The sequence below is a fragment of the Dendropsophus ebraccatus genome, chromosome 1 (assembly GCF_027789765.1).
Source record: "Dendropsophus ebraccatus isolate aDenEbr1 chromosome 1, aDenEbr1.pat, whole genome shotgun sequence".
Taxonomy (NCBI): Eukaryota; Metazoa; Chordata; class Amphibia; order Anura; family Hylidae; genus Dendropsophus; species Dendropsophus ebraccatus.
In genome coordinates this window covers 166,628,809-166,697,111 of record NC_091454.1, presented here as the reverse complement: position 1 = coordinate 166,697,111, position 68,303 = coordinate 166,628,809, and the positions used below count along the sequence as shown (strand labels likewise).

The 68,303-nt window shown below is 42.4% G+C and overlaps 3 protein-coding genes across 4 annotated transcripts; all 3 read right to left on the bottom strand.

Moving 5' to 3' along the window:
• Window positions 1-10,304: 10,304 nt before the first annotated feature.
• LOC138779731 (putative olfactory receptor 2B8) lies at window positions 10,305-32,478 on the bottom strand. 2 transcript variants are annotated; one of them, XM_069956622.1, is made up of 2 exons: window positions 32,444-32,478; window positions 10,305-11,243 (listed from the first exon to the last, which is right to left on the bottom strand). In XM_069956622.1, the coding sequence occupies exon 2, from the start codon at window positions 11,229-11,231 to the stop codon at window positions 10,305-10,307; it is 927 nt and encodes a 308-aa protein (XP_069812723.1). In that variant the 5' UTR covers window positions 11,232-11,243; window positions 32,444-32,478. The 2 variants fall into 2 exon arrangements, with proteins under 2 accessions (XP_069812723.1, XP_069812724.1); XM_069956623.1 differs by lacking the exon at window positions 32,444-32,478 and adding an exon at window positions 16,055-16,092.
• LOC138783625 (putative olfactory receptor 2B8) lies at window positions 29,838-30,785 on the bottom strand. The gene has a single exon (XM_069958556.1). It carries the CDS (start codon window positions 30,783-30,785, stop codon window positions 29,838-29,840), a length of 948 nt encoding a protein of 315 aa, XP_069814657.1.
• Window positions 32,479-53,879: 21,401 nt separating the features above from the next.
• LOC138779714 (protein kinase C delta type-like) lies at window positions 53,880-66,827 on the bottom strand. The gene is made up of 7 exons (XM_069956621.1): window positions 66,464-66,827; window positions 61,343-61,617; window positions 57,361-57,452; window positions 56,531-56,593; window positions 55,628-55,907; window positions 54,931-55,056; window positions 53,880-54,294 (listed from the first exon to the last, which is right to left on the bottom strand). The coding sequence occupies exons 1-7, from the start codon at window positions 66,777-66,779 to the stop codon at window positions 54,142-54,144; spliced, it is 1,305 nt and encodes a 434-aa protein (XP_069812722.1). The 5' UTR covers window positions 66,780-66,827; the 3' UTR covers window positions 53,880-54,141.
• Between the last annotated feature and the right edge of the window lie 1,476 nt (window positions 66,828-68,303).

Sequence of the window (68,303 nt, the reverse complement as noted above, 5' to 3'; positions counted from 1 at the left end):
TAGAACCCTACTGTTAAGCAGTCCCCATATATTATAGCCCCCCTCCCTGTGCAGCAGCCCCATGTAGTATAACCCGCCTTTTCCTGTGCAGCAGCCCCATGTAATATAGCCCCACTCCTTTCCTGTACAGTAGACCCATGTAGTGTAGCCCCCTGTGTAACCCCCATAGTATAAACCCCTCAAAGTAGTCTCCACATAGGTTAGGCCGCTTTGTAGCACCCCATATAGTATAGCCCCCTGTGTAGCCACCACATAGTATAGGTACCTGTGTAGCCCCCATATAGTGTAGCTCCCACATAGTATAGCCTCCCTTTTGTAGCCCCCCAGAGTAGAGACCCCCTAGGTAGCCCCCACATAGTATAGGATCCCCCGTGTCTCCCCCACATCGTATAGGCCCCCTGTGTAGCCCCCACATAGTATAGGCCCCATGTGTAGCCCGCCTTAGTATAGACCCCATGTGTAGCTCCCATAGTATAGGCCCCTTTGTAGCCCCCCATAGTATAGACCTGCTGTGTTGCCCCCACTGTATAGACCCCCTGTGTAGCTCCCCCCACAGTATAGACCCCCTGTGTAACCCCCCACAGTATAGACCCCCTGTTTACCCCCCCACAGTATAGACCCCCTGTGTAACCCCCCCACAGTATAGACCCCCAGTGTAGCCTCCCACAGTATAGACCCCCTCTGCAGCCAGCCCCCCTATAGTATAGACCCCCTGTGCAGCCAGCCCCCCCTATAGTATAGACCCCCTGTGCAGCCCCCCCATAGTATAGACCCCCTGTGTGGCCCCCCATAGTGTAGACCCCTTGTGTGGCCCCCCATAGTATAGACCCCCTGTGCAGCCAGCTCCCCCATAGTATAGACCCCCTGTGCAGCCAGCTCCCCCATAGTATAGACCCCCTGTGCAGCCAGCCCCCCCCTTATAGTATAGACCCCCTGTGCAGCCACCCCTCCATAGTATAGACCCCCTGTGCAGCCAGCCCCCCCCCCATAGTATAGACCCCCTGTGTAGGCCCCACATTGCAGCATTTATGTAAAAAATGGAAAAAAAAATACACTCACCTCACCTGGATCCTGGATCTCCCTCTGGCCTGGCAGCTTCTCTTGTAAGTTCAGTGAGCTTCCGGGACGCAGGCCCTGGCCGGAAGCTCACTGATGCAGCACCGCGGCGACCGGACTTCTCCTCTCTACTGCTCGGCGGCTGACATGTGACGTGATGGCGTCACATGTCAGCTGCCGAGCGGGAGCGAGGAGAAGTCAGGGCACCACGGTGCTGCATCAGTGAGCTTCCGGCTAGGGCCTGCGTCTCGGAAGCTCACTGAACTTACAAGAGGTCTGGCTGCTGCGGCCCTTTAACGGCCCCCTGGCCCAGCCCGCCCCTGCCGCGGCCCCCCTGGATTGGCAATCGGGCAGCCCAGAGGGCATTTGCCCGGTCTGCCAGATTACCAATCCGGGCCTGGTGCTTGTGCAACAACAGAACCAACTCTACAAATATAAAGTGCAGTCAAGTGATATAGCAATAGACTGGAATGTCTGATCAAATCAGGCAGATTGGTGGTAGTGGATTGCCAGACCCTACACGCTACGGAATCTGTTGGCGTTGTACAAATAAATATTATTATTACGCATTCTGTCTATGACCAGAGACTTCTTCAGAGATAACTTAGCAATTTTACTGTATGGCATTTGTCACAAGCCACAGTTTGACATGTACTGTACACTATCTCACAAAAGTGAGTACACCCCTCCCATTTTTTGTTATTCATTTTATGTTGAATTTTACAATGTAAAGTAGTGTACAGCTTGTATAACAGATAAATTTGACATGCCCTTAAAATAACCCAACACCCAGCCATTCATGTCTAAACCCCTGGAAACAAAAGTGAAAACAACCGTAAGTGAAAATTGCCAAATTGTGTTCTAAGTGTCAATATTTTGTGTGGCCACCATTATTTTCCAGAACCTTTACCATAAAGGTATGGCGTGGGGGCCTGTCACCAGACGACCCATGACATACCCATACTTCATTAATTGCCTACGGCACTAAGAAGTGAGCTCCGGAGCCAAGCTATAGCTCCACCCCTCCTCTCTGAATCTAGCTCCGTCCACTCTACCCATAGACAGGAAAATGTCTGTCTCAGTGGTCATGTACATGTTAGGAGTTGTAGTCCTGGAATATATGAACACCACAGATTGTCATCCTACAGATAGGTGAAGTTTCAGCTGGGCGGGGCTTAAAGGAGCGAGGATTCTGTTACAGGTTTACATGTCATGATAAGTGACTGACATGATAAGTGACTGACATGAGGTGAAGTAGCGTCTCTCCTCTCTTTATTACACTGCCCTAACCTTTAGATCTTTACAGTACAATAATAACTATAGTGTTTCTTTATTTATATAGCTCCAACTTATTCTTCAGCACTGTACAGGGATTGTCACTCATATTGGTTCCTGTCCACAATGGGGCTTACAATGCTTTAGAGGGTGTGATAAAATCCATGCAGACATTGGGGGACATACAGTACATGCAGCTGTTATCCTTGATGGTATTTCAGTAGCGGGTTATAATAGGTCCGTTTCAGACTTTTTGTTGTGAAATTTCTCCTGGCTAAAGTTCTGCCATGATTTGCAAAAAAACCATTGCCTTTCTACAGCAATTTTGCACAGTTCAGGGCATCATGACATTATCTATCCTGTACAATTAACACCATGCTAGTGGCGCCTTACTTAAAGTGTGTGTGTGTGTGTGTGTGGGGGGGGGGGGGGGGGGGGGGGCAAGCTTGGTGAACAGCCCGGGGCCTACGGTAAAGTTAATCCGTCCCTGTGGTATTTGACCCCAGGAGTCCAACACTACAGAGCAACATGGCTAACCTCTGTGCCCCCCACAGCATAGCAATCAGCTCCAGGTCTCCTCCATGTCATGCTGCTCTTACTGCTGCAGCTTCTACTGGGCTCAGATGTTGGCTCCTCCTACAGGGATGGGGCTAAATCAATGCATGCCCCACCCACCTGTTCACTCTCTGTTCCTTCACTGGAGGAAACGTGACATCACAGGAAGTAAACATGACACAGGCAGTGGTCATATAACTGAGCCGGAGAACACAATAAGTGCTCTAAATAAAAAAAGTGAATGTATACTGTATATATAACATACAACACCCACAGAAGTTTATTATAAAAAATCCCTTACAACCCCTTTAAACTCTCTTGAGTTTCACCGGTTGAGGTTCACAGTTACTGGAATTCTCTTCCACTTCATTACAACATCACAAAGCCAGTAGAGCAGGGGTGGGGAACCTCCGGCCCGCGGGCCGCATCCGGCCCCTGAGACTTCCGGATGCGGCCCGCGGCCCGCAGCTCCCCTGTGATGCGCGCCGCTCTGGAGGAGGAAGAAGCCGGCGCACACAGCATCCTCCTGTGTCTGTGACAGCTGCCGGATACAGGAGGATGCTGTCTGTGCCGGCTTCTTCCCCAGCAGAGCGGCGCGTGTCTTCCGTTTCCTGCGGGCCGCGCGCGATGACGTCATTTCAGCGTGCGCCGCCTGCAGGAGAAGACCGGCACAGAGGACCTGGGACAGAGGAGGACATGGGCAGCGTGGGAGCGGAGGAAAGGTGAGAGGGATGTTTATTTTTTTTTTATTTGGGGGTTAACTAGGCCACCAGGGACAAGACTGATGGGGGTGATAACTAGGCTGCCAGGGACAAGATTGATGGGGGTGATAACTAGGCTGCCAGGGACAAGACTGATGGGGGTGATAACTAGGCTGCCAGGGACAAGACTGATGGGGGTGATAACTAGGCTACCAGGGACATGCCTGATGGGGGTGATAACTAGGCTACCAGGGACATGCCTGATGGGGGTGATAACTAGGCTACCAGAGACATGCCTGATGGGGGTGATAACTAGGCTACCAGGGACATGCCTGATGGGAGTTAACTAGGCTACCAGAGGCATCACTGGGGAGGTTAACTAGGCTACCAGGGACATGACTTGGGGGTTAACTAGACTACAAGGGGCATCACTGGGGGTTAACTACAATAGCAGGGGCACTAGGGGAACAATACTTTGCCTTGCCCCATGTGCTGCAAACCCACGCTACTAATTGCCGCGCACAGTATGCGGCCCTCGAATGATTTTATTAATGCCCGACCGGCCCTCGACATGGAAAAGGTTCCCCACCCCTGCAGTAGAGCATGGGGGTTGTTATCATTTTGGTTTACCTCCCTGCAAGCCCAGTTTCTGAAGGAAGGGGGATCATTCTCTGCTTTAGTATGTCCCACTACATTTTGGCATGCATGGGTCTCTCAATGAACTGAAGCCTGGGCCATCTCTATGTAGAGCAACATTTCTCTTTTTCAGATCCTCAGAGAGTTCATTGCCATGAGATTCTGCTTATTCTGCTATGTGCAGAGCACCGATAACAATATATAATGCTATGCTATTGCATAGCAATGATCAGAGTATGCAATCTATTGATGCATACAGTATAGAATATTGGTTGTAATGTCTTCAGCGGCTTGTTATGTAAAATGGATGTATACTGTTGCATAATGTTTTACCTTTACTGTTCCTTGTATTCATGCTGTAATGAATCTGTATTAGAGATGAGCGAACCTCGAGCATGCTCGAGTCCATCCGAACCCGAGCATTCGGCATAGCGGGGGCTGCTGAACTTGGATAAAGCCCTAAGGCTATGTGGAAAACATATCCATGTATTAATGTTTTCCAGACAGCTTAAGAGCTTTATCCAACTTCAGCAGTCCCCGCTATGCCGAATGCTCGGGTTCGGATGGACTCGAGCATGCTCGAGGTAACGAGGTTCTCTCATCTCTAATCTGTATGCAAGTGTTAAATGCTCCATCTAGTGGCCATTTGCCTACACTGTACTTTGTATGTAGGTTTGTTTGGTCCATCTCAGCTCCCTTATCTGTAGTCTATGACCCTGATGACATCATCATCTCCATCATTTCAGCCATTACCCTCAGAACAACTGCAGAGCCAGCTGTGTCCTTAGCCATCCTCTTCATCCAGGCTTACAGTAGCATCACTGTTACAATTATACAGTCATCCAGTGATGTATATCGGCATCTTGTTGTATATTGATGTGTTTTTTTTACATTTCCTAATGTTATTTTTCCATCTGTAGTTACTACATACAGACCATGCTTGTCACATGGCTAGTATAGCATGACATGTTTATACCTGTATTGCTTTTACAATAATGTGTTAGGCTATGTTCACACAACGTATGAGACCGGCTGGTACGTGACCCGGCCGGGTCAAAGAACAGCCAGTCTCTGAAAAGATCATCGGATGATCTTTAGGGCCGCAGAGTTCTGATGTGGGCACATCCATGCGCGCCCGCCTCAGAACTCTCCACTGCACCGATCGCTCAATAGTGTGCACTGACAGGGTTTTCTGCGGCCGCTATTCAATGAATAGCAGCTGCAGAAAACTGACATGTCAGTTGTTAGCGGCGCCACTAGGGATCCCTGCCGGAGTGTATACCATGTGTATACACTCCGCCCGGGATTCCATAGGCGGCAACAGCACGTATATTTTCTTGTTAATCAAGATGGCCGTAGTTATACGAAAATATACGTTGTGTGAACATAGCCTTATAATGTACTGCCACATGTGTTTACCCCTTAGTAAGTGCATTATCTTTCTATTTCTTCGTTTCACCCTATCCTTGCAATTAGGGCTCGTTCCCACTGAGGAAAGGTAGCGGAATTCCGCAACGGAATTGTCCGCCGCGGAATGCCGTTAGCCTCCCGCTCATAATGGGAGTCTATGGGAGGCGCGCGCTCCTGCCCTGTCCGCGCTGAAGAATGAACATGTTCATTCTTCAGCGCGGACAGGGCAGGAGCGCGCGCCTCCCATAGACTCCCATTATGAGCGGGAGGCTAACGGCATTCCGCGGCGGACAATTCCGTCGCGGAATTCCGCTACCTTTCCTCAGTGGGAACGAGCCCTTAAAGTAGAACCTGGAAATCACACCTCTGCCAATGAATTGCTGGGAGGGTTTAGCTACTTGTCAACTTATGGCCCCCTCACACATAAGGAGGACAGAACAATGGTATAATGTCACTTTTACTGTATAATGCATAACGTAGACACGGGAACCCCCCCCCCCCCCAAAAGTTACAGAATTACATTTTGTGCAATTTCACCAATCGACCCCCCCCCCCCCCACACACACACAAAAAATAAATAATATTTTGGGGTTCCATCATATATGTTAAGGTAGATGGAAAGGACCCATTACAAAGTACATTTGTTCCTGAAAAAAAACAAAGCCTTTACATGGCCCTGTAGATAGAAAACTGAAAGCACTATAGCTCTTTCAAGTAGGAAAGGTGAGGAGGAAAAAACAAAAATGGCAAAATGAAAATTGGTGCGGTCATTTAGGACTGGGTCATGAAAAGGTTAAACATATTTTTATTTTTCACATTTTATAAACAAACAACATAGTGGAACATATTTACATCATCCACCTAAAGAGCCAGAATAGGTGTCACAACAAGACTCGATAGGCCTATTTACATAAATCTGTTTATTTACATAATATATACAGGATAGACTGATTCCTTGCAAGAAACACATTGAAACCTGTCAAACTAACCCACTATGCTCCCGGCCCTCTCAAGAACAATATTCCAGATTCAACAGCTACCATGGCCTAAGGTACAGCCTGGTCTCGCTCATTAGTCCCATACTTTCAATTTCCCTAAAGGCCCTATTCCACGGGCCCGATCAACAGTGTAAATGAGCGCCGATCTGCTAGCTGATGCTGCGCCGGAGTGGAGGAGAAGCCCTGCTAGGTAATGTACAGTATGCTGCTTCTCAAATCATCGGTCACCCGCCGCACACCGCTATTCCATGAAGCGATGCGCGGTGGGTGACCGATGATTTTAGGTTTGTGCCTAAATAAACAATGAACCGATGATACGATCATCGGCTGATTGTTTTCTCTATTCCACCGAGCGATAATCAATTTGGCCGATTATCGCTCCGTGGAATAGGCCCCTAAGGTGCCCGCCACATCCTGTTTCAAATACCACTCTCTGTCTTTGAAAGGTATAATGAACAAATAAAAGTTTTGCACTTTTAAAATAAGCCTTATGTGGATTTTTCTTTAGAATGCGCCACCTCCAACTATTCTAGTCATATATCTTTTAACTTGGATCACCACGTCCTCAAAAAGGGGCATTTGAGGTATCAGCCATCTCGCTAGAAGGTACCTTTTTGCCACATATTAAGGGGGAGATTTATCAAACATGGTGTAAAGTGAAACTGGCTCAGTTGCCCCTAGCAACCAATTAGATTCCGCCTTTCATTTTTCAAAGAGTCTGTGAGGAATGAAAAGTGGAATCTGATTGGTTGCTAGGGGCAACTGAGCCAGTTTCCCTTTACATCATGTTTGATAAACTTCCCCCTAAGAGTTGGTCTGATGGTAGTATGTGAAATAGAGATATTTCACAAATTACTGAAATAGAGATATGCAGTTTACTAGTGATAAGATCCCTCATCTTGACCCAGAAGTGTCTCGATATTGGGCATGATACCAAGCCATGAAACAATCACTCCCCTTTCGATTACAGTTTGGACATGCTTTAATACTATCAGTATGAATGTGGGCCTTGGGAAGAGTAAACCAATAGGTGGCATGGTGTATTATTTTAAACTTGGTTTCTCTTTAATTATTGTTGTGTTGAGTTATTTTGAGGGCATACGAAAATCAAGGGAAAAATACAACTGTACACAACTGCATACACAAAAGCAGTAAATATACCTTTCATATAAATATATACCAGCAGTGAATATATTGCACATATTAAGATATACCAGCTGTGAATATACTTCATGCATAGATATATACCAGCAGTAAATATACTGCACAAATTAATATATACCAGCAGTAAATATACTGTACACAGGGCTATATTAACAGCTGCTGCTGCCCTAGGCACTAAACCTGAAGACCCTCCATATTGGGGAGTGTGGTTTCGGCCACATGCATTTCTCTACATGTAGAAACATTGTATGAATCGTGTTTTTCATGGTTTTTAACTGCTTAAAACAAACTGTGACTGGGCAACACAGCCATACCAGACCTGATCAATATCACCTTCGGCCCCCCCCCCCCCCCTCCTCGAAAAGACACCAGGTTTACCGGTCTGAACGGGTGGTGGGAGACAAAAAAAAAATAATTGTTTCCTTCCCCCTGCTCCTTGGTGCTGCCCCCTGAAAGGTTCTGCCCTAGGCACCGGACCACGGGTGCCTAGACCACTGGTAAATACAGCCCTGACTGTACATATACATATAAACAGGCAGGGAATATACTATACAAATAGATATATACAATTTATACTAGCAGTTAATATAATGCACACCTACATATGTTCCAGCAGTGAATATACTGCATACATATATATAAACCAGCAGTGACTATACTATACACATAGTTATAGTTCAGCCATGAATATATCATACACATAGTTATATTTCAGCCATGAATATACCATAAACATAAAAATATACCAGCAGTTACCAGTGTCCTTCTCCGCCCATGTTTTATAGTTGATCACCTCACCTCTCCTGGTGATGAACTATAAAGCATGGTACCCACATCATCACCTAATCCCTCACCATTCTTTATATTTCACCTCTCCTGATACTTGAGTAACTACAGTAACCAAATCTACAGAGTACCTCTGGTGGTGGCATAGACCCCCTACTAGGGTAACCTATCCATTAAGATAGTTTGCCAAATTTTATTAAACCGATTTGGATACGTATTTAAAGAAATCTACAAATTAAGATACAATTAAGTTTAATATAATAAAAATAATAATAATAATAATAACAACAACAAATTAATCATAGAAAGTAATATGTTCACACTTGTGTTGCTTGACGGCCACCTTCTCCGCTGGCGGCGCCAGCGGGGTGTGGGGGGCCATGGGGTTTGGTCTTGTGACAGTGGAGTTGCAGGGCCTTTCTGTAGCCCCCCTTCCCTGTTGGCGCTTGCCTTGTGGGCTTTGCAGTCGCTGACCAGCACAGTGTTGTTTTAGAATAGGGACGTGTGTCCTTGAAGACCTGCACGTGGTACATGAGGCAATATGGTTTGATTAAATTAGATACCAACATTCTGCCGTTGGTTTTTAAATATAGCCGAAAGACATTAGTGTTAACCATAGGTATGAGGTGCAGCAGCTCCTCTTTCTCTAGGTCTGTAAGTACATACAATACCATCACCAAGAGCTTAACCATCATCTGTCCAAACATCAGCCGTGAAAGCATGTACAGCATAATGTAGAGCACTGATGGGAACCAACACCATGTGAGCATCCTCTATACGATATATAATTATTCTTTATTCCTCCTATCTGCCTTAGATTTTTCACCCATTAAACAATGGCTTATACACCCTAGTGTTAATACAAAGAATAGTTCCAGATTGCGGGAAAGTATCATATTATTTTTTTCCATATAGGTCTCTAATGCTGCGTTTAGCTGCTTAAGCCTATCTCGCACATAGGTTAAATTGGTGAACGACTGTTTACACAGAACGATCTGCGAATTTTTTGCGGACGACGATGTAAGAACATGTAGGATCAAATTGAACGATTTCTCGCTCGTCGTTTGATCGTTCGCTGCGTTTACACGTACGATAACGATCGAATTTGATTGTTATTGTGCAAATTCGAACAATAATCGTTCCGTGTAAACGCAGCATAATTCTAGTCAATTATCCCGCATATTATATATCTAAATGTAACAGAAAAAACTCAAAATTACCATAAGCTACTAAAAACATAATTGAGCATACTTTTCTTTACTTGAAAAATGTATCTTTATTGATAAAGCCATAATTAAACAAAAAATATACACTCTAGTGTTGTATAAGCTTGGTATACAGAGATTATTGGTCTATCGCATCTTCTGCCATAGAGTGGCCAGCTCTAAGGCTTCAGGTGAGATAGGCAAAGAATCAACATAATAACTAGGCTCCAATGAAAACCAACTCTGGACAATGACCAATCTACAAACAAGATGATACTAGGTTTAAGTGACACAATGAACAACCTTTAAACAAGATGATACCAAATCATCAGTCAATACCAAAACAGATATCAATGAATACCAAAACATTTGTCAAATAGCTAGGTAAGGAAGGCAATACAAATCTATAAAAATACAGCTCCCCTAATAGCACTTCCCATAACTCTCCCTCTGCAGAGACTTGGATGAAAGAAATTAGGAAATTCATAGGTATCAATGCCCATAGCCTTCCTTAGACACTATATTTTTTTTTTTATATCTGCAAATGCTCCTGTCACATCCTTGTTCCTCAGGGTATATATCAAAGGATTAAGCATTGGAGTTATAACACTGTAGAACAAGGTGGCCATTTTATCTTGGTTGGCTACATGGGTTGATCCTGGCCTCATGTACATGAATATGATGGTGCCATAAAACAGGGATACAACTATAATATGTGAAGCACAGGTGGAGAAGGCCTTCCTCCTCCCCACAGATGTGCTGATCCTCAGTATGCTGGAAATGATGTAACCATATGTAAAGAGGATAAGAAAAAATGGACCCATCACCACCAACATAGCAAAGAAGAAAATAATCGTCTTATTAAGAGATATATCTGCACAGGCCAGCTCCAGCACTGACGGGACCTCACAGAAAAAGTGATTTATTACATTGGGACCACAATAAGGCAATTTTAGTGCAAAGGTTGAGTGTACAAGTGAGTTTATTAGACCTCCAATCCATGAACCAGACGCCAACTTAATACACAAGACAGGATGCATAATAGTAGTGTAGTGTAATGGAGAACATATAGCCACATAGCGGTCATAGGCCATTGACAACAAAAGGTAGCACTCCGTCCCTCCTAGGGCGAGATGAATGAACATCTGAGCGACACAACCAGTAAAAGATATGCTTTTTTTCACTGACAAAAAGTGTATGAGCATTACAGGAACTATTACTGATGAATAACAGATATCCAAAAATGACAAGTTACTCAAGAAGAAATACATAGGGGTGTGAAGCCGGGAGCTTATCCTACTGATCACAATGATGACTGTGTTACCTTTAAGTGATATAATGTAACATGGTAAAAATATCACAAATAATAATATCTGAATATCTGGGCGGCTGGTAACTCCAAGCAGAATGAATTCATGAACTCTGGTGTAGTTCCATGTGTCCATGTAGACTGGATTCTGTGGATAAAAGAATATGTTAAAAAAGTCATGATAATTGGGTTATTTGTAAAAATCCCTGTGCCCACGCTAGGTAATACAAGAAATGACATATGTTGAAGCTACCCTATACTAGGCATTCTCTTACAAATTAAATAGCAATTTATCTTAGGGTAGGCAGTCTAAGGCTATGTTCACGTAGTAAAAAAAATGGTAAAATATGGCCATAATTTCAATATAATAATGCACTCCGAGACTATGTTCACACAACGTCAAAAATAGAGAAAAGGAGGCCAATTTTGATATTTAAAAAAACGTCCGTCAGATTTAACTGACTGCAATGGATCTGCTTTGAAGTCAATGGAAAGACGGACATCCAATGCACACAGTGTATTGAATAATGGACGTTTTTACTGCGGATGTCAAAATAATGAGCATTATGTTTTTTTATTACTTGTTCACACACAATTTTTCTTTTGTCACCATTCTTTCTCCGCTTTTACTATTAAATTCAATGGACTTTTCAATAAGGACACACCCAAAGGCCAATTAGTAACCCCAAATTAGAATAATGTATAAACACCAGTCATTGCACTAAGGGGAGGCCAGGCTGCTAAATTACATATGTTATTTTATACTCAAAATAACGGATGTCATTTTAAACAGAGCTGAAAAAACATTGAGTGAACATGGCCCAATCTCGTTATTTAAAACATACTTTTGCTAAAAATGGTTGTTGCTTTTTTCACCTGTTCACACATTGTTTTATATTCACTGAAAATTACGACTGTATTTAGCCTAAAAATGCACTAAAAAGCTATGTTCACACAACGTCAAAAATATTAAAAAGGCGGACGATTTTCATATTTAAAATAACGTCCGTTTTTGCCAAGATTTAACTGACTGCAATGCAATGCATTGAAGTCAATGGGAAGACAGACGTACAATGCACACAGTGTATTGAATAACAGACATTTTTGTTGTGGGCGTCAAAATAATGAACATGATCATTATTTTCGGACGTCTTTTGCAAACAGCGGACGTTTTTTTATTTGTAGTTCACACACAGTCTTCCTTTTGTCACCGTTCTGTCTCCGTTTTTACTATTAAATTCAATGGACTTTTCAATTAAGCCACAGCCAAAGTCCAATTAGTAATTCCAAACTAGTATAATGTACAAACACCTGTCAGTGCACCTGTCAGAGGGGAGGTCAGGCTGCTAAATAACGTCCGTTATTGTAGACTCAAAATGCCGTACGTCGTTTTAAACGGAGATGAAAAGACGTTGTGTGAACATAGCTAAAATCTGCTTTATCTTTCTGACTGATTTAAGTTTGTGCCTACTAGATATAAAGCTGAGGTTTTTTTGTACAAATCCAACAGAAAATCCACACAAGGCCCAAATCAGCTCTGTGAGTGACCAGTGGAACAGCACAAGTGTTTTTTCCTTTATTGCAGTGGAATAGGTTCACATCATAGTAGAAGCAAGCAATTCAGTTTGTGCTTCATCATAGTGCATGTAAATTTAAAGAAAAGCCCCCCCTCCCCCCCCCATTCAAATTCCATAGAGAATGACTGGAGCCGTCATTCTCCGGTTCAATCGTTTTTATCATTTTTCAAAAACACATTTTAGTAAAACATGAATAAAGCACTATAGTGCCATATTGACACAATCATATAACATAGTACACATATAGATCCAAAGTCAAAGATCCAGTAACCTAATAAAGATATAACACAAAGAAAACAACAAAAATAAAGGATAAGAATAATTACATTATACATCTAATGTCATTAACCTATATATTAATAATAGTGTCAACTAGCCAGGAATGCTATTATTTACCATTATCATGAGATAAGAAAAAGGTAATTTTTACGCCAAAGGGCACAAAGGACCTTATATGGATTATAGTAGATAATTGTTAGCTAATCTCTACACACCTTCCTTGAGGGCACTTGTTAGTGTGTTAAAAGGGAACACAGAGGGGGGAACTAGACCATGGTTTCCATATATTGGAAAATCGGTCGAAGGATTGCTTATTTATGGCTATCATCCTCTCATATACAAAAGTTGTATTGATGGCCAATATCACTTCTTGTTTTGACGGGAGTGTGTTAGATTTCCAGTATCTAGTTAATATTATTTTAAATAAGATGAATAACTTACAGGCTAAGATTTGCATAGTAGGATGTACATCCCTGATACCTATAAACAATAATATTAATAATCCTCTATGGGTGTCAGACTTATCTGATGAGCGCGCGCGGCTTTAGACGGGGATATTTCGGCAGTGGGATGGGCTCCGGGACTAGGACTTTGTGGAAGCGGTAAGTATATGGGTCTGCAGCGGGGGGTCGGCCAGGCTCTGCCCCAGCACAGGGGCTGATAGGTTCCCTTTAAATATCAATCTGTGGGAGACATTTATTAATACTGCCATACTTTTCTGGTCATATCATTAGACTAGTAATTGAGTTAATATGGTGGCTTTGGTGGTCTCCGTACAGGAGCCATCCCTTTGTTATGTTCTTCCCTGCAGGGATATCTGGCTAGTCCCATGTTTTGAGACTCTTAACTGAAGCTCCGCTGACCTTTTTTTGCATATTTATTAATGGTGCCATACTCATATGCCAATTTTAAATAAAGCACTGACCCCATTTACCCAGATGGATTTACTAAGAGGTAAAGCTGTTCAGGTCCTGCACCTGCTGCAGGGTTGCAAAGAAATCTACACCTGCTTCGGGGCAGGTGTAGGTTTCTGCATAGTTAAGCCTGTTTGCAGGTGTAAACGATGATCATTTTGGTGTGGGAAATGGCCATGACTCCTTCTCACTTTGCTGTGTCCCCCCTGCGTACCCATCAGGCGTGGAAAAGGTAAGAATCTGCACCTTTTTCTGTGGCGTACACCATGGGAGCAACAGTAATAAATATCTCCCAAACTGTCTAAATTTTTTTCCTCCAAAGTCTTAAAAAGCGAACATGCCGGCGCCAACATGCCTCTCCCCACTTGGAGGACACCAAAGCTAGCATGGCTGAGCCCAGAGAGCCTCCAGGCCGCCACTGATCACCCTCCAGCAATGACAGTCATTGCATGCTAATCTGGCAGCTGCCGGCACTGAGATCTACCTGCCGGCGCTCCTGATTCTCCCCCCCCCCCCCCCCCCAAAGTCTTATAAAGTGAAGATGCTAGTACCAGGTTTAAATAGCTGCCGCTCCTACCTCTTCCCCACTTGGCGGGCACCACCGCTAGCCTGCAGGAGCCCAGGGGATCCTTCTCCAGGCTACCGACACTGTTCTTCCTGAGGTCCAGGCACCCCTCTTCAGGCTGCCGACAGTCGCCTGCCTTCCGCAGGCCGCTCTCCACTGATCCGGCAGCACTAAATTCAAAAAGCTACCACTCCTGCTCTCTCCCTGCAGAGGGGACACTGGTCGGCTCGCAAGGGAGCCTGAGTGTTTTCTGTCATCCAAAGAAAGCTGTAAGCAGGTGTAGATTTGGTATGCCAGCCTCATAATAAATTCCCCCCTTAGGGTTCAGTGGTCAAATGCCATTAATGTAAACTTTTAGCCCATGTGAAATGTACAGTATATAAGCCTCCCCAGCACAAAATAACCAGGTTCATCCCTATATACTTCTAGAAAATGTTTATTCAGTGTAGGTCCTTAGCATTCTGCAGCCTTAACTGAATCAAACAGTGATGTCAGATATGCTTTTTAATGTATTTTTTTTTAAATCAGATATATGCAGTAATACAGGAACAAAAAGTGAAAACTTTATTGTGCTCACAAGCAGATACAACATTTCGACTCACAATGAGTCTGTGTCAAGTATATATATACTTGACAAAGACTCATTGTGAGTCGAAACGTATCTGCTTGTGAGCACAATAAAGTTTTGAAGACTCTTTAGAAGATTGGATGCTGTTGGATTGGTTTTTTGTTCCTGTTCATACACCCACCTACTGAGATAGTTGGCTTCAGTGTGCATCTGCATCCAAAGGGACTGTCTAGTGCTGCTGGACCTCCACCGATTACTATATGCAGTAATGCATCCAGATGCAGATGCACACCCCTAAGGTTATAAGGTGACAGGGGAGCTCTTGTAGTAGTCACACAACTAATTATATTCCAGTGTTTTGATAAAGTATATGGAGCACATATAGGGAGGTAGCAGCTGATACACATTAGTGTTAGGGCAGCCTTTTAGTTAGTACTAGACATTTTAGTCTCAATGGACCTTTCTCAGAGGGGAGTCTAAGTTGCAAGAAGCATGCATTAAGCCTGGACTTCATGTATATCAATAAAACCCTTTTCTTGAGTCCAATAGAATATACAATAGTTAGTATACATACATACATACATACATACATAAATATATAGCATACATTAGACTGGGCAATGTCAAATCATTGCACTAAATATGGCATGTATTATCAGTAAGATGTTCATATACTCTGCTATATTATATATTCAGTATATTATAGTATATTAGCTACATTTCATAATACACAGATAAAATTATTAATTCAAAATTACTTGAGCAATAGTTAAGCAAACATGGGAAATCCAGCAGCAGTGTCTCTATCCAATGTTGATTCAAAACTTTACTTTTATTAGATCCACATTAATTATGGTGCGTTCACACCTACAGGATCTGCAGCTGATTTTCTGCAGCAGATTTCATTTAAATAACTGAGCACAGCATCAAATCTGCTGCAGATCCTGTAGGTGTGAACGCACCCTAAAAGCATAACATAAAAAAAACCTCTCTGATCTATGCGTTTCAAGCTCTAAGGCTATATACATAATGAACATCATTTAAATAAATACTTACCTGTGGTAACTGGACACAAGGAGATTACCCACTGACAGTTACCTGTGATGATGTGGAAAAAAAATTTCAGTCAAATTTGACCTCTTTATCTCAGTATTTTAACTGCACACCATGTTTGAATTAGGCCTACAGATTCAGGTCCTTACAGGTCGTGGGCAGGTTTGTCTGTAGGGAGCTCAGCTTCTGTAATGAGCACATTATAAGCTGTAGCTAAACTATTTATATGTTACATAAGGGATTGTGTCCCACAGGGCAGAAGAAAAGGTTTAACTTTTTAATTAAAGTCTCAGAATTGTTATTGTGTGTAAATTGGTTGATATACAGTATTTTACATTTTACTTAATAGAGACCTGTGAGTACTGTATATCAAGTACATTTAGGAAACAGAGTTTAAATTTAACTCGATTTGCATTTCCAGGGAAATACATAGTGCTTGAAAAGAGCGTCCCTTTACCAGTGACTTCCATTTAACTTTAATTCTGGGTGCCGTCCCTTTAAGAGCGACTTGGGTCCCATCCCTTTAAGAGCAACTTGGCTCCCGTCCCTTTAAGAGCGACATGGGTCCCTTTAGGAGCGACCTGGGTCGCTTTAAGAGCAATGTGGGTTCCTTCGCTCTTAAAGGGACCCAGGTCACTCTTATTGGAACCCAGGTAGCTCTTAAAGGGACCCAGGTCGCTCTTAAAGGTACCAAGGTCGCTCTTAAAGGTACCTAGGTTGCTCTTAAAGGGACCAATTTCGCTCTTAAAGGGACCCAAGTCGCTCTTAAAGGGACCCAGGTCGCTCTTAAAGGGACATATTTCACTCTTGAAGGGACATATTTCGCTCTTAAAGGGACCCAGGTCGCTCTTAAAGGGACCCAGGTCGCTCTTAAAGGGACCAATTTCGCTCTTAAAGGGACCCATTTCGCTCTTAAAGGGACCCAGGTCGCTCTTAAAAGGACCCATTTTGCTCTTAAAGGGACATATTTCGCTTTTAAAGGGACCCAGGTCGCTTTTAAAGGGACCCATTTTGCTCTTAAAGGGACATATTTCGCTCTTAAAGAAACATATTTTGCTCTTAAAGGGACCCAGGTCGCTCTTAAAGGGACCCATTTTGCTCTTAAAGGGACCCATTTCGCTCTTTAAGGGACCAAGGTCGCTCTTAAAGGGACCCAAGTCTCTCTTAAAGGGACCCATTTCGCTCTTAAAGGGACCCAGGTCGCTCTTAAAGGGACATATTTCGCTATTGAAGGGACATATTTCGCTCTTAAAGGGACCCAGGTCGCTCTTAAAGGGACCCAGGTCGCTCTTAAAGGGACCAATTTCACTCTTAAAGACTTGGCTCCCGTCCCTTTAAGAGCGACATGGGTCCCTTTAGGAGCGACCTGGGTCGCTTTAAGAGCAATGTGGGTTCCTTCGCTCTTAAAGGGACCCAGGTCACTCTTATTGGAACCCAGGTAGCTCTTAAAGGGACCCAGGTCGCTCTTAAAGGTACCAAGGTCGCTCTTAAAGGTACCTAGGTCGCTCTTAAAGGGACCAATTTCGCTCTTAAAGGGACCCAAGTCGCTCTTAAAGGGACCCAGGTCGCTCTTAAAGGGACATATTTCACTCTTGAAGGGACATATTTCGCTCTTAAAGGGACCCAGGTCGCTCTTAAAGGGACCCAGGTCGCTCTTAAAGGGACCAATTTCGCTCTTAAAGGGCCCCATTTCGCTCTTAAAGGGACCCAGGTCGCTCTTAAAAGGACCCATTTTGCTCTTAAAGGGACATATTTCGCTTTTAAAGGGACCCAGGTCGCTTTTAAAGGGACCCATTTTGCTCTTAAAGGGACATATTTCGCTCTTAAAGAAACATATTTTGCTCTTAAAGGGACCCAGGTCGCTCTTAAAGGGACCCATTTTGCTCTTAAAGGGACCCATTTCGCTCTTTAAGGGACCAAGGTCGCTCTTAAAGGGACCCAAGTCTCTCTTAAAGGGACCCATTTCGCTCTTAAAGGGACCCAGGTCGCTCTTAAAGGGACATATTTCGCTATTGAAGGGACATATTTCGCTCTTAAAGGGACCCAGGTCGCTCTTAAAGGGACCCAGGTCGCTCTTAAAGGGACCAATTTCACTCTTAAAGGGACCAATTTCGCTCTTAAAGGGACCCATTTCGCTCTTAAAGGGACCCAGGTCACTCTTAAAGGGACCCATTTTGCTCTTAAAGGGACATATTTTGCTCTTAAAGGGACATATTTCGCTCTTAAAAGGGACCCAGGTCGCTCTTAAAGGGACCCATTTTGCTCTTAAAGGGACATATTTCGCTCTTAAAGGGACCCAGGTCGCTCTTAAAGGGACCAATTTCACTCTTAAAGGGAACCATTTTGCTCTTAAATGGACCAAGGTCTCTCTTAAAGGGACCCATTTTGCTCTTAAAGGGACATATTTTGCTCTTAAAGGGACATATTTCGCTCTTAAAGGGACCCAGGTCGCTCTTAAAGGGACCCTTTTAGCTCTTAAAGGGACATATTTCGCTTTTAAAGGGACCCAGGTCGCTCTTAAAGGGACAAATTTCACACTTAAAGGGACCCAATTTGCTCTTAAAGGGACCCAGGACGCTCTTAAAGGGACCCAGGACGCTCTTAAAGGGACCCGATTCGCTCTTAAACGGACATATTTTGCTCTTAAAGGGACATATTTCGCTCTTAAAGGGACATATTTTGCTCTTAAAGGGACCCATTTCGCTCTTAAAGGGACCCATTTCGCTCTTAAAGGGACCCATTTTGCTCTTAAAGGGACCCAAATCGCTCTTAAAGGGACCAAGGTCACTCTTAAAGGGACCCAGGTGGCTCTTAAAGGGACCCATTTTGCTCTTAAAGGGACCCATTTCGCTCTTAAAGGGAGCAATTTCTCTCTTAAAGGGACCCAGGTCGCTCTAAAGGGACCCATTTTGCTCTTAAAGGGACATATTTTGCTCTTAAAGGGACATATTTCGCTCTTAAAAGGGACCCAGGTCGCTCTTGAAGGGACATATTTCACTCTTAAAGGGACCCAGGTCGCTTTTAAATGGACCAATTTCACTCTTAAAGGGACCAATTTCGCTCTTAAAGGGACATATTTCGCTCTTAAAGGGACCCAGGTCGCTCTTAAAGGGACCCAGGTCGCTCTTAAAGGGACCCATTTCGCTCTTAAAGGGACCTAGGTCGCTCTGAAAGGGGCCCAGGTCGCTCTTAAAGGGACCCATTTAGCTCTTAAAGGGACCCAGGTCGCTCTTAAAGGGACCAATTTCACTCTTGAAGGGACCAATTTTGCTCTTAAAGGGACCCATTTTGCTCTTAAAGGGACCCAGGTCACTCTTAAAGGGAGACAATAAATAACCAACACCGCACTTCCCAAGCAGTATATAAGTCCATACACATCCAACGGATTCCACTAAATCCGCTATATAACAGCAATACTTTTAGAGAGATGTGTCTAGTGTGCGAGAAATACCTTGAAGTTGCCGCTTTGCCGTGTTCACTCCACGAAATCAAGGAGAGTACTCACACAGATGCAGACTTTGCGTTCATTTATTTTTCTTAAATCGGTATCTCGTACAGGACAAATTCAAATGCTCACAGGCTGGCGTGTTCCACTCTCAGTCCAAACCATCCAACCTCGCGGCGGACGTTTCGGAGGACAGGCTCCTCCTTCCTCATGCGCATGAGGAAGGAGGAGCCTGTCCTCCGAAACGTCCGCCGCGAGGTTGGATGGTTTGGACTGAGAGTGGAACACGCCAGCCTGTGAGCATTTGAATTTGTCCTGTACGAGATACCGATTTAAGAAAAATAAATGAACGCAAAGTCTGCATCTGTGTGAGTACTCTCCTTGATTTCGTGGAGTGAACACGGCAAAGCGGCAACTTCAAGGTATTTCTCGCACACTAGACACATCTCTCTAAAAGTATCACTCTTAAAGGGACCCATTTTGCTCTTAAAGGGACATATTTTGCTCTTAAAGGGACATATTTCGCTCTTAAAAGGGACCCAGGTCGCTCTTAAAGGGACCCATTTTGCTCTTAAAGGGACATATTTCGCTCTTAAAGGGACCCAGGTCGCTCTTAAAGGGACCCATTTAGCTCTTAAAGGGACATATTTCGCTTTTAAAGGGACCCAGGTCGCTCTTAAAGGGACAAATTTCACGCTTAAAGGGACCCAATTCGCTCTTAAACGGACCCAGGACGCTCTTAAAGGGACCCAGGACGCTCTTAAAGGGACCCGATTCGCTCTTAAACGGACATATTTTGCTCTTAAAGGGACATATTTTGCTCTTAAAGGGACATATTTTGCTCTTAAAGGGACCCATTTTGCTCTTAAAGGGACCCAAATCGCTCTTAAAGGGACCCAGGTCACTCTTAAAGGGACCCAGGTTGCTCTTAAAGGGACCCATTTCGCTCTTAAAGGGACCAATTTCTCTCTTAAAGGGACCCAGGTCGCTCTAAAGGGACCCATTTTGCTCTTAAAGGGACATATTTTGCTCTTAAAGGGACATATTTCGCTCTTAAAAGGGACCCAGGTCGCTCTTGAAGGGACATATTTCACTCTTAAAGGGACCCAGGTCGCTCTTAAATGGACCAATTTCACTCTTAAAGGGACCAATTTCGCTCTTAAAGGGACATATTTCGCTCTTAAGGGGACCCAGGTCGCTCTTAAAGGGACCCAGGTCGCTCTTAAAGGGACCCATTTCGCTCTTAAAGGGACCTAGGTCGCTCTGAAAGGGGCCCAGGTCGCTCTTAAAGGGACCCATTTCGCTCTTAACCCCTAGACGACCCTGGACGTAGGGTTACATCATGGAAGTCTGTCCCCAGACGACCCATGACGTAACCTTACGTCCTGGGTGTTTTTCCCGCTATGAAGCGCGCTCCGGAGCGGAGCGCGCTTCATAGCAGGTGGGGGCCGGCTGCAGCCAGCAGCCGGGACCTCACCGGTAATGACACGCTGCAGCGATCGCGCTGCCGCGTGTCATTAACCCCTGTCCCCTGTCCCCTGTCACTTACCGATCGGGACCCCCGCAGTGTGACTGCAGGGGTCCCGATCGGTAAAACGGACTGCCGGAGGTCTCTTATCTGCCTACCTGCGGTCCGATCGGCGATCTGCTACACTGAGCCTGCACAGGCAGGCTCAATGAGCAGATCGCCGATAACACTGATCAATGCTATGCCTATGGCATAGCATTCATCAGTGTAGAAATCAAAGTACTGTATGTAGAAGTCCCCCAAAGGGACTTCAAAAGTGTAAAAAAAAAAAAGTTCAAAACACTAACACACAACCCCAAAACCCCTCCCCCAATAAAAGTTGAAATCACCCCCCCTTTCCTATTATATAAATAAAACATATAAAAATGAATAAATAGATAAACATATAATATACCGTAGCGTGCGTAATTGTCCGATCTATTAAAATATAACAAGCGTCATGGCGAACGGCGAACGGCGTACACGAAAAGAGGGGAAAAAGTGCGCAGATTACCGATTTTATGTTACATTATATATTTAAAAAAATCTATAAAAAGTGATCAAAACGTCCGATCTTCACAAATATGGTATTAATAAAAACTAGAGATCATGGCGGAAAAAATGACACCCCATACAGCCCCGTAGGTGAAAAAATAAAACCGTTATAAGCGTCACAATAGTCCCATTTTATTAATATTTAATTGCCAAAAAAAAGGATTTCATAAAAAAATACATATATAACATTAGAGAATCTGTGTAAACCAGCATATGGTTGTGTTCGGGCTGACCTATAGAATAATAGTGTCATGTCGCTGTTACCATATAGTGCATTACGTAGACACAGGAACCCCCCAAACGTTACCATATTGCTTTCTTTCTTACGATTTCACCTATTTATATCTTCATAAATAATATATTTGGAATTCCATCATACATGTTATGGTAAAATGAATGACGCCATTACAAAGTACAACTATTCCTGTAACAAATAAGCCCTTACATGGCTTGTAGATAGAAAACTGAGAGTGCTAGAGCTCTTAGAAGGGGAGGAGGGAAAAACGAAAGCACTAAGATCAAAATTTGCGCGGTCCACTGGGTCATTTTGGGCCTGGTCCTCAAAGGGTTAAAGGGACCCATTTCGCTCTTAAAGGGACCCAGGTCACTCTTAAAGGGACATATTTCGCTATTGAAGGGACATATTTCGCTCTTAAAGGGACCCAGGTCGCTCTTAAAGGGACCCAGGTCGCTCTTAAAGGGACCAATTTCACTCTTAAAGGGACCAATTTCGCTCTTAAAGGGACCCATTTTGCTCTTAAAGGGACCCAGGTCACTCTTAAAGGGACCTATTTTGCTCTTAAAGGGACATATTTTGCTCTTAAAGGGACATATTTCGCTCTTAAAAGGGACCCAGGTCACTCTTAAAGGGACCCATTTTGCTCTTAAAGGGACATATTTCGCTCTTAAAGGGACCCAGGTCGCTCTTAAAGGGACCAATTTCACGCTTAAAGGGAACCATTTTGCTCTTAAAGGGACCAAGGTCTCTCTTAAAGGGACCCATTTTGCTCTTAAAGGGACATATTTTGCTCTTAAAGGGACATATTTCGCTTTTAAAGGGACCCAGGTCGCTCTTAAAGGGACAAATTTCACGCTTAAAGGGACCCAATTCGCTCTTAACCTCTTAAGGACATAGGACGTACCGGTACGTCCTATGTCCTCACTTGCACTTCAAAGCGGGGCCGCGCGGCGGCCCCGCTTTGAAGTGCCGCGATCCCGGGTGCCGCGAGTAGCCCGGGACCGCTGCTATTCGCGGGCACAGTCGGATCGCCGTGCCCGCTAATTAGCTAATCGGAGGCAGCTGTCAAAGTTGACAGCTGCCTCCGATTACCGGAGGCAACGTTTCCCTGGTGTCTAGTGGGGGAGATCGCTCCTCCGGGACCTTGTCCCGGAGGAGCGATCTCCATTACTGATGCCGGCCGGGGACGCGTCCAAGATGGCGCCGTCCTCGGCTCGGCACTCGTTCGTTTTCGGCTGCAGCAGCCGAAAGCAAACGAGTGCAGATCTCATGGATCTCTGCAGCATATCTATGCTGCAGAGTTCTCAATGAGAGATCCAAGTGTATATACTAGAAGTCCCCCAGGGGGGCTTCTAGTATATGTGTAAAAAAAATAAATAAAGTGTTGTTTATAGTAAAAAGCCCCCTCCCCTAATAAAAGTCTGAATCACCCCCCTTTTCCCAGGTTTTAAATAAAAGTAAACAAATAAATAAATAAACATGTTTGGTATCGCCGCGTGCGTAATCGCCCGAACTATTAATTAATCACATTCCTGATCTCGTACGGTAAACGGCGTCAGCGCAAAAAAAATCCCAAAGTGCAAAATTGCGCATTTTTGGTCGCATCAAATCCAGAAAAAATTTAATAAAAAGCGATCAAAAAGACGTATATGGGCAATCAAGGTACCGATAGAAAGATCACATCATGGCGCAAAAAATGACACCTCGCACAGCCCCATAGACCAAAGGATAAAAGCGCTATAAGCCTGGGAATGGAGCGATTTTAAGGAACGTATATTGGTTAACAACGGTTTGAATTTTTTACAGGCCATCAGATACAATATAAGTTATACATGTTATATATCGTTTTAATCGTAACAACTTGAGGAACATGCATAACAAGTCAGTTTTACCCCAGGGCGAATGGCGTAAAAACACATTTCCCCCAAATAAAAGAAATGCGTTTTTTTTTTCAATTTCACCACACTTTGAATTTTTTTCTGGTTTCGCAGTGTACTTTATGCAAAAATTCAGCCTGTAATTGCAAAGTACAATTAGTGACGCAAAAAATAAGGGCTCATGTGGGTTTCTAGGTGGAAAAATGCAAGTGCTATGACCTTTTATGCACAAGGAGGAAAAACCGAAAACGTAAAAAACGAAAATGGGCCATGTCCTTAAAGGGTTAAAGGGACCCATTTCTCTCTTAAAGGGACCCATTTCGCTCTTAAAGGGACCCAAATCTCTCTTAAAGGGACCCAGGTCACTCTTAAAGGGACCCAGGCGGCTCTTAAAGGGACCCATTTTGCTCTTAAAGGGACCCATTTCGCTCTTAAAGGGACCAATTTCACTCTTAAAGGGACCCAGATCGCTCTAAAGGGACCCATTTTGCTCTTAAAGGGACATATTTTGCTCTTAAAGGGACATATTTTGCTCTTAAAAGGGACCCAGGTCGCTCTTGAAGGGACATATTTCACTCTTAAAGGGACCCAGGTCGCTCTTAAATGGACCAATTTCACTCTTAAAGGGACCAATTTCGCTCTTAAAGGGACATATTTCGCTCTTAAAGGGACCCAGGTCGCTCTTAAAGGGACCCAGGTCGCTCTTAAAGGGACTAATTTCACTCTTAAAGGGATATATTTCACTCTTAAAGGGACATATTTTGCTCTTAAAGGGACCCAGGTCGCTCTAAAAGGGACCCATTTCGCTCTTAAAGGGACTTATTTCGCTCTTAAAGGGACCTAGGTCGCTCTGAAAGGGGCCCAGGTCGCTCTTAAAGGGACCCATTTCGCTCTTAAAGGGACCCATTTCGCTCTTAAAGGGACCCAGGTTGCTCTTAAAGGGACCCAGGTTGCTCTTAAAAGGACCCATTTTGCTCTTAAAGGGACATATTTTGCTCTAAAAAGGGACCAAGGTCGCTCTTAAAGGGACATATTTCGCTCTAAGTGACATATTTAGCTCTTACAGGGACCCAGGTCGCTCTTAAAGGGACATATTTTGCTCTTGAAGGGACTTATTTTGCTCTTAAAAGGACCCAGGTCGCTCTTAAAAGGTACCCAGGTCGCTCTTAAAGGGACCCGGGCCGCTCTTAAAGGGACCCAGATCGCCCTAGCAACATGGGTCCCTTTTAAGAGCAACATGCGTCCCGTCCGTTTAAGAGCAACTTGGGTCCTGTTTCTTTAAGAGCGACTTGGATCCCTTTAAGAGCTACATAGGACTTTTTAAGAGCGACTTGGGTCCCGTCCCTTTAAGAGCGACTTGGGTCCCGCCACTTTAAGAGCGACTTGGGTCCCGTCCCTTTAAGAGCGACTTGGGTCCCGCCACTTTAAGAGCGACTTGGGTACCTTTAAGAATGACTTGGGTCCCTTTAAGAGCGACATGGCTCCCGTCCCTTTAAGAGAGACTTGGGTCCCTTTAAGAGTGACTTGCGTTTCTTTAAGGGCGACCTGGGTCCCTTTAAGAGCGATCTGAGTACTTATAATGGTAAAGATCATTGCTCGGTTACCATGACAATCTTACTCATGTCAGTGAGACAAAATCGTTAAGGACCTTCCATATATTACATCTTCTATTGGCCAATAGTGGACATGTGACTGTGGATGGTGTGATACATGGCCTGACGAGACCTTAGAGTTCCTATTGGCTGCTATATTTCAGCTATTTGCATATGTGCTATGATTGGCTGTTAGCGGTTAGAGTGTGGCCATTATTTGCAATGGGCCATTATTTTCTATAGGAAATTCGGGGTCTTTAAACGTAAATTTCTTATCGAAACGAAAAATAGATAGCACACCACACACCGCTGAGGGCTTCGAAACGCAGTTTGAATGGAGTGTGTGCACAAAGCGGTTCGGGCTGTATTACGCGCAGAAAAATGGCTGGAAGAAGAAGAAAAAGAAGAAGAAACGGAAGAAGAATACGGATTACAATATAGTGCTTTTCAAGCACTATAATTATCTTTATTTACGGCTGTAATTATCAAAATACAGAGGAATTTTTGCATGGAAGAATCTTAAGTCTATGTTTACACAAGGTTTTTTCAGCTCCGTTTAAAATAACCTCCGTCATTTTGAGTCCAAAATAACGGACGTCATTTAACTGTCTGGCCTCCCCTTGCAATGATGGCTGTTGGTACATTATTCTAGTTTGGGTTACTAATTGCCTTTTGAGTGTGGCTTAATTGAAAAGTCCATTGAATTTAACAGTAAAAACGGACAAAGAACGGTGACAAAAGAAAAAACGTCCGCTGTTTGCAAAAGACGTCCGAAAATAATGATCATGTTCATTATTTTGACGTCCGTGGTAAAAACGTCCATTATTTAATGCATTGTGCGCATTGGACCTCCATCTTCCCATTGACTTCAATGCATTGCCATTGCAGTCAGTTAAATTGCAGCAAAAGCAGACGTTTTTTTTAAATTTCAAAATCGGGCGCCTTTTCTAAATTTTTGACGTTGTTTGAACATAGCCTATTGTTTAATCCCAAGACGACCAAGGCTGTATGGGTACGGCATGGGCACCTGTGACGAGACGACGAATGCTATACCTGCATGCCATTATGTGCTACTGTAATTGTTCGATCTATTGAAATATAACAATATTATAATATTTATTCACAAGCCAAAAAGACAGAAATGGCTGCACATCGCACCCATGGCTGACACGAAAGCTTGTTCAGCTACATTTAAAACCAACATCAGAAGTTAGTATATAATTTGGCCAAACCATATTGCCTCATGTACCACGTGCAGGTCTTCTGATACACGAGTCCCTAACCAAACATCACCGTGCCAGTCAGCGACCACAATCCCTGCAAAACGTGCGCAAGCAGAGAAGAGGGGCCACGGAATGGCCCTGCAACCCCATTGTCACAGGACCAGACCCAAAAGGGCACCCCAAACCCCGCAGGCGCCACCGGCGGAAAAAGTGGACGCCAAGCAACACAAGTGTGAACAAGCTTTTACCTCTCTCCATTCCTCTGCAGGTAGAATGGGAGAATACTAGGAGATCCTCCCCTTATGTACACAGGTGCTTCCTGCTAATTTGGATCACATGGGTCTTACACAGCACGAGTGCTAGCCACAATGAAAAAAGGGACAGAATACATAAAATATGCACAAGCCAAAAAGACAGAAATGGCTGCACATCGCACCCATGGCTGACACGAAAGCTTGTTCAGCTACATTTAAAACCAACATCAGAAGTTAGTATATAATTTGGCCAAACCATATTGCCTCATGTACCACGTGCAGGTCTTCTGATACACATGAGTCCCTAACCAAACATCACCGTGCCAGTCAGCGACCACAATCCCCGCAAAACGTGCGCAAGCAGAGAAGAGGGGCCACGGAATGGCCCTGCAACCCCATTGTCAGAGGACCAGACCCAAAAGGGCACCCCAAACCCCGCAGGCGCCACCGGCGGAAAAAGTGGACGCCAAGCAACACAAGTGTGAACAAGCTCTTACCTCTCTCCATTCCTCTGCAGGTAGAATGGGAGAATACTAGGAGATCCTCCCCTTATGTACACAGGTGCTTCCTGCTAATTTGGATCACATGGGTCTTACACAGCACGAGTGCTAGCCACAATGAAAAAAGGGACAGAATACATAAAATATGCACAAGCCAAAAAGACAGAAATGGCTGCACATCGCACCCATGGCTGACACGAAAGCTTGTTCAGCTACATTTAAAACCAACATCAGAAGTTAGTATATAATTTGGCCAAACCATATTGCCTCATGTACCACGTGCAGGTCTTCTGATACACATGAGTCCCTAACCAAACATCACCGTGCCAGTCAGCGACCACAATCCCCACAAAACGTGCGCAAGCAGAGAAGAGGGGCCACGGAATGGCCCTGCAACCCCATTGTCACAGGACCAGACCCAAAAGGGCACCCCAAACCCCGCAGGCGCCACCGGCGGAAAAAGTGGACGCCAAGCAACACAAGTGTAAACAAGCTCTTACCTCTCTCCATTCCTCTGCAGGTAGAATGGGAGAATACTAGGAGATCCTCCCCTTATGTACACAGGTGCTTCCTGCTAATTTGGATCACATGGGTCTTACACAGCACGAGTGCTAGCCACAATGAAAAAAGGGACAGAATACATAAAATATGCACAAGCCAAAAAGACAGAAATGGCTGCACATCGCACCCATGGCTGACACGAAAGCTTGTTCAGCTACATTTAAAACCAACATCAGAAGTTAGTATATAATTTGGCCAAACCATATTGCCTCATGTACCACGTGCAGGTCTTCTGATACACATGAGTCCCTAACCAAACATCACCGTGCCAGTCAGCGACCACAATCCCCGCAAAACGTGCGCAAGCAGAGAAGAGGGGCCACGGAATGGCCCTGCAACCCCATTGTCACAGGACCAGACCCAAAAGGGCACCCCAAACCCCGCAGGCGCCACCGGCGGAAAAAGAGCTTGTTCACACTTGTGTTGCTTGGCGTCCACTTTTTCCGCCGGTGGCGCCTGCGGGGTTTGGGGTGCCCTTTTGGGTCTGGTCCTGTGACAATGGGGTTGCAGGGCCATTCCGTGGCCCCTCTTCTCTGCTTGCGCACGTTTTGCGGGGATTGTGGTCGCTGACTGGCATGGTGATGTTTGGTTAGGGACTCATGTGTATCAGAAGACCTGCACGTGGTACATGAGGCAATATGGTTTGGCCAAATTATATACTAACTTCTGATGTTGGTTTTAAATGTAGCTGAACAAGCTTTCGTGTCAGCCATGGGTGCGATGTGCAGCCATTTCTGTCTTTTTGGCTTGTACTTATAATATTTATTCCCTTGTGATGAACAGCATAAATGAAAATAGGGAAAAAATACCAGAATTGCTGATTTTTTGTCACTCTATACAGTATATATTTAATATATTATGTAATATATATGCAAAAAAATATAAGTGATAAAAATGTCCGTTACACACAAATATGATACTAATAAAAACTAGAGATCATGGCACAAAAAAAATAAATTACATCCCATATAGATGTAGATGGGACATTTTAATAATTTTTTTTACATATTTTAGTATGTAATGTAACAGACATGTTTACATGTTTTATTTTTATAATGGAAAAGGGCAGTGATATAAAATTTTATTGGGGATGGGCTTATGATGCCATATTATTAAATTTTTTTTATTTTTTCCACTTTTTAGGTCCCCCTAGGGAACTATTACAAGCAATCATTGGATTGCATATACTGATCAATGCGATGCCATTGCATAGATCAGTGTTATGAGCAATATTCACATACAGCCTGCTGCCTGTGGCATGCTCTGTAAGAAGATCGCCGATCGGACTGCAAGAAAGGTAAGTATAACTCCTCTGGTGGTCATGTCAGATAAGGGGGCATGATGCAATTTTTCTGAGGAAAGGAACTTGATTCCCAAAATGCATCATATGTGCATTATAATAAACCTTCTTTTTTATTTTATTAACACTTCTGACCACTTTATTGGAGTAGTGCTGGCACCCAGTGAGTACAGCTCTTTAGCCATGTTTTTTTAGTTTTTTATGTATACATTTAATTCTGCAAAACATTCTGCAAAAGACATGATAGGTCAGATTTAAAGGGGTTATCCAGCGCTACAAAAACATGACTACTTTCCCCCCTCTCTTGTCTCCAGTTCAGGTGCGGTTTGCAATTAAGCTGCATTTACTTCAATTGAACTGAGTTCCAAACCCCACCCAATCTGGAGACAGGAGAGGGGGAAAAGTGGCCATGTTTTTGTAGCGCTGGATAAGCCCTTTAATCAGCCAGACATCCCCTGAAGGAACAAAATATACAAAAATTAGAACAAAAAAAGGAAGTATAACTCATAGTATAAACCTATGTTACCAGGCACCCTCCACTCTGCTGAGTAGGGGACACCTGTTAAAGTCTCAAGTCCCCCATTAATTTGTGAAACAGTCAGGTAAGAAGCTATTTGTTCAAGCTAACAATAAATTTTCTTAGACCTAAACAATGCATTAAATGAATAAATAAATAAATAAATAAATAAATTAGGAATTCTTGTGTAAAAAGACATAATTTGTGGTATTAATGGTTATCTCATTTGTCCAATGCCGTGTTTTTTTCTTGTAATGTCTATAAATGCTCCTGTTAAATCCTTATTCCTGAGGGTATATATGAAAGGATTGAGCATTGGTGTAATAACACTGTAGAACAAGGTGGCCATTTTATCTTGGTTGGCTACATGGGTTGATCCTGGCCTCATGTACATGAATATAATGGTGCCATAAAACAGGGATACAACTATAATATGTGAAGCACAGGTGGAGAAGGCCTTCCTCCTCCCCACAGATGTGCTGATCCTCAGTATGCTGGAAATGATGTAACCATATGTAATGAGAATAAGAAAAAACGGACCCATCACCACCAACATAGCAAAGAAGAAAATAATCGTCTTATTAAGAGATATATCTGCACAGGCCAGCTCCAGCACTGACGGGACCTCACAGAAAAAGTGATTAAGTACATTGGGACCACAATAAGGCAATTGTATTGCAAATACTGTGTGAACAAGTGAGTTTATTAGACCTCCAATCCATGAACCAGCTGCCATCCTAATGCAGAAGACAGGATGCATAATAGAAGTGTAGTGTAATGGAGAACATATAGCCACATAGCGGTCATAGGCCATTGTCAACAAGATATAGCACTCCATCCCTCCTAGTGAGAGATGAATGAACATCTGAAGAAAACAGCCAGTAAAAGATATGCTTTTCTTCACTGACAAAAAGTGTATGAGCATTACAGGAACTATACTTGACGTGTACCAGATGTCCAAAAAGGACAAGTGACTCAAGAAGAAATACATAGGGGTGTGAAGCCGGGAGCTTATCCTACTGATCACAATAATGGCTGTGTTACCTTTAAGTGATATAATGTAACATGGTAAAAATATCACAAATAATAATATCTGAATATCTGGGCGGCTGGTAACTCCGAGCAGAATGAATTCATGAACTCTGGTGTAGTTCCATGTGTCCATGTCCATGCCTGGAGTCTATGGATTCTGTAGATAAAAGAATATATTAAAAAATGTCATGGTAGTTAGGTTATTTGAAAAAAAAAAACTAAACTAGGTAATACAATAAATGGCCCCTGTTTCATTACATTTGGTGCAGCTACAGCATACTGTGCAGTCTGGACGAAGCTGGCAAATCTGGAGCTGGTGTACATTTTCTCCATGATAGCTAACACTCCCCCCCCCCCTTCCTCCAGGCCTGCCTATCAGGGCGCAGGATTCATAAATTCCCCGTTAGTGTGAGGTTAGGTTATCTGCTACGTCTTTATGACTGGTTTAAGTGTACACTTTTTGTCTTAAGGCCCTATTACACGGGCCGACAGTGAGGAGCAAACGAGCGCTATTAGTGCTTGTTTGCTCCTTGTTCCCGCTCGCTGCCGCCTCTCTTACATACGGCAGCAGTGAGCGGGTGAGTCCGGGAAGGGCCAGGGGGGAGCTGCGGGGGGGGGGGGGGGGGCTGCCCGGGTGATTGCTGATCGTCCAGGCAGCCGATAGGATATAGCGGTGGTCTGCTGCCGCCGCTCCTATTGCGCGGAGTGTTGGCAGCAGATCGTTGCTGTATAAGTCGTTTGTCTTTCAACATGTTGAAAGACAAACGACTTCAACGATCAGCCGAGATGAACGACGTCAGCTGATCGTGGCCTCCTATTCCACGGGACGATTGTTGGCTGTAACGATATCGGCCGAATATGGCTGATAATCGATCCGTGGAATAGGGCCTTTAGTTTTCCTGGATAAAATGGTGATGTCACTATCCGACTCCCAGAGCTGTGCGGGCTGTGGCTGCTGGAGAGGATGATGGCAGGGGGACACTGAGGGACACAGGGCACTGGAGGGACACTGAACATCCCTCTGCCATCATCTTCTTCAGCAGCCACAGCCCGCACAGCTCTGGTAGTTGGGTCGTGATATCACCATTTTATCCAGGAAGTGAAGCCTTGATGCAGTAGTAAGTGCAGGGACAAAAACATTTTATAAGCATTTCGCGTAATAAGTGTTTATTGGGGATTTGTATAACTCTTGGGGGGAAGCACAATACTTTACTTCACAATACTTCTCCTTTATGTTTGCCTCTTCTATAAACTTACTCTTTGGCAAATACCATGTTTCCCCTAAAATACGACAGTGTCGTAATTTATGCTCCCAAAGTTGCGCTAGGTCTTATTTTCAGGGGATGTCCTATTTTTCCATGAAGAATAATTCACACATCACATGCACAGCAGGGTCAGAGAGTATGATATGGCAGCTTCACCAAAGCACACTCATACAGCACAGCAGGGACAGCGTACGGTATGACGGCAGGTGACGCAGCTCTACATCAGGTGGTAGGAGGCCTTATATTTAGCAATCCAGCAAAAACTAGGTCTTATTTTTAGGTGATGTCTTACTTTCTTAGAAACACAGTAATTTATGCATTTCCAATGACTATATGGCATATTTTGGGCATATTTGTAGCTCATTTAAACCTTGACCCCCCTTTTTTTTATTTTTACTAGGGCCCCATCCAACTATCGATACTGACAATACAATTCTATAGAAAGGTGAAGGGAGATGGGAGGAAAGTGCCTGGCCAGAGACAGCTAAGAGAATACACAGAAGCTACTGTAAATGAAAAATCTCACCCCAGTGCTGGATTCACAGCTTAGACTGTTCAGTAGTGCTGTATAATTCCTTCCACAATGATGCTGATTGTTAGGATGTGTATACAGACATAGAGGAGCAAGATCTCCTATTTTTTGTATATGCGGTTTGTGGCAAACACCAAAGATGTAAAGCTCCATTCACCATCTCAGGTACAACCGAAAACCTGAAGAGCAGAAACATGATGAAAAATATCATATAAAAGTAATGGACAGAGAGTGTGACACTTCTTATGCTTGAATGACAACACGAAATACACTGTAAAATACGGCTGTAATTTTGATGTAAAAATATGGCCATATTTTTAATGTAATAGTGTGCTCCATTGAAGTCAATGTGACATTGGCCACCTGTGCTTACACCGTATAGGATAACGTCTGTAATTGATTACAACTGTACAAACAATGAAAATTCTCATTATCTACCACCTGCTTTTGTAAAATTCAGCAGTTTCATGTTTATCTGTTGACACATTGTTTTATTACTATCGTTTTTAGCTTTAATATTACTGAGTGTGAACATAGCCTAAAAGTAATTGCTAGAGAAGTACATTAGAAACTGTTATTACCTTACATTATACAGCAGATCGCCCTTTATTTTGCTAGGCCTGTAATACATGATTAAAAATGAACAAGGTAGGCAACTTTAACAGCACAGATCAATGATATGGTCCAACCACATGCATGGACTACAGTATGATAGGGATGTGTCAATTAAAACTATATATGAAAACATTATGTGCATCATAGTTCTAAAACTCACATTATATGTTTACTCTGCTTCTATTATCACTTTGCAATTTTACCCAACATTTTAATTTTATATTGTGCAATAAGCACACTCCCCTGTTCATCACCACATAGAAAACACATATTTAGGCTATGTTCACAGAGTATTCAACTAAAACCAGGAGTGGTTTAAAAACACAAAAAAACAGGCAAATCTTTCCATTATAATTTTGTCCTGTCAGTTCTGCTTCTGGTTTCGGTTGAAAAACAGAAAAACAGCTGACCAAAAGACTGATGGAAATACTATGTGTGAACATAGCCTTACTGTGAATTATAGAATGTTATTATTAGGCTATGTTCACACATAGTATTTCTGTAAGTCTTTTGGTCAGCCTTTTTTCAACCAAAACCAGGAGTGGATCTGACAGGGCAAAGTTAGGCTATGTTCACACAATGATTTTTCAGCTCTGTTTAAAATGATGTCTGTCATTTTGAGTCTAAAATAACGAACGTCATTTAGCTGTCTGGCCTTCCTTTAGTGCAATGACGGCTGTTGGTACATTATTCTAGTTTGGGTTACTAATTGGACTTTGGGTGTGGCTTAATTGAAAAGTCTATTGAATTTAATAGTCAAAACGGAGAAAAAACGGTGACAAAAGAATAACTGAGTGTGAACAAATAATGAAAAAAGTCCGCTGTTTGCAAAAGACGTCCTAAAATAATGATCATGTTCATTATTTTGACATCTGCGGTAAAAACGCGTGTTATTCAATACATTGTGCGCATTGGACATTCGTCTTTCCATTGACTTCAATGCATTACCATTGCAGTCAGTTAAATTGCAGCAAAAACTGCCGTTATTTTAAATTTCAAAATCGTCCGCCTTTCTTCTATTTTTGACATTGTGTGAACATAGCCTTATAATGGAAAAATTTGCACAGTTTCTGTGTTTTCAACCCACTCCTGGTTTTGGTTGAAAAAAGACTGACCAAAATACTGACAGAAATACTATAGGTGAACATGGCCTGACGGTACATTCATGCTCACCGGCTTTCTGCACTGTTCTTATGTGATAATTCATTGAAATGTTTTGTATGTCAATATTTCTTCTTTTGAACATAAACTCTTTTTTGGATTTAAGTCAAGGTGCTTAGTTTAGATGTTGATCCTAAAAGCCTCTAGAAGTTGTGTTAAACTGTGTTTCAAGCCAGGATTTGTATAGCTTTCAAGCTCCCAAATGAGCGCTTTCTGAACTGTAGGGAAACCTTTCAGTTTACATAAGGGATTATGTCCCTGAATGGAAATAGTCTCACAGAAACATTCATGCCTGTAACCTGGATTAAGTGTTTTATACACCGAAAATATACTCAGTGCTTCATTTGTGTGCAATGTAAATACATGTATTTCTATAAGATGGTGTCTTTAAGGCCTATCTGTCTCAACACTAACACTTTTTTATGGATTTTATGAAGTAAAAATACAGCCTCATAATTCTGAGCAACAGAATCTGTCAGGTCCGTACCAGGTACAAAGCTGCAGACACAGGCAGATACAGTAGGCGATAAGTAGAGATGAGCCAGTACTAAAATGCTCAGGTGCTCGATACCCGAGTCAAATATTTCCCAATGCTCGGGTGCTCGTTTCGAGTAATGAACCCCCTTGAAGTCAATGGGAAACTCGAGCTTTTTTTTAGGGGACCAAAGCTCTGCACAGGGAAGGTTGCCTGAAAACCTTAGAAAATGATGGAAACAACACGGAAATGGACAGGAAACAGCAGGGGCAGCATGCGCAGCATACACGTGCACAGGACACAGCACAGTGAGAATAGGTATAGCTGAACTACAGATCCCAGCCAGCCAAGATAATGTCAGCAACAGGACAAATTGACTACTGACAGCTGCACTACAAGTCCAAGCCAGCAGCCAAGAGTAGCAAAGGACTGTTGGGTTCTTCGTGTAGGATTCCTGCCTAACCGCACACTAATTCTCTGCCAAAGGTCCCAAAGACTCTCCTGCATGATGATTGCGTGAGAAAAAGCCGCCAAACATGCAGGAAGAGAAAGATGCCCTTGTCTCGAGTATCGAGCACCATCGAGTACCCTAATACTCGAACAAGTACCAAGCTCGGACGAGCATGCTTGCTCATCTCTAGTGATAAGGAGATTAAACAAATGAAGCCATTGTTTCTGTTGATGGCCATTTACAGAGTTATAAAATTGCATTTTTCCTTGGAAGCTGAAGTGCCACAGAAGTGATGATGAGCTACAACATGCACACCTCCTTCCTCTCTCACCTCTCCCTAATTGAGGTACAGGGCTGGAGGCTTGAGGGGAAGTGTGTGTGTGTGTGTGTGTGTGTGTGGGGGGGCTTTATAGCTTTTTTAAAATAAATGTAGTATTGCTAAAAATGCTGTATGTACTCACATATAGTACTGTATTGACATATAGCTCTGCCCCCTTTCCCCAGTTTCTCACTGACTTCCAAGATGTCTTCCAAAGGAGGGGCATGTGATGTACGTGTCACTCTGCTTGCTCCACTGCACCTGCAGCCGTTTCCTGGATGCAGTATACAGTTATGAAGAAAGCAGAATGATGTGTACAGGGCAATGTTACACTTCCTTGCCCATCCATTACTATTAGGGACACGTTCTTCCATAGTTGTATAAATTGATATCTATAGTAATGTGGCAATTAGAATAAATACCTTGACCAACGTCCTATCACCAGAAATCTAGTGCCCATAACTTGTAATATTATATATTTCAAGAACAGCATCCAGGACGCCTCAAACTTGTCTAATGACTCTGACAATGTAGAGTTCCATAGTCCAACAACTCTAACAGTAAAAATTGCTTTTCTGTAGATTATGCCCCCTTGTCATGGATTTAGGCCTTGGTATAAAAAGATCACTTGAAAGATCTCAGTACTCTCCATATATATATATATATATATATATATATATATATATATATTTGTACATTGTGATCAGATCGCTCCAAGCTTGAAAATTTGTCTTGGTCCTGTAACCCACCCATTCCTTTAATAACCTTAGTCGCCCTCCTCTGTATTCCTTATATACAGGCCCAAAACTGTACACAATTTTATATGTGGTCTTACTAGTGAGCGGGACAGAGGCAAAACTATGTTCTCACCATTAGAATCTATATCTCTTTTGATGCATCCCATGCGTTTATTAGCTTTGACAGCCGCTGCCTGGCACTGTTAATTACAGTTGAGTTTACTGTTATTGATATGCTGCTGCATATGGTGAGACTAACAATTAATTCTATACTTATAATGTATTCAGTTTCCCTCTCCCAGTTATCAGCGGCTGCTTTCAGCTGAAAGCACAAAAATCTGTTTTCTCCCTGTCTTCCCTCCTCCCCCCTCCTGCCCCCTCCCTTCTGAGACAGCTGATGTAAACAAGCCCGACTGATTTATCTGCAACACTGTAGCTTCTTTGTAATGCTGTAATGTTTTGTAAAGCTTGTCAGGGACCTGTTTACACCAGCTGTCTAAGGCTATGTTCACATGTACAGTAGCAAAAGTGATGGAGTTCTCCACCGCGGAATGCCGCCAGCCTCCCTGTCTTAATGAGAGTGTATGGGAGGCTTGCACGGCTCCTCACTCCGCGCTGAAGAATGAACATGTTCATGAATTGTTAGTCTCACCATGGGCAGCAACATATCAAAATTATGTTTAAGTGAAACACCCCTTTAATAAACTCATTAAAAAGAAATGGACCCAACACTAACCCCTTTGGATGTGTAACAGTATCAAATGCCTTTGGAAAGTCCAGATACACAATGTCCCCTGCCTCACCCAGGTCCAATCTTTAACTAACCTCCCTATAGAAGCTGATAAGATTAGTCTGATAGGACTTATCCCTCATAAATCCATGCTAGTGCTGTGTAATAAGGTTATTACTGTATTTTTTTTACTAAGATACTGCAGTATAGCATGTCTTACAAAACCCTGGCCTCATCACTATATACCACTGTTGCTGTGTTTGTGGCAAACACCGCTACTGCTTTGTGTGCACTCTCCTCAACTTCTTAGCAAAAAGTAACACTTACATTGCAGTCTAGTAGTCTAATATCTATTATATAACTAGTATGCAAACAGTTGGATAGTGCTAAATACAATCACAGTCGCTATATTTAGTGCATACAGGAGGGTTTGTTCCCAGGCTTGGGAAATATATGATGAACTTTAAAGTCGACCATTTTATCACAAATCGACAAAACCCTAAATGATCTAATGTGGATAAGAAACATTACCCATAAAGAGATCACAATGCAACACTGGTACAGAATTTCCTTTAGTACAACCCAATAACTAGATTATCACAACAGTGACACAAAGAGAAGAGAAAGTAAGTAAAAGACATCAAAGCACCTGAATGTAAAATGAAAAAAGACCACACAGTAAGAATGGTCAACTTTTCAGATGTTCAAACAATATTTTTTTTAAAAAAAGGTAACACTTCTAGTAGGAACTGTAAAACACACAGGGGAAATTTATAAACCTCTTAGGCCCCGTTCCCACTGAGCAAAGGTAGCGGAATTCCGCGACGGAATTGTCCGCCGCGGAATGCCGTTAGCCTCCCGCCCATAATGGGAGTCTATGGGAGGCGCGCGCTCCTGCCCTGTCCGCGCTGAAGAATGAACATGTTCATTCTTCAGCGCGTACAGAGCAGCAGCGCGCGCCTTCCATAGACTCCCATTATGAGTGGGAGGCTAACGGCATTCCGCAGCGGACAATTCCGTCGCTGAATTCCGCTACCTTTGCTCAGTGGGAACGGGGCCTTACATCTTCAGTTTGGCGGGAAAAAAAAATCTCAAATTTGCACACAAGCTCCTGTTTGCACAAAAAAATCTATGACTTTTTGCCATTTTAAATCGGCCTTCCGACCGTCCTGAAGAGGACACCTTGGTTTACAGTGTATGCTAGCGTGTATTGTATACTGGCGTATGTTTCCGAATGGGATAGATGCTGCAGGGGCTAATGTACTCCTCTTAATGCCAAGGCTCAAGGATTTTAATATGTAAATTCCCCCCGTAGTTTAGAAATATTTTTTGTCTCAGATTTGTTAGGAAATGGACAACAACTCTCAGGGGCCTATTCCATGGAGCGATAATTGGCCGAATCGGAGCGATAATTATTATCGCTCCGTGGAATAGAGTGAACGATCAGCCGATGATATGACCAGTGATGAGCAATCTGTCAGTTCAGACAGCCCGCCTGCGAAGCTGCTGCGGCGCGGGACCGGGAGGAAGAAGGAGAAGACCTGCAGCCCGGAGAGGTAATGTATGAAACAAGGGCTGCAAGGACATCGGTAACGATGTCCCTGCAGCCCTCGCTAAATGATCATCGGGGCCGTGGAATAGGCCCAGTAAACGAGTGCTGATCTAGCAGATCGGTGCTCGTTTACATCGTTGATCGGGCCCTGCTCGGCCCGTGGAATAGGACCCTCATTGTTTGACTATTACACCAAAGTACTTTAACAAAAAGCTCAAAAAAGAGTCTCTATATATAGCTGTACAACTGTGGGTTTATCAGATTCACAACATATTTCAAGAATTAAGGGTTTATTCCCCTGTCCTGGATTTTATGGGCCCTATGGATGGGGAAGCCCTGTACTGGACTGTATCCCGGCCCGGCATGATGTATCAATATCATGGCGGCAGTGGGGAAACTCTTTGAATCTCTGTGGCACTGTAATGACAGAGCCACACGTCTGTGTTACTACAGTGCCGGCAGTGATTCAAAGAGTTTCCCTGATACATCATGCCTGGTAGAAATACAGTCAAGTACAGGGCTTCTCCATGTTTAGGGCCAATACAATACATAACAATGGAATAAACCCTTTCTCTAAAGTCAAGTTATTATATAAAGGGGTATTTCTATCTGAGCTTGTTCTCCACTGTCCATAGGATGGGGCATAACAAACTGATTCCAAGGATGAGAATGTGTTTGCCCTGCAATGAATGGAGCGATCTATTGATTGCTGCCTGTCCTCTGGATTGGTGGGGACCCCAGCGATCGGCTTGTTATCCCTATCTTATGGAGAGGGAAAAATAAAGCTCAAATGGAAGTACCCATTTAACTCAACAAAGTATAATACTAGTATGTTTACTTCAGTGTGCAGATGGTGCCTCAAGTGAGAAACTGGGTGTCCCCAGGGTTGGGTACATTTAATACAACATAGGTAATTAAAAGAGCCCTTTGGGTATTAGCATAACTGTGCTTGAAACACAGTGGTTTGGGAATAGTACTAAGTTTAAACAAGGGTTTTTATCATGCAATCCTAGGAGGCTTATCAAAGTTTATCATGTCTTCCCCTATTGCAATAGTTTAGACTTGGCATCTTAAGTTATGAACTTCCCCCATTTCTTTGTTTCTCTCATCCCCTTTGCAATGGTTTTATTGCTATGTTTTTTATGGAGTACAGACTATTATAAATCATATGGAGTTTGATATATTGTTTAGCAGTGGGTGACTACAAAACCAGCCCTGTGGGCATGTAATGGTAGATGTTTCACCAATATCCTTTGTGAGAGGTGTGTTGGGGGGGTATACAGTAGGTAATGATTTGTATGTTTGTTTCAGCTGTGTTAAAACCAATATTATTGTTGGGGATAAATTATATATATATATATATATATATATATAAATATATATATATATATATATATATATATATATATATATATATATATATATATATATATATATATATATAAACCTGCACTTTGTATTGTTTATTAAGGTGGTATTTCTGCTGAGACTTTGTATCTTATGAAGTTGAAATAAAGAAATTGTTTTATCTGTGACCTCCTGGCAATGTTGAGACTTTACTTCTGCTCAAGTGCTCAGTATGCTACACTGTAGAGTTACAATGTACAGGAGTGGAGAATAGTACACTGTTACTGGACAGTCCAAGAAGTTCACATTAAATTGTCAACCTTATTGATAGGGGTTATACCATGAAATGCAAAAAATTAAATAAAGCCCTAGTGTGATACACACCTTGGTTCTAACACTATCCATGTTAAAACAACCACTGTCCAAAGTGGTTTCACCCTTTTAGCCTCTTTTGTCACTTATCTGTAACAGTGGGCACCAGTGTGGACCCTAAGACCAGAATGGAGTAATATTTTCTAAGCGTGCATTGCAGGCTGGCCCATGGTATCTCCCTACTTACCTGTACTCAGTTCCAGTTGTCCCTTCCCACCCTACTAATACCAGTTCTCGCTGGAATGTTTAAAAAAAAAATTTCACAGTGTGACCTCCTATTTTCTGCAAATGTACTTTTTTGTCCATATTTGTTTTAGTATTGTTCATCCCTTTTGTGTCATATTTAGAATTGTTACTTTACTGGCATGTGAGTAACAAACCTTAAATGTAGCAAATCAATTCTGTCAGGATTACTTATTTGGTTGGTCTGTGTATTATTTTCCAACATTGGAATATTGCACATCAGTAGCTAAAAGTAAATATAAATTAACTAAGGGGGACATTTATCCAACTAATTTGCCTGTTTTTAGTCTAATATATCTAGTTTGCGCTCAAAATAAATCTAATATGAATTTAGGAAGATTTTTTAGACAAGACTATCCAAATTAGACGCGACTTTTTGAATTAGATTTTTTGTTGTTAATTAGATCGAAAGTGCGCCAGAATTCTGTTTTTGTAGCTAAATTTATTAACTGCGCAATTTTTTAAAAAGTCGCATATATTGGCGCATCGCCACGTCTGCTCCGAATCAGGTGAATTTATTAGACTAATTAAAAGACCATTATTTTTAAGACACATTTACTATGCTATTAGACAATTTACAAAAATTTTACTAAACACATTAGATTGGAAATTATGCCAAAACATCTTTGACAAAATCGTGTTTTTAGATTTGTTAGTAAATATCCCCCTAATTTTCAAAAGTCAGAGGCATGTCATTGGACATGGTCTAGGTGTTCAGACCCCAGGGTTCTCTAAAATGAGCTGGTATTTCACTCATCAACTCACTGTAGCGAGCTCTATAGACTTATAATACAGCCAGATGGAGTCAGAAAGTTGAGTGCTTCCCTGTACAATCAAAACTTTTCCCACCTCTCAGACATTTAAATTTTTTTTTTATAATAATAGAGGCACCCTAAAGGACCCTTTAAAGTTAATTTAGCAGCAGGTTAAATGCATCTGTGTCAGTTCTACTCCTTTCGCCAAAAGCATGGACTGGCGAAAATCTTTTTCTTTCAAAATTAACTGGTGTCAGATAGTTATATAGATTTGTAATTTACTTCTATTTAAAAATCTCCTGTCTTCCCATACTTATTAGCCGAAGGAAATGTTGTTTTATTTTCAGTCTGACACAGTGCTCTCTGCTGACATCTCTGGCCGAGACAGGAACTGTCCAGAGCAGGAGAGGTTTTCTATAGGAATCCCCATAGAAAACCTCTCCTGCTCTGGACAGTTCCTGTCTCGGCCAGAGATGTCAGCAGAGAGCACTGTGTCAGACTGAAAATAAAACAACATTTCCTGCATGACATACATCAGCTAATAAGTATGGGACGACAGGAGATTTTTAATAGAAGTAAATTACAAATCTATATAACTTTCTGACACAAGTTGATTTGAAAGAAAAAGATTTTCTCTGGACAATAGTAATTCTGTCACATACATTTTGGCTCTTAAAATATTTGTAGCATATTAATCTAGCAATATTTCAAGCTAATACCGCTACATTTCATTCAATTTCAATTTAATTTTGTTTTACTGCTCCTGTCAAAAAAACTAGATGGATGTTAAAAAATCTTTTGAGATAGTTGTTGAGGACAGAGCATATAATCGTAATCCAGTATCAATAGACACTGACAGTATAACATGAGAAAATACTACTAATGATTCCATGTATTTCTCTGATTACACAAACTAGTTTCTTTGTCATGTTTTTACTAAGAAACTTCTTTGAAGAAAAAAATTCCCTAGTGATTATAGCCCACAGGGATTCTTCTTATGTCGCATTTACAATAATAAGTCAACAGTGTTTTTAAGAGCTTTATTAGTAAAACTGGTGTTATAACAGCTCAATAGGGAATATGGTATAATTGAGTCAAAAGGCTTTGCACAATGAAATTGCTAATGAGAAATTCTTACAGCTGAACAATGAGATTGTTTATGATTTTATGAGGTGCACAAAAATGTAGAAGTGTCCGGTCATTGTATGTGACAAAGAACAACAATATATAAGATCAAATCAAGGTCGATGGAAACCCACAGAGACAACTGATTGGTTGCAGTCATCATGTGCAGAGTATACAGAACATCCTCAGTAGGGATTACAGTGTTAGGCCTTGTTCACACAACGTAAGTTAAGTATTAATAACGGCTGTTGTTGCCGATTTGCATCATGGCCATGACTAACCCTTTAAGGACCAAGACCAAAATGACCCAGTGGACCGCGCCACTTTTCATTTTTGCATTTTTATTTTTTCCTCCTCCCCTTTTAAGACCTCTAGCACTTCTATCTACAGGGCCATGTATGGCCTTGTCTTTTTCAGGAGAAGTTGTACTTTAAAATGGCGTCTTTCATTCTGCCATAACATATATGATGGAACCCCAAAATTATTATTTATGAAAATATAAATTAGTGAAATCGTAAAAAAGAATGCAATATGGTAACTTTTGGGGGGTTCCTGTGTCTACATAATGCACTATATTGGTAAAAGCGACATGATACCATTATTCTATAGGTCAGTCTGAACACAACCATATGAAAGTTCAAACAGATTCTCTTATGTCATATATATTTTTTTTATAAAATCCTTTATTTTTGCAATGGCCCTATTGTGACGCTTATAACGGTTTTATTTTTTCACCTATGGGGCTGTATGGGGTGTCATTTTTTGCACCATGATCTCTAGTTTTTCTTAATACCATATTTGTGAAGATCGGACGTTTTGATCACTTTTTATTATTTTTTTTATATATAATGTAACAAAAAATTGTCAATTCTGGCACTTTTTTCCCTCTAGTTTACGCTGTTCAAGATGACGATTGTTATATTTTAATATATCGGACAATTACACACACCACAGTATATAATATGTTTATTTATTTAATTATTTTATATGTTTTATTTAAATAATGGGGTAGAGGGGTGATTTTAATCTTTATTGGGGGAGGGGCTGTTGTATTTTTAAAAACATTTTAACTTTTTTTTTTATTAAGACATTTTAAGTCCCCTTGGGGGACCTTTACACGCAATCATTAGATTGCATACACTGATCATTGCTATGCCATATTAGATTCAATAGACATCCAGGCTGTGTGCAAGACCACAGCCAGCATAGGAGCTATTATGCTACAGATTTTATGTCATATACAGAAATATTATTTATAACATTATTTATCCGGTTCAAAGAAATCTAGAGTCCAGAACAAATATATCCAAATCAATGTCCAGTATCTCCAAAATAATCCCCTCCAGGCTTAAACTTGTCCATTAGAGCAAATTTCTGGGCAGTAAGAGTATCCAATTTATAAGGTTCATACCAAGGGATCCAGTTGTTCAAGGTATCAATGGGGTCTTATAAAACATATGCAAGCCAAAATCCAAAGTTAACTCATATTCCTCATATATATATTACAGACCAAAAGTTTGGACACACCTTCTCATTCAAAAAGTTTTATGTATTTTCATGACTATGAAAATTGAAGATTCACACTGAAGGCATCAAAGCTATGAATTAACACATGTGGAATTATATACTTAACAAAAAAGTGTGAAACAACTAAAAATTTGTCTTATATTCTAGGTTCTTCAAAGTAGCCACCTTTTGCTGTGATTACTGCTTTGCACACTCTTGGCATTCTCTTAATGAGCTTCAAGTGGTAGTCACCTAAAATGGTCTTCCAACAGTCTTGAAGGAGTTCCCAGAGGTGCTTAGCACTTGTTTGCCCTTTTGCCTCCACTCTGCGGTCCACCTCCCCCCAAACCAACTTGTAGCACCCCATCATTTTCCTTCTTGGTCAAATAGCCCTTACACAGCCTGAAGGTTTGTTTGGGGTCATTGTCCTGTTGAAAAATTAAGGATGATTCAACTAAACACAAACCGGATGGAATAGCATGCTGCTGCAAGATGCTGTGATAGCCATGCTGGTTCAGTATGCCTTCAATTTTGAATAAATCCCCAACAGTGTCACCAGCAAAGCACCCCCACACCATCACACCTCCTCCTCCATGCTTCACGATGGTAACCAGGCATGTAGAGTCCATCCGTTCACCTTTTCTGCGTCGCACAAAGACACGATGGTTGGAACCAAAGATCTCAAATTTGGACTCATCAGACCAAAGCACAGATTTCCACTGGTCTAATGTCCATTCCTTGTGTTCTTTAGCCCAAACAAGTGTCTTCTGCGTGTTGCCTGTCCTTAGCAGCAGTTTCCTAGCAGCTATTTTACCATAAAGACCTGCTGCACACAGTCTCCTCTTACCAGTTGTTGTAGAGATGTGTCTGCTTCTAGAACTCTGTGTGCCGCCATTGACCTGGTCTCTAATCTGAGCTGCTGTTAACCTGCGATATCTGAGGCTGGTGACTCAGATGAACTTCTCCGCATCAGAGGTGACTCTTGGTCTTCCTTTCCTGGGGCGGTCCTCATGTGAGACAGTTTCTTTGTAGCGCTTGATGGTTTTTGCAACTGCACTTGGGGACACTATCAAAGTTTTCCCAATTTTTCGGACTGGCTAACCTTCATTTCTTAAAGTAATGATGGCCACTCGTTTTTCTTTACTTAGCTGCTTTTTTCTTGCCATAATACAAATTCTAACAGTCTATTCAGTAGAACTATCAGCTGTGTATCCACCTGACTTCTGTACAACAAAACTGATGGTCCCAACCCCATTTATAGGGAAAGAAATCCCATTTATTAAACCTGACAGGGCACACCTGTGAAGTGAAAGCCATTTCAGGTGACAACCTCTTGAAGCTCCTCAAGAGAATGCCAAGAGTGCAAAGCAGGAATCAAAGCAAAAGGCAGCTACTTTAAAGAACCAAGAATATAACACATATTTTCAGTTGTTTCACACTTTTTTTGTTAAGTATATAATTCCACATGTGGTAATTCATAGTTTAGATGGCTTCAGTGTGAATCTACAATTTTCATAGTCATGAAAAAACAGACAACTCTTTGAATGAGAAGGTGTGTCCAAACTTTTGGTCTGTACTGTATGTCCCACAGTGTCCAGGCCATCTTGTCAAAAATTGAGTTCCCTGAGGATCAACACCCCTAAAGGAATCCCATTTTAGGTGCTCCATCCAATGTCCCATATCATCAAAAGTACGAGGTCCCAATTTCAAAAGCAGAACATCCATTAGAGGCTTTTCAATCTAAATATAATTACAAGATAAACATAAGAACAAGGAAGAGGGCAGCGAAAGGCAAGGAGAAAGGGGGGGGGGGTGGAGAGGGAGAAAAAAATCCTGATGGTGAAAAAAGTGCAAACCGTAATAAAGAAAAAATTGTTCTATTTAAATAATCAGTATATGAAAAACATTATAGTCTATAAATATAGAATCTGTGTACATATATATATATTACAATTAATACCTACCTTAATTGTGAGTGACCCAACACACACACGCACACACACACACAAGAAACCCTTATACCTGTTTTTTTTTCACTCCCTATCCACCTCCATAAGTTCCAAGATATCCCTTAACCCCTTAAGGACAGAGCCAATTTCGATTTTTGTGTTTTAGTTTTTTCCTCCTTGTGCTTAAAAGGCCATAGCGCTTGCATTTTTCCACCTAGAGACCCACATGAGACCTTATTTTTTGCGTCACTAATTGTACTTTGCAATGACAGGCTGAATTTTTGCATAAAGTACACTGCGAAACCAGAAAAAAATTCAAAGTGTGGTGAAATTGAAAAAAAAAGCATTTTGTTTATTTGGGGGAAACGTGTTTTTACGCCATTCGCCCTGGGGTAAAACTGACTTGTTATATATGTTCCTCAAGTCGTTACGATTAAAACGATATGTAACATGTATAACTTATATTGTATCTGATGGCCTGTAAAAAATTTAAACCATTGTCAACAAATATATCCAGGCTTATAGCGCTTTTATCCTTTGGTCTATGGGGCTGTGTCAGGTGTCATTTTTTGCGCCATGATGTGTTCTTTCTATTGGTACCTTGATTGCGCATATACGACTTTTTGATCGCTTTTTATTATAATTTTTCTGGATTTGATGCAACCAAAAATGCGCAATTTTGCACTTTGGGATTTTTTTGCGCTGACGCCGTTTACCGTACGAGATCAGGAATGTGGTTAATTAATAGTTCAGGCGATTACGCACGCGGCGATAGCAAACATGTTTGTTTATTTATTTATTTACTTTTATTTAAAACCTGGGAAAAGGGGGGTGATTCAGACTTTTATTAGGGGAGGGGGCTTTTTACTATTAACAACACTTTTTTTTAACTTTTACACTTATACTAGAAGCCCCCCTAGGGGACTTCTAGTATAAGTGCTTTGATCTCTCATAGAGATCTCTGTTGTGAGGGAGGATACCCTGGTCCCTAAGGTGAGGGATAGGGGCTCGGGACGTGTCCCCTTTGTTTCAGTATATAGTCCCTATAGTGGAAGAATAGCGAATATTCTGAGAAGTGAATGGTCTGTGTTGAGAAGGGGTCTGGGTGATAAAATACCTGAATTCCAACAGCCCCCTATGATGGCCTACAAGAAAGGCAAAAATATTAAGGACACTCTCGTACGTTCAGATGTGGGAAGTAAGAGGGGAGATACCCAGAGAGTCCTTAGACAGGTAAAACCAGGTAATTTCCCGTGCTTACATTGTAGTAATTGCAATTGTTTAGTAAAGGGGGATTCCTTTCAACATCCACGAACTGGAAAGAAATACAAGATCAAAGAAAGATACACTTGTGAGTCGAAATTTGTGGTGTACATGATACAATGCCCCTGTGGACTTGTATACATAGGGGAGACTACCACTGAAGTAAAGATGAGGATGAACAATCATAAAAGTACGATAAGGTTAAAAAAGGTGGAACATCCAGTGGCTAAGCACTTTGTAGAGTGTGGGCACACTGTGAATCAGTTTAAATTTAGGGTGATTGACAGTGTGCCTCCTCTGCGGAGAGGAGGAGATAGAGAAAAAATGCTGAAGCAGAAGGAGATGCGATGGATACACACCCTTGATTGTGTTTGGCCAAGGGGTATGAACCTGGAATATAATTTGGGTGTGTTTACATAGTGAAACATGGATTCTACTCACTGTCTTATTTTAGTGCTCATACTTGTTTTTAATAAGTGTCACCATTTTTATATTTGTTTGTTTCTATTTTAGGTACTTATTGGTAATTTGGGCGACGGGGTTGGAATCCTATGGAAGGGAGGATTGGCCGCTCGGATGGGACTCCGTAGAATCCTGTGCATGGTCTTGTGACATTAGGGGACGTGAGTTGCGCACTGTTCAGACTGGGGGATGCGGTTTCCTTTTAGGAGAAGAGTGGGATGTCCATGTTGCCTTTAAGGACCGTGATACAGGATCCTGCCAGGAGGAGAATAAAAGTTTGCTGTGGAGTCGGCCTGCTACATAGGACTCTGCTAGGCGAGATCTGTACATGACCGGTCTATAAGGGACTGTCTGGAGTGCTATCTATGACAACTATGAGTGCCATCCCTAAGTGGCGTACTGGTGAACTGTATATCGGTGGCATAAAAGTAAAATTCTGCGGAGTTGAAGCTATCAGAATGACGTGGTTATGCATACTTATGTTAGCTGGATGGATTAATTTTGGATCATCTCTATGATAGCGGATGATTCCGCGTTGGACATTGGGCAGAGAAAGAGTTAAGCCTTTGTGTGCGATGATCCCAGCTGGTTATACGAGACTATGTGAAAGCTCCAAGATTCTGTGAAGATGCGGCCCGAGACTGTGGGCGGCGAATACGCTAAGTTGCCAACTCTGGACCAATGGGGACACAAGCATCGTAACCATGGCAACATCTACACCTATTGCCGTTCTGATTGTGCGCAGCCGCCTTCCCTTTGTTTACAAGCCAGGCCGGGAGGAGTGGAGTCGCTTGCCGGATGACCGTTCTCCCGGAGAGGATTGATGATCGCGTGAGTACGGGGGATGTAATGGGTTAGTTCCCGGAGGGGACACTGTATATCTAATGTTTATTGTTATGGATATAATTATGAAGACTATTTTACTGATGGTTGTCCCCGCCCCTAAGACCCTATGATTGGTACGTCTTTTAATTGTGTATCGATGGTGATTGGTCACTCTGTATATAAAAATCTTGTTTGCACATTGTTGTGGTATACTTAAGAAAGGCTCAGTATGTTTTAAAGGGCCGAAACGTTGTTTAATTTTTTTGTACGCATATGGCAAAATAAAAGAAGAAACTTTTTTGATACCTTAAGAGACGCTGTCTTCAATTACTATTTTCTCTGTTGATCTCTGCAGCATAGATATACTGCATAGATCCATGAGATAGGCACTCGTTTACTTCCGGCTGCTGCAGCCGGAAGTAAACGAGTGCCGAGCCGGGGACGGCGCCATCTTGGAGCGGTCCCCGGCCGGCTTCAGAAACGGAGATCGCTCCTCCGGGATAACATCCCGGGGGAGCGATCTCCGCCACTAGACACTAGGGAACGGCTGAATCCGGTAATCGGATGCAGCTGTCATGTTTGACAGCTGCATCTGATTACTGTATTAGCGGGCACGGCAATCGGACCGTGCCCGCTAATACCTATGGTCCTGGGCTACAAGCGGCACCCGGGACCGCCGCGGTTCAGAGCGGGGTCACCGCGCGGCCCCGCTCTGAACGTCCTTACCGGCATCAGGGCGTAAGTATACGCCCGATGTCGTTAAGGGGTTAAAGGGGTATTCCCCCCAAGAGCTAAAAAAATGTAATGCTCCCAAACCTAGCTGGCCTTACTTACCAAGTCCCCCTGAGTATTTTGAGCCGTCTCCCATCTTTCTAGCTGCTGCCGTTCCTGAGTTACGAGTTTTTCTAAAAGCCAATCTATATCCAAGATAGGAAACTACATTTCCCATCATGCAATGCTTACGCCTGATGATGGTGAAGTAGCAGAGCTGAAACAAAGAAGGAGATGATGACAGTGTAGCAGAGCTGAGATGGCGGTGTCGGTGTAGCAAAGCTGAGTTGGAAGTGACGGTGTAGCAGAGCTGAGTTGGGGATGACAGTGTTGTAGAGCTGAGTTGGCGGTGATTGTAGCAGAGCTGAGTTGGCGGTGACAGTGTAGCAGAGCTGAGTTGGCGGTGACGGTGTAGCAGAGCTGAGTTGGTGGTGACTGTGTAGCAGAGCTGAGTTGGGGAGAAGGTGTAGCAGAGTTAAGTTGGGGAACGGTGTAGCAGAGCTGAGTTGGCGGTGACGGAGTAGCAGAGCTGAGTTGGGGATGACAGTGTAGCATTGCTGAGTTGGGGTGAGGTGTAGCAGAGCTGAGTTGACGGTGACTGTGTAGCAGAGCTGAGTTGGCGGTGGCTGTGTAGCAGAGCTGATTTGGGGGGAAGGTGTAGCGGAGCTGAGTTGGGGATGACAGTGTAGTAGAGCTGAGTTGGCGGTGACTGTAGCAGAGCTGAGTTGGCGGTGACAGTAGCAGAGCTGAGTTGGGGGGGAGGTGTAGCAGAGCTGAGTTGGGGGGAAGGTGTAGCAGAGCTGAGTTGGGGGAAGGTGTAGCAGAGCTGAGTTGGGGGAAAGGTGTAGCAGAGCTGAGTTGGGGGTGACTGTGTAGCAGAGCTGAGTTAGGGGGAAGGTGTAGCAGAGCTGAGTTGGCGGTGACTGTGTAGCAGAGCTGAGTTGGGGGAAAGGTGTAGCAGAGCTGAGTTGGTGGGACGGTGTAGCAGAGCTGAGTTGGCGGTGATGGTGTAGCAGAGCTGAGTTGGCGGTGACGGTGTAGCAGAGCTACACAGTCCAAGTCCCCCTGAGTATTTTGAGCCGTCTCCCATCTTTCTAGCTGCTGCCGTTCCTGAGTTACAAGTTTTTCTAAAAGCCAATCTATATCCAAGATAGGAAACTACATTTCCCATCATGCAATGCTTACGCCTGATGATGGTGAAGTAGCAGAGCTGAAACAAAGAAAGAGATGATGACAGTGTAGCAGAGCTGAGATGGCGGTGTCGGTGTAGCAAAGCTGAGTTGGAAGTGACGGTGTAGCAGAGCTGAGTTGGGGATGACAGTTTAGTAGAGCTGAGTTGGCGGTGACTGTTCAACATTGTGTGAACAGATCCTTTCTGTGTTTTTAATCCACTCCTGGTTTTGGTTGCTATGAGGACCTGACATGAGGACCAAATACTGCCTGAAATATACGTAGTGTGAACCCAGCTTTAATAGGGTTGTCTAGAATTTGAAAAGAACAGCTAATTTGTTGCAGAAACAGCGCAGCTGCAGGGACAGCAGCAGCTCTGTCCCTGTATGCGAATATATATCACACAGGGCGCCATCTACCCTAAGGCCGGCCCTGTATGGCACAAAGCATTTAGCGCTAACAAAGTCCATATGACGGAACGTGTGGGGTTCACTTGCCCCGTCCATCTGTAAGATAGCAGCACTATTATATTATTGTTATTGTTTTTGTTTTTATTCATTTTTGGACAAACATTTCTTGTTTTTGACATCACGAGCACTTGCACTTGACAATTCGGTCACATAGTTTACAGATTGGTTTGCACAGTGTACTTTATATGTGTTTTACATTATTTATTTATGAATTTTTGCTATCTCTGTATTATCATGTAGGATGGACCAGCTTTCACTGTGTCTTATCTCGGCCATTGATAGTGGAGTTTTTTTTTTTTTATGTTTTTAAATTTCTTTGTGCTTTAACTTACATGACTATAATAAAGTATATTGATTGTACATTGCAGGTGCAGATCCAATTTTTCCAGACCGTTTTGTTTTGGGATAACAGAGAGCACTGCGTCAGACAGAAAAGAAAACAGCAACTCCTGCAGGACATACAGCATCTGATAAGTATGGGAAGAGTTGAGATTTTTTAATAGAAGTAAATTACAAATATATATATATATATATATATATATATATATATATATATATATATATCTTTCTGAAACAAGTTGATTTGAAAGAGAAAAAAAAAGATTTCAGCTTTGCTTTAAATTACTCTTCATATAAAATAACATTCATTATTTTGCTCATTAATAGTTTCTGTATCTTCCAGTAAACATATTATATAATACAAGGAAGAATATTCCAATTACACTAAAGTCTTGTAGATAATTAATAAGTCAGAGACACTTTGTGGTGCGAACAGGAAACCTTTATTTTCTCATAGAGATAAAATATACTTGAAGGTTGTTGATACAGCATGTTCCAACTAGGCTATAGTTGTAGGCATGGACCAGTCACGTGTACTGTATACTAGGCCCTGGCACTTCCGGGGGGGGGGGGGGTCTGTGATGGCTAAGTCACTTTTGTTTCCAGAATCATTTTGACCAGCCTGTAGCTTGCATGCCATTCACATTTGTGGATATTACAAGAGCAATTACTTTAGCACATTCTAAGTTCACAGTCTCTGACTCGCTGCTGATTCTTCATCTGCTGTTTTTTGTCTTGTCTTCTCCTCCTGTCGACTTTAATCCCAGTCAGGTGTCTTCATAGCTATGGTTTCCTCAATAATATCTAATCATCTGGCCAACTCTTAATGATCTTCTTGACAGTCAGACACATTACTTGCTCGGATGACATTATTGACCTGGTGTCTCTAAAAAAAAAAAAAAAAATCCGGCCTTCTCCACCCCTTAATAGCCGGCCAACACACACCTTTTTCTTGATCCCCATGACAGAACAGTCATAGAGATGAGGAAATATTACTAGTAATTGTAAAATAATCATAGGCATGGGCTAAGATGTTTAATCCGGCCTCTTAATAGCCGGGTAGTACTTTAAATTTCCCTATCACCCAAGACAGTACAAAGCTTGTGCCGTCTTCAGTGAAGTGAAATCTGAAGATCTATTTACCAGTATGAAATGTATTATACATGCCTATGCTTTCTGGCACAGATGTTACAGTGCTACTTACCGCCAGCTGCTAAGTGGATCCGCTGGCATTACCTCTAGCCTCCTCCTCTTGATGTCTTCCTCCTCTTTGGTCTCAGGCACGTATCTCTGGTTCCATGCCTTGAGCTTAGGATAATCTACTTTCCAGAAAAATAAAATGTGTTACACATGCCTATGACTGGTAGTGCAGATATTACAGCGCCTTTACTTACCACCAGCTGCTGAGTGGATCTGCTGGCTTCCCCTCTTGTCTTCCTCTCCCGATGTTTTTTGACCTGGTGTTTTAAAAAGAAGAAGAAAAAAAAAAAAATCCGGCCTCCTCCACCCCTTAATAGCCGGCCAACACACACCTTTTTCCTGATCCTCATGACAGAACAGTCATAAAGATGAGGAAACATTATCAGTAACTGTAAAATAATCATAGGCATGGGCTAAAATGGTAAATCCGGCCTCTTAATAGCCGGGGAGTACGTTAAATTTCCCTATCACCCAAGACAGTACAAAGCTAGTGCCGTCTTCAGTGAAGTGAAATCTGAAGATCTATTTACCAGTATGAAATGTATTATACATGCCTATGATTTCTGGCACAGATGTTACAGTGCTACTTACCGCCAGCTGCTGAGCGGATCCGCTGGCATTACCTCTAGCCTCCTCCTGTTGATGTCTTCCTCCTCTTTGGTCTCAGGCACGTATCTCTGGTCCCATGCCTTAAGCTAAGGGAAATCTACTTACTGGCAAAAATAAAATGTGCTACACATGCCTATGACTGGTAGTGCAGATATTACAGCACGTTTACTTACCACCAGCTGCTGAGTGGATCTGCTGACTTCTACTCTTGTCTTCCTCTCCTGGTGTCTTTTTATCTGGTGTTTTAGGAAGAAAAAGAAGAAAAAAAAAATCCGGCCTCCTCCACCCCTTAATAGCCGGCCAACACACACCTTTTTCCTGATCCCCATGACAGAACAGTCATAGAGATGAGGAAACATTATCAGTAACTGTAAAATAATCATAGGCATGGGCTAAGATGTTAAATCCGGCCTCTTAATAGCCGGGGAGTACGTTAAATTTCCCCATCACCCAAGACAGTACAAAGCTAGTGCCGTCTTCAGTGAAGTGAAATCTACTAATCTATGAAATGTATTATACATGCCTATGATTTCTGGCACAGATGTTACAGAGCTACTTACCGCCAGCTGCTGAGTGGATCCGCTGGCATTACCTCTAGCCTCCTCCTCTTGATGTCTTCCTTCTCTTTGGTCTCAGGCACGTATCTTTGGTCCCACGCCTTGAGCTTAGGATAATCTACTTTCTAGTAAAAATAAAATGTGTTACACATGCCTATGACTGGTAGTGCAGATATTACAGCGCCTTTACTTACCACCAGCTGCTGAGTGGATCTGCTGGCTTCTACTCTTGTCTTACTCTCCCGATGTTTTTTGACCTGGTGTTTTAAAAAGAAGAAGAAGAAAAAAAAAAAAAATCCGGCCTCCTCCACCCCTTAATAGCCGGCCAACACACACCTTTTTCCTGATCCCCATGACAGAACAGTCATAGAGATGAGGAAATATTATCAGTAACTGTAAAATAATCATAGGCATGGGCTAAGATGTTAAATCCGGCCTCCTAATAGCCGGGGAGTACGTTAAATTTCCCCATCACCCAAGACAGTACAAAGCTAGTGCCGTCTTCAGTGAAGTGAAATCTACTAAACTATGAAATGTATTCTACATGCCTATGATTTCTGGCACAGATGTTACAGTGCTACCTACCTCCAACCATACTTACTGTCATCCATGCAGGGTCCTCAGGTCTTCTGTTCTTCAGGACTTCTCATGATGGTCTTCTGGCTCAGGCACACAGCTTGCTCTGATGACTATTGAGCTGGTGTCCTGTTGAGGGTTTCCCAGTTGACAAATGAAAACCCTCTGAACATGTCCTGGGCGGCTGGTGTTATAGATGACTTGGCCTCTGCTGCTTCGATCTTGTCGATCTTGAATGGTCTAAAGCTGGGCGTGATGTTGTTCGGCTACAAAAATAATTAGCAAAAAAAATATCATGATATGGTCATTAGAATGGCAGTTTTCACCTTTCTCAACTTCCAAGCACAAAAATACTAATGAGAAATAAACCATGGCTTAATGTTTCATTTCCCAGCATTACCTGTAGCCCATAATACATGTGTTTCATGCTGCATAGAAAAGGCTAAATCAATTGTACTATAACAGTCCCGAACATGGCAAAACCTCAGGGAGAAAAACCTGGTCTTATGGACAGACTCTGTAATCATTGGGTACTGTTCTATGGTACAATTTTATTATAAATATTTTCTTTTAGCCAAAACTAGCGGTGGAACCTGAAATGAGTTTTATTAAACGTTCTATACTTCTCCCTTTTGGATCCGTTTCCAGTTCTGATTAAAATGATCAAAGTGGTGTGAGGTGGACCCTATGGGGTGTTCATTGCAGTTACAAGCATGCCCTGATGTGTAAGCAGGGCCATCAAACTCTCATGAAGGAACAGAAGTACCACAGATAGTATATAATAGATGGGGCAGCCTGACATTGGTTTTGTATGGCAACCTAAGACTTTAAATAAACCCTATGTATAGGTGCACTAGACCTATGTGATTTATGCTAAGTGACTGTTCTGTAAAGACACTTACATCAGGGTTGAATGGTGGAGTCGGTTTCAGGGCTTCCACAGAGACCCAATCAATACGCCGGAAAAAGGGATGTCCTCTGATGTTTCCATGGACTCCTAAGCGCTTGGCAGGATGTTTCTGAAGAAGCTGAAAAGATAAATGTTTGACAGTTTCCTGAACTCTGCTCTCCACAATGTGTTGTATGATGCCATATGAATGTATCCACTACTGCAATGTCACCCACTATTAACATCAGGGCTAGGACATGGGCTAGACGAGAAGGGTGCCGACATATAGGACCACCAGGTAAACCACTGAACACCAGGTATTTCCAAAGATCACAGAGGATGTTCAAGGGGAATTCCCTGTAACCCTTTTACTACCAATGAGCAAATCACCACCTTTCTGAGATGATTATATTGTGAGAACGTAGGAGGAGGATGGCTATGCCACCATAATGCTCTGCCCCACCCTGATTAATGTTATACAACCCTAAGGTTCTCTTTTTTATGCTCATTTTGTGATATTTTGGGCTTGAAAAACCCTAAAATCTGTATTGCTTTGCACTTAAGGCTGTGTGCACATACAATAATATAAAAGCAGTAAAATAGGTATAACGTGTGGCCATATTGTAAATATGCTACATTAAAGTCTATGGAAAAATGTCAGACTGTACACATTGTAAAAAATGAAACCATCTTAGCAGGAACATACATACCTGTTCAATGATGTTCTTGACGGAGGAACTTCTAGGAAAGAATGATGGATCATAGTCAATTTCACTGGTCAACATTTCGTTTATGATAATACCAAACGAGTACCAGTCAACTCCGGCGTTATATTTCTTCCGGGCCAGCATCTCAGGAGCCATGTATCCCATCGTTCCGGCGTAGCTGGTGGCTGTTCGGTCTCCGTGCATGTTGTCAAGTGCGAGACCGAAATCGGTGATCTTGATATGGCCCGTATCAGCCACCAGGATGTTCTCGGGCTTCAGGTCTCTGTAGAAAAACATAGATATAAAAATAAAGTTCATTTTATTACTGTCTATGGTAAAAATGATCCTTAAATAAACATTTTTTCTTTTTATATGGAGTTTTTTAAACCCATTACAATAAGCTTTAAAGGGAAGCAATCATGCCAAAATGACTAGGAAGCTGTACGTATGGTGTAATGAAGCCCCTGCATTGTTTCTAAATGTGTAGCTGACACCTATGAGATTTGCACTTATCTCTGAAAATAAAGTTTGTAAATGTCCTGAGCTGTATGCAAATTACCCTCACCTGGTCATGTGGGTGTTCCTCAGTCACGCATGGTGTGCTAAAGCTGGCTGGGATACTCTCTGGGACTATTGGCACTTAGGGACGGCCCCTTTGTGATGTGCAGCAGGCTCCTGCTTAGAGAATCACCCCCAGAGGGGCTGTCCCTGGGCACTGACACTCCCAGAGACGCTTCAGCTTGAAAGTCAACAAATTCCCTCAAAACTGTGTGTCCCCAGTGTGACTGCTACATGTGTCTCTACCCTCAGAAGCTGATGTCTGACTTTAATCTTTAATCATATAATGCCCTATAAGAATAAATAAATAAATAAAATGAATGCCATACAGGAATTAAGGGTCGTCACCTGTGGATGACACCCTTGGCGTGCAAGAACTGGATTCCGCATACAAGTTCGGCGGCGTAGAATCTGGCAAAAAAGAAAATGGATTAGTGTAAAATCCCAAGCACAGCACAAGAAACTCATAGAAGTATTATTCTTTTTACTCTGAAATTACCAAAGTTTCCCATTCTTTTCAAGAAACATGTTCCTAATAACTTACAACCAAAAGACCCTTCTAATTACATTACCCAGCATTTTGCATATATGCACGGAGGGAGGGCTTGTAGCCAATGTCTCTGTACCTGTAAGAGAGTACCACACACATATAACAGTATATTGTGTTGTTTTTACGGTGCGGGACAGCACTGCAGCCAGTGATCGGCTGAGCGGGCCATCACTGCAGAGACAAGTCTGTTTACCCCTTTATTCTGGCAGCAATCTTGAGGTCCAACGGCATGACGATTCTGCCTCTGTCTTCAGTGACAGGCTGCTCAGCCAATCACTGGCCGATTGGCTGAGCAGATGGTCACTGAACAGACGAGGCCAGAAGCGTGAGCTGTGATCAGCGAACGAGGGCAATAGGCTGCAGGACAATGGGAGAGAATAGGTAAGTACAATCTTTAATATTTTTACACTGTAATCAGCCATCTTTAATCATGTTGTTACAGACAACAATCAGCCAATGATCTGCTCTTCAGGTGATCATTGTCTTTATCACACGAATTGATAATCTGCCGAATCGGCCTGATCGGGCAGATTATTGCTCTGTGTAATAGGGCCCCCACACTGCAATCTAGTTATCATCTAACAAACTGTATATAGAATGTAGCTCGGACTTTTACTTGACACATTACCTGGCATGGTTGATGGTAAAGGGCCCCTTCGTCAGTAGAAGTTGTAGAAAGTCCCCGCAGCTCTCGTATTGCAGCCCAAGTAGCACATGCATCTGTTACATAGTAATTATTAAATCATAAAGATATATTACACAGTATACATAGGTACAGATATAGTGCCTAAGAATTTACTAATAGTAACATTAAGACAGTGCACACTTAATCTAAACAGCCCAGAAATGTCCCATATCTGTGATATTTGTATATACTGCACTGAGTGAGTTCTATATAAAAGCATAGATGTATACCCTGTGTGGTGTATGTATTAGTCATGAACCTCTGTGTATTATATAGGTGTATGCTAGACTGTACATGTGTGTATCACATATATGTGTATATACTGTACCTGTATATATTATTTATATATATGTATATATACTGAAGTCGAGTGTATACATAAATATGCAGATATACAGAATATATCCACATATGATACATACAGATACAGTATATACACACATGTAATATCCACAAGAACAGCATATACAAATGTATGTAATACACAAAGGTAAAATATATACACATATATGTAATACACATAGGTAGGGTATATACATATGTAATACAGATATGTAAAGTATATATCCTATATAAGGTTATGTGCACACTGCAGAATTTGGGCGTAAATTTCAAGCGTAGTCTGCACGGCAGTCATGTCAATTCTTTGGGTCGACGGCAGATTGAACTTCAGAATATCATTGAGTCTATGGGACAGGCAGAACTTCAAGCGGAGACATGAAATTGCTGCCCAAATTCTGTAATTGTCCACATACCCTTAATATATAAAGGGACTGTGGGACATGACATGGACGAAGCTTTTACTAAACATGCTCAATAAAAGCCCTGTTAGGTATTATGAATAATTGCACTGCCTGAAAAGAATTAATGCATACAACCCCTTTAGGGTGCCTTCACACGTAACGGATCTGCAGCGGATTTCTCGCTGCGAATTCGCAGCGAGATCCGCTGTGGATCCCTTCCCTGTGCACTCTATAGGCAGACAAACTCGCAGCTGGATGGACATCCCGCTGTGAGTATGTCTGCAGCCCGCCCCATTAACCCCCCGCCACTGGAGCATATACATCACCTTCTCTATGCTCCGGCTTGCTTCGGGGGTTCCCGGCATGTCACTGATTGGCTGAGCGGGACGTGAAGACACCAGGAGCCCCGAAGCAAGCTGGAGCGGGGAACAGGTGAAGTATACGCTCTGGCGGCGGGCTGCAGACATACTCACAGCAGGATGTCCATCTTGCTGCGAGTTTGTCTGCCTATAGAGTGTACAGGGCAGGGATCCGCAGCGGATCTCTTTGCGAATTCGCAGCGAGAAATCGGCTGCGGATCCGTTACTTGTGAAGGCACCCTTAAAGAGGTTTTCCAGTTTGGTGTAATAATGTACAGTATGTTGGTGTTCATAGATGGCAACCAGTTTGAAAGTTTATCAATGCCATAGTAAGTTAATGTAACTATGTCTTACGAGTTAACAGATTGTTTAAAAGTGATTATATGACAGGATTACACATTATTCTTATCTATGTATCACTGCACTGAGTGTTACATATTGATCAAATTTAATGGTATTTTGTTTTATATTTGTAAAATAATTGAAAAATTTTATAAAATATATTGAATCAGAAATTGCCAGGTCAACCTTGGCTCCTCCATTCTCATGATTAGTGGTGGTCATTGTGGCCAGATCTCCAAGATCAGCAAGTGATATTATAATCCTGCCGTCACTTGTTATGATGGAATAAACCTTCCCAGCAATAAATCATGCATGATTATCACACTAATGTCATCATGTATAATAAATTCTTATTGGAGTACATAAAATATTATGCGTATGGAACATTGTAATTCTACATAGATTTGGGGAGAATTATCAAGTATATGTGGTTTTTTCCCCATAGCAACCAATCACAGGTCAGCTTTCATTGTACCAGAGCTCCTGAATATTTGACAGCTGAGCTGCGATTGTTTGCTATGGGCAACAATGATCAGTCTTACTATAGGACCGCTTGATAAATCTCCCCCAGTGTTTGTGAACCTACAAATAACAACAACATTCAAAATGCATAGGAAATAAAATTAAATTTTATTGGTACAAAATTTTAAAAAACATGATAAACATAAATGCAGATCACAATTTACAGCATCACTGTGATAAGGCATCGGTCAGGTATCAAAATATTAACATGAGTACACACAACAAGGCAATTACAATAAATAATACAACTATAGGTTCCAGTAGATGTATTGCACAAAGAGAGATTACAATGAACTGCGAGTATAACATGTCGCATGATACTTTTTTACACTAGTGGTCCTAGGTAATGAACTATGTACAGACGGAATACAATAATAATGTGTAGATGCAAAAAACATCATCCTCCAAGTACTAAATAGAAAAAAGTACAGATCCAACTCCAATCCTACAAGAAACTCCATTATATATTATATTATATATAGTATATTTTCCGGAAATGGACAAAAAATAGTCGTTATTAAACTATATTTGTTTTATTAAAGTAAGTTGGCCCACTGGCAATGGTTGTGATATACATTGGCAAACCTTTCTGATGTATATTTATGGCATGTGCATAGAACGTGATGTGAAGGCAGTATTTGTATAAGAAGTATATTGATGATACCTTGGCTATTACACTAACTCCTGATACACTAGTAAAGAGCAATTCTGGAAAAACTAGGTGATTGTCTTTTAAAGGGGTATTCCAGAGGTTCTGAACTGTTTTTAGAAACCATACTTATCAGCTGCTGTATGTGCAGCAGGAAATGTTTTCTTTTCAGTCTGACACAGTGCTCTCTGCTGATATATCTGGCTGAGACAGGAACTATCCAGAGCAGCAAATCTCCTTAGAAACCTCTCCTGCTCTGGACAGTTCCTGTGTTGGCCAGAGAAGTCAGCAGAAAGCAGTGTGCCAGACTGAAAAGAAAACACCACTTTCTGCAGGACATACAGCAGCTGATATGTATGGGAAGACTTGAGAATTTTAAATAAAAGTAAATTACAAATCTATATAACTTTCTGGAGTACCCCTTTAAATGTACAGTTTTATCATAAGCAGGATTTGCTAGGAGTTAATGATAGGTATGGGTTCCATATATTCACCTATTGGTAGACCGTATAATGACGGTCACTCTCCCCACACAGGTAAGGGACATGTGGCTGTGTGGTCCTCTGTTCTAATGTCTATGGGAATTAGGGAAAGAACTAATAATTTTTTTGCCCAGCTTTTCCATACCTCCCATACAAGTTATGTGTTGTCCACTGTGCTAAACATTGTAAAAAAAGAATCTTTAAAAACAACCAAGAAAATGTGTCTGTAATGCAAAAATCAGTACACTTTAAGGTTATGGTACATTATAGTCACTCTAAAGGTATGTGCACACTAAGGAATTTTCACAGATAACTTGCCACGGATTCCGCCACACGTCCCCACGCACTCCCGCTTCAATCTCCGCCAGTCCCATAGACTCGATTCTATGGTCAGGCGGATTCCGCCGTCCACTCAAACAATGGACATTACACAGAAGGAATCTGCCTGACCACAGAATGGAATCTATGGAACCGGCGGAACCTCCAGCGGGAGCGTGGAGGGGAGACGAGCGACAGAAGAGTCCACGGCAAGTTATTTGTGAGAATTCCTTGGTGAGCACATACCCTAAGGCTATGTTCCCACTTCGGGAACATATCGGACAAACATGGCCCTCTCGTTAAATAGACATCCCCTAATAATGATCATTATAGTTATTATCAGACGTCTATGTTATGAGACGGCCGCCCTACCTGATATGTTCCCGAAGTAGGAACATAGCCTAGCAATGGGATGTTTTATACATATAAATATGTGATTTGTCTATCTGCTCCTGCCCCTGGTATTCTATGTAAAGCAGTGACATTTATTAACATTAGTCCCTATTCTACCTTGGTCTGTAATGCAAAAGCTGCATGGACGAGGAAGGGGCTTTCAGATGCCAGTTGCAGCACGCGCTTCTCCACCAACATGTACTCCGCTACGTTCTCGGTCAGCAGGGAACTCTTCCTGATCATCTTCACTGCATACTGGTGATGGGTCACAGTATCTTCTGCCATCATGACCGTCCCGAAACTTCCCTGGCCCAGCACCTGGTGGAACAGTAGTCTCTCCTTGATGGAACTGGAGATTGTGCTGGAGCCAGTTGGCCGAACACCGCTGCATCCTAGCAAAGGGAAATAAAATGTGTACATTCATATTTGTTATGTCCAGTCTCTGTGCACCTGGCACAAAAGCCAAATGGGCCTCTATACCCTTAATAGAAGCTAAAAGAGGGTCTTTTCAAATCCATTTGCACTAGTATTTGACAGCATATTCTTTTCTAACTTAAAGTGACTGTACCACCAGGCCCAGGCTGAAGCACTGGAAGCGGGCCAACCCACCTTTAGTGGGAGGAAACCCCCACCTCTCTATGATAGGGTTTCATTGATTTTAATGGAGTCACGTCATGGAGAGGCTGGAGTTTCTTCCCACTAAGGGTAGGTTGGCCTGCCTCCAGTGCTTCAGCCTGGGCCTGGTGGTACAGTCACTTTAATTGAAAGCATAATAGACAGATCTTACCTATACAGTGGACACCACAAGAAAACCCCATAAACTTCATGATATACTGTTTTTTAAGATTGGCACCAATGGGCCATATGTGCATCTCTATAGCTATGTGTCATATATATATAGGAGTTTTCTATCAAAGGTACAGTATATACAATAGGAGTTAAGGTCCTGGCACACCCCTGTGACTACATGCTAGCAGCGCTGTGTCTGTATACATTACCTGTCTCCGGCATGGGGTCCCGGCTTCCTGCTCTCCCGCCCAGCCAATCAGTGGCTGCGGCTGGGAAACATACTGAGCAGTACGCCAGGACCCTATGCAGCAAGGAGAGAGGTAATGTCTGTACAGACAGCGTGGGAGCCGAAGGGGTTAAGGGAGTGGCTGCATTACATCTTTCAGACCGCTTCGAGTATGTAGTCACAGGGGCCTGCCAGGACCTTAACTCGTAGCGGATCTCGCTGCAAAACTCGCAGCAAGATTTCCGCTGCGAGTCGGTACGTGTGAATGTACCCTTAAGGGGAATCGGTCAGCTGCAATTCACACTCCAAACTGCTGACACTGTTAGACAGCTGTTATGTCAGGAAGACAAATGGTACTTTTCATATATCTGTCTGTGATTCCATAACGTAGAAAAATGATTTTATTATAAAGTATAAAGTGTTAAAGAAGCTTTCCTGAATGCCTGAAGTGCAGCAAGCTGTAACACCTCCTCCCATCCCCTCCCATATCTGACCCTGCTTGGGACCATGCTTCCAGGTGTCAATCATGCAGGGAGAAAAGAAGAAGCTTTAGGGTACGTTCACACTTACTGGATCCTCAGCTGATTTTCACAGCATCAAATCTGCACCATCAAATCTGCTGCGGATCCTGTAGGTTTGAATGCACCCTTAAAGGGAAATTGTCAGCCCCCAGGCCCTCTCTAAGGTGCTGACAGTGGGCTGTAGCTGGCAGTCCCCTAGTGAGCATGGTGCCTTTTTTGTAATTTGCCAGTGCAATGGATCTAGTGCAATGGATCTTTCACAATCCTTTTGTATTGAAGGGTAAAAAAGGAGTTGTTTATGCCTCACTCTGGCACGCCTCACCACTCCTTCCCCCTCCCTCTTTAATAAACAATGCTGTCCAGCCTCCTGCTTGCTCAGCTGTCAGCCAGTGTCTCTGATTGCAGATCAGTCCTCTGTAGGCAGTTTATGTCTGAAAGAAATACTCAGATATAGTTGAATCTCTGAGCCTAAATGTGTTGGAACTGTGGTCTAGGGGTAACTCATCTGTCTAGAGACCTACCAGCAGTTCATTCTTTGATTCAAATCCCTGTTGAAATTGAGTGGATGGCTGCCATCCATTTAACGGCAAATAATTGCCATTATTTTAAAACATTAGCCGTTGTTTTGAAATAATGACCGTTATTTGCCATTAAAAGGCGGCCATCCATTAAATTTCAACAGTGTGGGAACATAGTCTTTCTGTGTTTTTAATCCAATCCTGGTTTTGGTTGCAAAATACTAAGCAAAATACTGAGCAAAAAATAGTGAGTGTGTACACAGACTTAAAAATGATACAATAATGTCCATTAATACAATTAATTTCCATCAGAGGATTTGAACCAAAGAATTAACTGACGGCAGGTCTGTAGACAAATGAATAACCCCTAGACCACAGCTCCAACACAATTGGGCCCAGAGATTAAACAATATCTAATATTTCTTTTAGGGTGCGTTGACACGTACAGGATCTACTGCAGATGCGGAGCATATCTGCAGCAAATTTGATGGTGCAGATTTGATGCTGTGTTTAGTTAAATAGATCAAATCCGCTGCGGATCTGCTGCGGATCCACGGCCTCAGTGTCAAACAGCATCTCTCTCTGAGAGGGCACGAGTGCCTCTGCTTCCGCCCCTCTACGCTTAATGAATTAGCATTCTCCGATTTTGCTCAGTGTGACCATTCCCTAAGGTCATGTTCACATGGTGTAAGACACCGGCCGTTCTGTGACCTGGCCAGGTCACAAAACGGCCGGTGTCAGAAAAGATCATCCTGCAGTACCAGCCGGATGATCTTCATTTCTGATTAATTGGGATGCGGACGCATCCGTGTGCGCCTGCATCACAATTCACCGTTGCACACAATGAAGAGTGCGGCCGGAGCCACACGCTCCAATGTGTGAACTGACAGGTTCTCTGCGGCCGCTATTAAATGAATAGTGGCTGCAGAATACTGGCCGGAGTGTATACTATAGGGGAGATTTATCAAAGGGTGTAAAATTTAGACTGGTGCAAACTGCCCACAGCAACCACCAAAATTTTACACCCTTTGATAAATCTCCCCCTATGTGTATACACGCCGGCCGGGATTCCCTCAGCTGCAGCACAATGCAAGTTATGTATTAATCGTGGGCGTGTTGGAAGTCGGCAACAACAGCCGTGATCAATTCTTTACTTGTGAACATAGCCAAAGGGTAGATTCACACATACAGTATCTGCATCGGATTTCACGCTGCAAGTTCGCAGCGAATCCGTTGTTTACACCAAACTGTCATTCTTAATGAGATTACATACTCGCAGCGGGATTGTCATCCCGCTGCAAGTATGTAAATGCCGGCCCCCTTAACCCTCCATTGCCAGGAACATACTTAACTTGATCCACGCTCCGGCTGCATCTGAGGCTCCTGGAGGTCGCGCCCAGCCAATCAGGGACTGCAGCGGGGTCGTGCACTGATTGGCTGAGCGGGATTTACAGGGACGTGAGCCTCAGATGCAGCTGAGATGTGGATCAGGTAAAGGGTTAAGGGGGCCGGCATTTACATACTCGCAGCGGGATGACTATGTAATCTCATTGAAAATGACAGGGAAGGTATCTGCAGCGGATTTTGCTGCAAACTCGCATGGTGAAATCTGCTGTGGATCCGTCCTGTGCGTTTGTAGCCTAATAATGTACGTAAAATCTAACCATTTATTGATTATGCTACAAATTTCTAGTTAAAAGATGTTCATAAGTTTTTAAAAAGGTATAAATAACTCACGTGTGCTAAAAATAATTCATGATTCCCCATGTACAAATATTCCACCACCAGCATTGTATCCAGGAACCTGATATGTAGCAATGTCACTGTTTCACATGTGTTTAATATGACTACATTTCAGACCATATAAGACAAAAGTAAAAAGAAATATAGTATATAATTAAAAAAAAAAAAAAAAAAAAGAATTAGGATGGTTCTCAAAGTTACTGAATTGGATATATATATTGATAAACTGCAAATAAAAATCCTTTTCAGTAATTTTAAGAGCCATCCTAATTCTACTCTTTATTATATACTACATTTCAGAGAGAGCTTTATGGCCTAAGGTCCCATCCTGTCCTGGAGAAGTGAGATTACCAAGGAGCTGTGCCTCCCAACCTGTGGCTTTGCGGACAGAAAACTACAACCCCAATCCTGTCCTGCTGACAGTAGATGATGGGAGATGTAGTTTTGCAGCTTGTAGTTCTCCAGGTTGCAAAACTACAATTCCCATCATGTCCTGCTGACAGATTATTATGAAAGTTGCAGATTTGCCAGCCCATCTACGTCAGCCACAGGGATTATAAATCTCCCCATACAGTCTATGGACTTTCAGTAAACCCTCACCACTTGTGTCACTCTCATTAATCTCTATGGCATTTCTGTGTGTGTGTGTGTGTGTATATATATATATATATATATATATATATATATATATATATATATATATATATATATATATAGATAGAGACAGAGAGACAGACAGAGCAATAACACTATAAGTTATGGTGCATCTGTAATGCTTATGAAGGAAACCTCCACAATAATGAACATTTCTTATTACCTAGAGCTCCAGGAGTGGGTAGAAAAAACTGAAACTGTGCATATTTTTTTTAATCTAATTTTGCCCTGTCAGTTCCACTCCTGGCTTTGGTTAAAAAAAAAAAAAAAGACTGACCAAAGGACTGATGGATATATTCTGTGTGAACATAGCCTTTCTGTGTTAGAAAACCATTCCTGGTCTTGGTTGAAAAAATAATGACCAAAAGACTGGAAATACTCTGTGTGAACATGGCCTAATACATCCCTGTTATCTGTTTGGGCCATACACTTTCTGTGCAGCTAATGTAACTAAGGGCCAGTTTATATTGTGTTGCTAAGCAACAGCTGGGAGCATTGTAGATGGGGGAAATCTCAGCAGGACTGAACCTGGACCGTATACAATGTTATAAAGACTTTGGCCCAGATTTATCACCCAGGATGTAACATATCCACTGGTGTAAACTGCCCATAGCAACCAATATCACTTTACCAGAGCTGAAAGCTGAGCTGTGATTGGTTGCTATGGAAACACCCTTTGATAACTCTCCCCCTATATCTTCAATTAGAAAGAGAAGGAAATTAAAATATATGTGGAGTTTAAAACATGTAGAGTTCTGTATAATAACCAGATATATTATCCTCTTACCTGAGCCTCCTGGGTCCTCCTGCAGGTCTTTGTTCTTCTGCACGTCAGTCTTCATTGATGGCTTCTTCTCATCCTCTGAGCAGTCTCTGGTCCTCCTCTTCTTGGGTCCTCTCCCCTGGGTGATGATGTCTTCATACTCCGCTGGGTCCATCCCTTGGATGTCAGACGTCTTCTCTCCTGGGTCCGGTCTCTTCCTCTTACCTCCGCTCCTTTTGGCCTTCTTGATTGAAGCCTTCTCATCCGATGATGAGTCCAAAAGATGTTTCCTCTTCTCCACTCTCTTCCTCCCCGCAACAACCTCCTTCTCTTCCTCCATAGTCGCTTTTCGTTCGCTGTCCGTAGACACGTCCTCCACCGTCGCCGGTCAAGTCCAACTGTCAAATTCGTCCAACTGTCAAATAGCCCTGTTGCCTGGATACCACTGGTCATGTGATTACAAACTGACCAATGGGATTCAATTATATGTGCTGTATATATTTGAAATGATCAGCTTTATAGATGGACTAAAATTGTAGCAGAACTATATTTGCCTCTATATTTATTTATTTGTCAGTAACATAAAGTGTTAATTTGCAGCTTCTGTACATTCTCCATTACCATAATACACGCCACCATAATCAGCCATTGCATCTATATACTGGTGCTGCTTGCTAAGATGCATTGCTAAAACCTCCAAACTTAATAAGGCCAAACCATCTCTAAAGGGGTTGTCTGGCAAAATTTAATGTGCATTTCGGGCCTGGGCAGGATAATATTGTGATTATGCTCACCTGCCCCATTCCCCTGACACATTGATCCTGACAGTGCTGGTCCTGGCCAGGCAGCCCCTCCTACTTTACTTCAGCCATTCACTGGCAGTAGCAGTGACTCTTTCTGGATGCTGAATCAGGCCTCTTGCCCTAGACCGGGCTGCATCAAGATGAATGTGTCAGATAATTAGGAAAGTAAGTATAAGTTATATTTTTTATTTATAGCTTAGCTCAAGCCTGGACACATACGTATTATTTTGCTAGCTAAAACCTTTAATGCACATATAGGCCATGTTCACACAACTTATGTTTAGCATAAATTACAGCCTTTGTTGCAATGCAACAACGGCCATGATTTATGCTAAACATACATTGTATTTGAATGAATGGAATCCTGGCCGGAGCGTATACACATAGTCAGGATCCCACACGACTGCACAAAAAACAGACTTATCAGTTTTTTGTGACCGCTTTTCATTGAATAACAACCGCATAGACATGTCAGTTCACACAATGGAATGGGCGGCTCTGGCTGCATGCTCCATTGTGTGCAGTGGTGTGCGGGCGCACATGGGTCCCGGCCGGGATAATCTTCAGTAACACCGTGTCACAGAACGGCTGGTGCAATACAATGTGTGAACATGGCCATAGTATAAGGCGATCATATTACATCTGGATGTTATTCATAATTTTAGGTTCTTCTGTCACAGTCCAGTCAGTAGCCAAAATTGACTGTAAACACTGTATATAAGACCAATACATATTCAGAATTTAGAAAATAGAAATACACTTACTGTACTGTGTGTACATGCAAGCTTTGTTTCTTATGATATTACTGGCCTTGAAAAAAAAGACAGTAACACTTTACAGACCCCAACTTTACAGACCACAAAAAAAAAACTGTTGTAAAGCCCTGCTTATGTGCCACTGTCCACCAAGGAAATTAAGTGATTTCAGAGCAGCAAGAAGACACAGACAAGTGTTATACAGGTATATACTGAATGTGCAACATCTAAGCATGTGAATGGCGTGGAGAACTGCACTTGAAAAAGTGTCAGTAACTATACTCGGACTATACCCATTGTGAAAAC

What these genes read in the sequence shown, in the direction of transcription:
- LOC138783625 (XM_069958556.1), bottom strand. Translation starts at nt 30,785, where the DNA reads ATGGACACATGGAACTACACCAGAGTTCATGAATTCATTCTGCTCGGA.
- LOC138779714 (XM_069956621.1), bottom strand. Translation starts at nt 66,779, where the DNA reads ATGGAGGAAGAGAAGGAGGTTGTTGCGGGGAGGAAGAGAGTGGAGAAG. An exon ending in CTTTTGCATTACAGACCAAG is followed by an intron (nt 57,453 to 61,342) that starts GTAGAATAGGGA and finishes ACTATGTAACAG; the next exon opens with ATGCATGTGCTACTTGGGCT. An exon ending in TTTACCATCAACCATGCCAG is followed by an intron (nt 56,594 to 57,360) that starts GTAATGTGTCAA and finishes CTTTTTTGCCAG; the next exon opens with ATTCTACGCCGCCGAACTTG.
- LOC138779731 (XM_069956622.1), bottom strand. Translation starts at nt 11,231, where the DNA reads ATGGACACATGGAACTACACCAGAGTTCATGAATTCATTCTGCTTGGA.